This window comes from Anabrus simplex, chromosome 2, assembly GCF_040414725.1.
Source record: "Anabrus simplex isolate iqAnaSimp1 chromosome 2, ASM4041472v1, whole genome shotgun sequence".
NCBI lineage: Eukaryota > Metazoa > Arthropoda > Insecta > Orthoptera > Tettigoniidae > Anabrus > Anabrus simplex.
The window spans coordinates 1,167,870,074-1,167,942,162 of NC_090266.1; positions in this window are offsets into that span (position 1 = coordinate 1,167,870,074).

Genomic DNA, 72,089 nt, shown 5'->3' on the forward strand with positions numbered 1-72,089 from the left:
CCAACTAAAACATAGATTTCAAAGACAGACCCGACTGCCGGGACCAAATGTGGGAGGATTTGTGTATCGGTTCCAAAACCTATTCCACAGACCCCTCATCTTTCAGAAGGAGTAAGTACTAAGAAAGAACTCAAGAAAAAATCAGGTGGCTGCAGCGATTGAACATTGTCCTCCAGAGAAATAGAGTTTTAGAACTGGAGGCAGCGGAAAAGATACGACCCTATATATTAGGGAGGTTACACTAATGTATCCCGACTCCCTGCCTGAATGTCTCTTGTCACAAGAAGGGCAGGTTGCCATTCAGAATGCTGCTACCTAAATGAAGGAAGGAGATATCCACGGCTGAAGTGATTTATTTGTGAGAAAATTATAAAGGATTGAGAAATGTCACATGAATATAAACGTAGCCCAAGATAAAAAGAATATGGCTGAAGAGTGTAGTTATATAGGAAGGGTGATTTATGAAGCCCGTAAACATCAATTTGGTGACATTGCAGATAATGAATATGATGGCCATCAATGTGAAGTTTAATTGAGTGGTTCTCCTCTTATGCTGAATGGCAGAGAGAATGAGGAGTGCCTTAGTGAAAAAGAACTGGATTTACCTTTATATGATGGGGAAGAGCAATTGAATGAATAAAAATTATTACATGTGAGGTGACTTTAAGCCTATCAACACTGTTTTTTCAGAGTACAGGATTAAATATGACGTTAGAGATAAATCATCACATCATCACTTGCAATAATATCATTCATTGTTGCACTGAGGAAGTGCCTTAAAATTTGTGATAAATCTCATGTAGCCTTTGTTCGATGGAAGAATACAGAGCAAAACATTCTGACAGTAGTAGCCAAGGTGGTGAGACCAGGGGAAAAAGAATGGAGTTGTTTGTACCGACTCATACTCAGATGCGGTTCAATAGAGCGTTCAGTCTGAGACGTGCTCAGCTGGATGCGAACGAGGACCGCTAGGTGATAAGGAAGAGAATCTTGCAACTTCTAGTTCTGATGGTATAGTGATGACAACAGTTACCAGTAAGCCCAGGAAGAGTTATGTATTTCATAGACCAAACCCACCGAGGTCAACTAAAACACAGATTTCAAATACAGACATGACTGCCAGGACCAAATATGGGAGGTTTAGTGTAACTGCTCCAAAGCCTATTCTACAGATCCCTTACCCTTCAAAAGGAGGAAGCACTAGGAAGGTAACCAAGAAGAAACCAGGTGGCTGCAGCAATTGAACGTTGTCTTCCACAGAAATAGGGATTAAGAAATAGAATTGGCGGAAAAGATAAGTCATTATGCAAGCAGCTGATGAAGGAAAAAAAAAGAAGCAAGCCGCAAAGGAAGCTACTTTGAGTACTTGTATGATGCAGTCTTCCATTGCTGATCCTGATATATCATAATTCACCAAATCCAGTCATGTGATTTGGTTCTTTCCATGTAACTGGGAGTATGACACCAAATTATGTGACATCGGAAGAAGAAGTGACATTGTCTGCAGTTGAAGACTCATCATTATCTGCCTGTCATCCGATGTTGTCTTTTTCTTCTCCACCACAGTTTAACGACTATGAATAGCAGGTGGTGCTGGAAGGAACATTTAATAGCTGTCGGGTATCAGTTGCAGTTGGGTATCAGTTGCGAGCACAGCAACAAAATCCCTCGTGCATGGTCGATGCAAGGTTGAGGATATGTAAAGACTCATGATGGCAGCAATTTGTGGACTGTCCCCACAAGCTTAGGGGACTGCTTGCAAACTCTTGAAGAAGCTCAGGCATCAGTACGATGGAGATAGTGTGAGGTCAGACGAACTTAGTGATGTGATTGATCTCTTGGAAAATTCTCCATCTCCAGGAACCTCACTACGCCAGTGTTTATCAAAGGAACATTCAGGAACACTGACTATTTTAAAACGAATCCGAAGTTGTTCCAGTGTTCTGGATGATGTCCTGTTTGATGAAGAAGAATTTGAATTGGAAATGGAAAGTTACCAGTGAGATTAAGTAAATAACCCATCACCTGTAATAGCTTATACAGAAGAGAAGAGTACGCAATAGCTGTTATTTGTATTTTTGTCTAAATATATACCATGTGAGTTGATTTGTACTGTCTGTAAGTTGAGAGGCTAGACGATTGCTCATAGGGAGCCAGTCCAATGAGTGGTTATTTTATAATGTAGATCGTGAGAAATTTTGTGCTATCTATTGGCTATTTCAATTTTTCCTGGTATGACACACGTGATATTTCTTTTAAGTGTTAACTGTAACAGATTTATTAGAAATATGTTTTAATGCACAGAGGCCATGATTCATTTTCTGTTTACAAAGTAATTTTTCTGTGTTTTTAATTCATCATTTTATGAGAATATATTCACTGGTATGGCCAGAGAAGGGGATATGGAAAATAATACACCAGCAAAAGAAAAGCTCGTTTCTTTCATGATGCTCAGCACTCTTTCTCGGATTTCGAATGACTGTGAAACCTCCAGTTACTATTTATTTGACAGTGATTATCATGCCAACCGGAAGTGCTACTTAGGAATCCATCCTCCATATAACAGTACTCAGAGGCAGAAAACGGGAGGGAAAGTATGAAAATGAAGCGCTTCCCAGCCCCGTCTAAGGTGATTGAGGCTGAAGAAGAACAAGAGTTGAAAAAGGGATTTCGTTTTGGGTAGATGATAGTGGAGGTACTTGCACAAGATTGTGCATGAAGTACCAGAACCGAACTACGGACCGCGTGGTGCCAAAAGTCTCATCAAATTTGAGGGCCCTTGGAGCTGCATTCAGATGCATCTTTTGACAGGCAGCGGATACCATAAGTGATAATTATATCATACCAAACCACAGGGGCAGATTCCCTCCATATGCCGAACATTCTTCAGATCAGAATAAGAAGAAATGATCTGTGAGAGTGGCAAATATATAAGTTTAGAAACCTGGAACGGGTGTCAAACATTGCGAATAATCAAGGTGGCATTGACATGAGTGGTATTGACATAGCGATGTGATCAACATCAGTGTTTCTTTTATTATTATTGGAGGAAATCCTGTAATTGGCGTTTTAGTATGAGAAAGAAGAAATATATTGTGAATAACCTAAATATTCAATTGATGTTAATGAGGATTATTCATTGATAAAATACATCCAGACACACTATGCTCAATTGCACTAGAGCCCATCGATGAAGTGGATCCAAGAGATTTAAGCATCCCGATGGACCAAATCCACAGCCTATTGACTTACCAAAAAACTTTTCTAAAAATAGGGAAGGTGTTACACCTGATAATCTCCGCAAAATGTTTTCAAGATATTATCTCAAGCATATGAGAAATTCATCTCTTCCTAATGTTGAAGACAGCAAGAAAACTGCAAATATATATGGGAGGTTGCACTAATATATCCCAACTCCCTGCCCGAATGTCCCATGTCACATGAAGAGCAGGTTACCATTCAGAAGGTTACTTCATAAATGACCAGGAAGAAGATATCCACGGCAGAAGTGAATTCTTTGTGAGACAATTATAAACGATGGAGAATTGTCCCATGAAAACAAACTTGGCCCAAGATAAAAAGAATATGGCTGAAAAAAGTAGTTAAACAGAAAGGCAGATTTATGAAGCCAGTAAACATCAATTTGCTGACATTGCAGATAATGAATATAATGGCCATCAAGGTGAACTTTAATTGTGTGGTTCTCTTCTTATGCGTAATGGGAGAGAGAATGAGAAGTGTTTTAGTGATGAAGAACTGGAATTTCAGGAAGAGGGATTACCTTACCTTACCGTACCTATGGCGCGACGGACCGTTTTCGGGTCATGGCCTCCCCAGGCCAAACTTGTTGATCTCGTGCAGCTACTCTCCAATTCTGGATCTTGAGGATATGTGCTGCGTCCTGATGTACACCATCTTCCCATCTGTTACGTGGCCTTCCCACAGGCCTTCTTCCTCCAAAGTCTCCTAAGAATACCTTCTTTGGGATTCGGTGTTCTTCCATCCTAATTAGATGACCTGCCCATACTAGTCTCTTCATTCGAATGTCATGCAAAAAGGGTGCCTCCCCATTCAGGGAATATAGTTCATTGTTATATCTAATTCTCCATTTCCCTTGTACGCATATGGGTCCATAAATTCTCCTCAGGATATTCCTTTCGAAGGAATCTATCTTCTCCACGGCTTTCTTTGGGAGGGTCCCCGTATCACTTCCATACATCATTATACTGCGAATGAGGGTTTTGTATAGCATAACTTTTAAGCTCTGGTTTATATCTCTACTTCTGAAAAGTGGTAGTATTGAGAAGTATGCTCTGTTGGCAGCTTGAATTCTTGCCTGTATTTCCACCATTTCCTCATTCTTGTTGCTTAGATGTACACCAAGATATTTAAATTCATCCACCACCTCCCCTTTGGATCCTTCAGGAACAAGTTGGTCATTTGTATACTTCCTTCTCTGAGCCTGCACCATTACTTTAGTCTTTTGTTCATTGATCTTAAGTCCAATCTCTTTGCCTTCTCTACTCAAGTCTTCAAATAATTCTTTAATTGTCCTTGTTGTTCTACCCATCAAATTTATGTCATCAGCATATCCAACTAGTTGAGTTGTTTTGTATAGAAGTGTTCCACTGGTGTCCACCCTTAACTTTATAATCACTGATTGTAGTGCCAGGTTAAATAGAATTGGTGCTAAGCCATCTCCTTGCTTCAGTCCCTGATTCACTTCGAAGAAGTTGCCTACTTCAGTCTGAATTTTCACTCCCACCATCGTATTTCTCATGCTCAATTCGACCAGTCGCACCAGCTTTACTGGTATCTTGAAATCTCTTAATATCTCCATTAATTTATCCCTGTCAATAGAGTTGTATGCTTGTTGAAAGTCGATAAACATCTGTACCACATCCATGCCCCGTTCCCAACACTTCTCCAACACTTGTTTCACAGTAAATATGTGATCAATAGTGGATCTTCCCTTCCGGAACACTGCCTGGTATTCTCCTAGAATTTCTTCACCAGCGGTTCTAGTCTCTTCTTCAGAATGGAGGTGAACAGCTTATATACTGTACACAGCAGTGTGATCCCTGTATAATTGCTACATACCAACAGGAAGAGGAATTGAATGAATGAAAATTATTACATGTGAGGCGACGTTAAGCCTATCAACACTGTTTTGTCAGAGTACAGGAAAAAATATGACACTAGAGATAAATCATCGGATCATCACTTGCAATAATATCATTTATTGTTGCACAGAGGAAGTGCCTTAAAATTTGTGATAAATCTCACGTAGCCTCCGATCGATGGGAGAATGCAGACAAAAAAATTCTGAGGGTAGTAGCAAAGGTGGTAAGACCAGGGAAAAAAGAATGGAGTTGGGTGTACCAATTTATCCTCAGATGCGGTACAATCGAGCGTTCAGTCTGAGATGTGCTCAGCTGGATGCGAACCAGAACCTCTTGGAGATAAGGAAGAGAATCTTGCAACTCCCAGTTCTGATGGAATGGCGATAACAATATTTATCAGTAAGCCTAGGAAGAGTTATGAATTTCATAAGCCAAACCCACCGAGACCAACAATAACACAGATTTTAAGACAGACCCGACTGCCAGGACCAAATGTGGGAGGATTTGTGTAACGGCTACAAAACCTATGACAGAGACCCCTCATCTTTCAGAAGGAGTAAGCACTAAGAAAAAAAGCAAGAGGAAACCAGTTGCCTGCAGTAATTGAACACCGTCTTCCAGAGAAATAGTGGTTTAGAACTGGAAGCAGCAGAAAAGATATGAAGCTATACACATGGGAGGTTACACTAAGGTATACCCACTCCCTGCCCAAATTTCCCTTGTCACATGAAGAGCAGGTTACCATTCAGAAGGCTGCAACCTAAATGACCAGGAAGAAGATATCCACGGCAGTAGTGATTCATTTGTGAGAAAATTATAAATTAAGGAGAAATATCACATGAATACAAAATTGGCCCAAGATAAAAAGAATATTGCTGAAGAGAGTAGTTAAATACATAGGGTGATTTATGAAGCCCGTAAAATCAATTTGGTGACATTGCAGATAATGATTATAATGGCCATCAAGGTGAAGATCAATTGAGTGGTTCTATTATGCCGAATGGCAGAGAGAATGAGGAGTGTCTTAGTGAAGAAGAACTGGGATTTTCTTTATATGATGGGGAAGAGGAATTGAATGACTGAAAATCATTACATGTGAGGCAACTTTAAGCCTATCAACACTGTTTAGTCAGAGTAAAGGAATAAATATGACGTTAGAGATAAATCATCGGATCATCACTTGCGATAATATAATTCATTTTTGCACTGAGGAAGTGCCTAAAAATTTGTGATAAATCTCATGTAGCCTCTGTTCGATGGAAGAATGCAGAGCAAAACAGTCTGCCACTAGTAGCTTAGGTTCGGAGACCAGGGGTAAAACAATGCAGTTGGGTGTACTGACTCACTCTCAGATGCGGTAGAATAGAAGGTTCAGTCTGAAACGTGCTCAGCTGGATGCGAACGAGAACCTCTTGCTGATATGGAAAAGAATCTTGCAACTTCTAGTACTGATGGAATGGCGATGACAACAGTTACCTGTAAGCCTAGGAAGAGTTATCAATTTGATAGCACTCGTTTCAAAGACACTCTCGACTGCCAGGACCAAAAGGGGGAGGATGAGCGTAACGGCTACAAGGCCTATTCCACAAAACCCTCATAATTGAGAAGGAGTAAGAAATAAGAAAGAAACTGAGAAGAAATCAGCTGGCTGCAGCAATAGAACGTTGTCTTCCAGAGAAGTAGAGTTTTGGAACTGGAAGCGGCGGAAAAGATATGACACTATACATATGGGAGGTTGCAGTAATGTATACCCACTTATTGCCCAAATGTCCTTTGTCACATGAAGAGCAGGTTCCCATTGAGAAGGTTACTTCCTAAAAGACTAGGAAGAAGATATCCACAGCAGAACTGATTTCACTGTGAGAAAATTATAAAGTATGGAGAAACGCCACATAACTACAAACTTGACCAAGATATAAAGAATATGCTGAAAAGAGTAGTTAAATAGGAAAGGTGATTTATGAAGCCCATAAACAACAAATTGGTGACATTGTGGATATTGAATATAATGGCCATCAAGGTGAAGATTAATTGAGTGGTTCTCCTCGTATACCTAATGGCAGAGAGAATGAGGATTGTCTTAGTGAAGAAGAAATAGAATTTCCAACTACATGATGGGGAGAGCAATTGAATGAATGAATGAATGAAAATTATAACAAGTGAGGCGACTTTAAGCCTGTCAACAAAGCTTTGTCCGAGTACAGGAATAAATATGACGTTACAGATAAATCATCGGATCATCACTTGCGATAATATCACTCATTGTTGCACTCAGGTAGTGCCTTAAAATTTGTGTTAAATCTCATGTAGCATCCGTTCGATGGAAGAATGCGGAGCAAAACATTCTGACATTAGTAGCAAAGGTGGTGAGACCAGAAAATAAAAGAATGGAGTTGGGTGTACCGACTCATTCTCAGATGCGGTACAATGGAGCGTTCAGTCTGAGACATGATGAGCTGAATGCGAACCAGAACCTCTTGGTGATGAGGAACACATTAATGCAACTCCCAGTTATGATGGAATGGCAATGACAAAGGTTACCAGTAAGCCTAGGAAGATTTATGAATTTGATAGACCAAACCCACCGAGGCCAACTAAAACACAGGTTTCAAAGACAGACTCGACTGCCAAGACAAAATGGGGAGGATTAGTTTAACGGCTCCAAAGCCTATTCCACAGACCCCTCATCATTCAGTAGGAGTAAGCACTAAGAAAGAACTCAAGAAGAAATCAGGTGGCTGCAGCAATTGAACGTTGTCCTCCAGAGAAATAGACTTTTAGAACTGGAGGCGGCGGAAATGATATGACCCTATATATATGGGAGGATGCTCTAATGTATCCCCATTCCCTGCCTGAATGTCCCGTGTCACATGACGAGCAGGTTGCCATTCAAAATGCTGCTACCTAATGAAAGAAGGAGATATCCACGGCAGAAATGATATATTTGTGAGAAAATTATAAAGGATGGAGAAATGTCACATGAATATAATCTTCGCCCAAGATAAAAAGAATATAGCTGAAGAGAGTAGTTAAATACATAGGGTGATTTATGAAGCCAGTAAAATTAATTTGGGGAAATTGCACATAATGAATATAATGGCCATCAAAATGAAGTTTAATTGAGTGGTTCTATTATGGCGAATGGCAGAGAGAATGAGGAGTGTCTTAGTGAAGAAGAACTGGAATTTCCTTTATATGATGGTGAAGAACAATTGAATGAATGGAAATTATCACATGTGAGGTCACTTTAAGCCTATCAACACTATTTTGTCAGAGTACAGGAATAAATATGACGTTAGAGATAAATCATTGGATGGTGGCTTGCGATAAAATCATTCATTGTTGCAGTGGGGAAGTGCCTTAAAATTTGTGATAAATCTCATGTAGCCTCTGTTCGATGGATGATTGCAAAGCGAAACGTTCTGACAGTAGTAGCAAAGGTGGTGTGACCAGGGGTAAAAGAATGGAATTGGGTGTACCGACACATCCATTCCTATCTTCCTTACATCCACAGATGCGGCACAATAGTGTGTTCAGTCTGTGACGTGCTCCGCTAGATGCGAACCAGAATCTCTTTCTGATAAGAAAAAATCCTGCAACTTCTAGTTCTGATGGAATGGTGATGACAGCAGTTTCCTGTAAGTCTATGAAGAGTTATGGATTTGATAGCACAGGTTTCAAAGACTGATTTAACTGCCAGGAACAAATGGTGGAGGATAGGTGTAACGGCTCCAAAGCATATTCCTCAGACTGCTCAACCCTCAGAAGGAGTAAGCACTAAGAAAGAAACCAAGAAGAAATCAGGTGGCTGCAGCAATTGAACGTCGTCTACCAGAGTATTAGAGTTTTAGAAATGGAGGCGGCGGAAAAGATATGACCCTATATACATGGGAGGTTGCACTAATGTATCCCCACTCCCTGCTCGAATGTCCCTTGCCAAAAGGAGCAGAGGTTACTATTCAGAAGGATAAATCCTAAATGACCAGGAAGAAGATATCCAACGCAGAAGTGAGTAATTTGTGAGAAAATTATAATAGATGGAGAAATGTCACATGACTACAATCTTGGCCCAAGATAAAAATAATATGGCTGAAGAGAGTAGTTAAAAAGAAAGGGAGATTTATGAAGCTAGTAAACATAAATTTGGTGTCATTGCAGATAATTCATATAATGGCCATCAAGGTAAACTTTAATTGAGTGGTTCTCCTGTTATGCGGGATGGCAGAGAGAATTAGGAGTGTCTTAGTGATGAAGAACTGGAATTTCCTTTAGATGATGGTGAAGAGTAATTGAATGATTGAGAATTATTACATGTGAGGCGACGCTAAGCCTATCTACACTCATGTGTCACACTACAGGAATAAATATGACGTTAGAGATATATCATCGGATTATCAATTGCGATAATCCCATTCTATGTTGCACTGAGGAAGTGCCATAAAATTTGTGATAAATCTCATGTAGCCTCTGTTCGATGGAAGAATGCAGAGCAAAACATTTTGACAGTAGTAGCAAATGTGGTGAGAACACGCCTGAACGAATGGAGTTGGGTTTACCGACTCATCCTCAGTTGCGGTACAATAGAGAGTTCAATCTGAGACGTGCTCAGCTGGGTGCAAACCAGAACCACTAGGTGATAAGGAAAAGAATCTCTCAACTCCCAGTCCTGATGGAATCGCGATGACAACAGTTACCAGTGAGCCTAAGAAGAGTTATGAACTTGATAGACCAAACCCACCGAGGCCAACTAAGAAAAAGGTTCCAAAGACAGACTCGACTGCCAGGACTAAATGGGGGGGGATTGGTGTAATGGCTCCAAAGCCTATTCCACAGACCCCTCATCCTTCAGAAGGAGTAAGCACTAAGAAAGAAACCAAGAGGAAACCAGTTGTCTGCATCAATTGGACGTTGTCTTCCAGAGAAATAGAATTTTAGAACTGGAAGCGGCGGAAAATATATAACCCAATACATATGGCAGGTTGCATTAATGTATCCCCACTCCCTGCCCGAATGACCCTTGTCACATGAAGAGCAGGTTACCATTCAGAAGGCTACTTCAAAATGACCAGGAAAAAGATATCCACGGCAGAAGTGATTTATTTGTGAGAAAATTATAAACGATGGAGAAATGTCATATGACTACTAACTTGGTATAAATAAAAAGAATATGCTGAAAATAGTAGTTAAATGGGCAGGGTGATTTATGAAGCCCGTAAACATCAATTTTTTGACATTGCATTGAATATAATGGCCATTAAGGTGAAGTTTAATTGAACAGTTCTTCTCTTATGCCGAATGGCAGAGAGGATGAGGAGTGTCTTAGTGAAGAAGAACTGGAATTTCCCGTACATGATGTGGAAGAGCAATTGAATGAATGAAAATTATTACATGTGAGGTCACTTTATGCCTATCAACACTGTTTTGTCAGAGTAACGGAATAAATATGACTTTAGAGAAAAATCATCGGATCATCACTTGCGATAATATAATTCATTGTTGCACTGAGGAAGTGCCTTAAAATTTGTGATAAATCTCATGTAGCCTCTGTTCAATGGACGAATGCAGAGCAAAACATTCTGACAGTAGTAGCTTAGGTGGTGAGACCAGGGGTAAAAGAATTGAGTTGAGTGTACCGACTCATCCTCACATGTGGTACAAGAGAGTGTTCAGTCTGAGACGTGCTCAGCTAGATGCGAACCAGAATCTCTTGCTGATAAGGAAAAAATCTTGCAACTTCTGGTTCTGATGGAATGGCGATGACAACAGTTACCTGTAAGCCTAGGAGGAGTTATAAATTTGATAGCACTCGTTTCAAAGACAGACTTGACTGCCAGGACCAAAAGGGGGAGGATGAGCGTAACGGCTCCAAAGCCTATTCCACAGACTCCTCATCCTTCAGGAGTAAGCACTACGAAAGAACCGAAGAAGAAGTCAGGTGGCTGCAGCAATTGAGCGTTGTCTTCCAGAGTAATAGAGTTTTAGAAGTGGAGGCGGCGGAAAATACACGACCCTATATACATGGGAGGTTGCACTAATGTATCCCATCTCCCTGTCTGAATGTCCCTTGTCACATGAAGGGCAGGTTGCCATTCAGAAGGCTACTTCCCAGAAGATATCCACAGCAGAACTTATTTCACTGTGGGCAAATTATAAAGGATGAAGAAATGTTACATGACTACAAACGTGGCCCAAGATAAAAAGAATATTGCTGAAGAGAGTAGTAAAATAGGAAGGGTGATTTATGAAGCTCATAAACATCAACTTGGTGGCATTGTGGGTAATGTTTGTAATGGACATCAAGGTGAAGTTTAATTGAGTTGTTCTCCTCCAAAGCCGATTGGCAGGGAGAATGAGGTGTGTCTTAGTGAAGAAGAAAAGGAATTTCCTTTACATAATGCGGAAGAGCAATTGAATGAATGAAAATTATTACATGAGAGGTTACTTTAAGCCTATCAACACTGTTTTGTCAGAGTTCAGGAATAAATATGACGTTAGAGATGAATCATCGGATCATCACTTGTGATGATATCATTCATTGTTGCAGTGAAGAAGTGCCTTAAAATTTGTGATAAATCTCATGTAGCCTCTGTTCGATGGAAGAATGCAGAGCTAAACATTCTGACAGTAGTACCAAATGTGGTGAGGCCAGGGGTAAAAGAACGGAGTTGGGTGTACCGACTCGTCTTCTGATGCGGTACAATAGTGATTTCAGTCTGAGACATGCTCAGCTAGATGCCAACCAGAATCTCTTACTGATAAGGAACTTGCAAATTCTAGTTCTGATGGAATGGTGATGACAACAGTTTCCTGTAAGTCTAGGAAGAGTTACGAATTTGATAGCACAGGTTTCAAAGACTGGTTCAAATGCCAGGACAAAATGGCGGAGGATAAGTGTACCGGCTCCAAAGCCTATTCCACTGACTGCTCATCCCTCAGAAGGAGTAAGCACTAAGAATGTAACCAAGAAGAAATCAGGTGGCTGCAGCAATTGAAGATCGTCTTCCAGAGCAGTAGAGTTTCAGAAATGTAGGCGGCGGAAAGGATATGACACTATATATATGGGAGGTTGCACTAATGTATCCCCACTCCCTGCCTGAATGTCCCTTGCAAAATGGAGCGCAGGTTACCATTCAGTAGGCTAAATCCTAAATGTCCAGGGAGTAGATATCCACGGCAAAGGTGATTAATTGGTGAGAAAATTATGAAGGATGGAGAAATGTCACATGACTACAATCTTGGTCCAACATAAAAATAATATGGCCGAAGAGAGCAGTTAAAAAGGAAGGGAGATTTATGAAGCTAGTAAACATCAATTTGGTGACATTGCGGATAATGCATATAATGGCCATGAAGGTGAACTCTAATTGAATGGTTCTCCCCTTATGCGGGATGGCAGAGAGAATTAGGAGGGTCTTAGTGAAAAAGAATTGGAATTTCTGTTAGATGAAGATGAAGAGCAATTGTATTATTGAGAATTATTACATGCGAGACAATGCTAAGCCTATCTACACTGGTGGTCACAGTACAGGAATAAATATGACGTTAGAGATATATCATCGAATCATCACTTGCGATAATATCATTCATTGTTGCACTGAGAAAGTGCCTTAAAATTTGTGATAAATCTCATGTAGCCTCTGTTCGACGGAAGAATGCAGAGCAAAACATTCTGGCAGTAGTAGCTTAGGTGGTGAGACCAGGGGTAAAAGAATGCAGTTGGGTGTAGTGACTCATTCTCAGATGTGGTAGAATACAGCGTTCAGTCTGAGACGTGCTCAGCTGGATGCGAACGAGAACCTCTTGCTGATAAGGAAAAGAATCTCTCAACTCCCAGTTCTGATGGAATGGCGATGACAACAGTTACCAGTGAGCCTAGGAAGAGTTTTGAACTTGATAGACCAAACCCACCGAAGCCAACTTAGAAACAGGTTTCAAAGACAGACTCGACTGCCAGGACCAAATATCGGAGGATTTGTGTAACGGCTCCAGAGCCTATTCCACAAGCCCCTCATACTTCAGAAGAAATAAGCACTAAGAAAGAATTCAGGAGGAAACCATTTGGCTGCATCAATTGAACATGGCCTACCAGAAAAATAGAATTTTAGAACTGGAAGCGGTGGAAAAGATATGACCCTATATATATGGGAGGTTGCACTAATATATCCCCACTCCCTGCCTGAATGTCCCTTGTCACATGAAGAGCAGGTTACCATTCAGAAGGCTACTTCCAAATGACCAGGAAGAAGATATCCATGGCAGAAGTGATTTCTTTGTGAGAAAATTATCAAGGATGGAGAAATGTCACATGACTACTAAATTGACCCAAATAAAAAGAATATGTTGAAAAGAGTAGTTAAATAGGAAGGGTGATTTATGAAGCCCGTAAACATCAATTTTTTGACTTAGCAGATAATGAATATAATGGCCATCAAGGTGAAGTTTAATTGAGTGGTTCTCCTCTTATGCCGAATGGCAGAGAGAATGAGGAGTGTCTTAGTGAAGAAGAACTGGAATTTCCTTTACATTATGGGGAAGAGCAATTGAATGAATGAAAATTATTACATGTGAGGCGACTTTAAGCCTATCAACACTGCTTTGATGATGATGATGATGATGATGATGATGCTTGTTGTTTTAAGGGGCCTAACATCGAAGGTCATTGGCCTCAACACTCTTTGGTCAGAGTACAGGGATAAATATGATGTTAGAGATAAATCATCGGATTTTTCACTTGCGATAATATCATTCATTGTCGCACTGAGGAAGTGCCTTACAATTTGTGATAAATTTCATGTAGCTTCTGTTCGATGGAAGGCTGTAGAGCAAAACATTCTGACAGTAGTAGCAAAGGTGGTGAAGCCAGGGATAAGAGAATGGAGTTGGGTGTACCGACTCATCCTTAGATGCGCTACAATAGAGTGTACACTAGGAGATCTGCTAGCTGGATACGAATAAGGACCGCTTGGTGATAAGGAAGAGAATCTTTCAACTTATAGTTGTGATGGAATGGCGATGATAGCTGTTACAGGTAAGCCTAGGAAGTGCTGTGAATTTGATAAGCCAAACCCTTACATGTGAGACGACTGTAAGCCTATAAACACTGTTTTGTCAGAGTACAGGAATAAATATGACGTTAGAGATAAATCATCGTATTAAAACTTGCAATAATTTCATTCATTGTTGCACTGAGCAAGTGCCTTAAAATTTGTGATAAATCTCATGTAGCATTCGTTCCATGGAAGAATGCGGAGCAAAACATTCTGACAGTAGTAACAAAGGTGGTGAAGCCAGGGGTAAGAGAATGGAGTTGGGTGTACCGACTCATCCTTAGATGCGCTACAATAGAGCGTACACTCGGAGATCTGCTAGCTGGATGCGAACAAGGACCGCTTGGTGATAAGGAAGAGAATCTTTCAACTTATAGTTGTGATGGAATGGCGATGATAGCTGTTACAGGTAAGCCTAGGAAGGGCTGTGAATTTGATAAGCCAAACCCACAATTGCCAACTAAAACACGTGTTTCAAGGACAGACCTGACTGCCAGGACCAAATGTGGGAGGATTTGTGTAACGGCACCAATGCCTATTCCACAGACCTGTCATCTTTCAGAAGGGGTAAGCCCTAAGAAAGATACCAAGAGTAAACCAGTAGGCTCCAGCAATTGAACGTCGTCTTCCGGAGAAATAAGTGATTTAGAACTGGAAGCGGCGGAAAGGATATGACCCTATATATATGGGAGGTTGCACTAATATATCCCCACTCCTAGCCCGGAAGTCCCTTGTCACATGAAGTGCAGGTAACCATTCAGGAGTCTACATCCAAATGACCAGGAAGAAGATATTCACAGCAGAAGTGATTTCTTGTGAGAAAATTATGAAGGATTGAGAAATGTCACATGACTACAAACTTGGCCCAAGATAAAGAGAATATTGCTGAAGAGGGTAGTTGAATAGGACGGGTAATTTATGAAGCCCGTAAACTTCAATAATGGCCATCAATGTGAAGTTTAATTGAGTGGTTCTCCTCTTATGCTGAATGGCAGAGAGAATGAGGAGTGCCTTAGTGAAAAAGAACTGGATTTACCTTTATATGATGGGGAAGAGCAATTGAATGAATAAAAATTATTACATGTGAGGTGACTTTAAGCCTATCAACACTGTTTTTTCAGAGTACAGGATTAAATATGACGTTAGAGATAAATCATCACATCATCACTTGCAATAATATCATTCATTGCTGCACTGAGGAAGTGCCTTAAAATTTGTGATAAATCTCATGTAGCCTTTGTTCGATGGAAGAATACAGAGCAAAACATTCTGACAGTAGTAGCCAAGGTGGTGAGACCAGGGGAAAAAGAATGGAGTTGTTTGTACCGACTCATACTCAGATGCGGTTCAATAGAGCGTTCAGTCTGAGACGTGCTCAGCTGGATGCGAACGAGGACCGCTAGGTGATAAGGAAGAGAATCTTGCAACTTCTAGTTCTGATGGTATAGTGATGACAACAGTTGCCAGTAAGCCCAGGAAGAGTTATGAATTTGATAGACCAAACCCACCGAGGCCAACTAAAACACAGGCTTCAAAGACAGACTCGACTGCCAAGACAAAATGGGGAGGATTAGTTTAACGGCTCCAAAGCCTATTCCACAGACCCCTCATCATTCAGTAGGAGTAAGCACTAAGAAAGAACTCAAGAAGAAATCAGGTGGCTGCAGCAATTGAACGTTGTCCTCCAGAGAAATAGACTTTTAGAACTGGAGGCGGCGGAAATGATATGACCCTATATATATGGGAGGATGCTCTAATGTATCCCCATTCCCTGCCTGAATGTCCCGTGTCACATGACGAGCAGGTTGCCATTCACAATGCTGCTACCTAATGAAAGAAGGAGATATCCACGGCAGAAATGATATATTTGTGAGAAAATTATAAAGGATGGAGAAATGTCACATGAATATATACTTCGCCCAAGATAAAAAGAATATAGCTGAAAGGAGTAGTTAAATACGTAGGGTGATTTATGAAGCCAGTAAAATGAATTTGGGGAAATTGCACATAATGAATATAATGGCCATCAAAATGAAGTTTAATTGAGTGGTTCTATTATGGCGAATGGCAGAGAGAATGAGGAGTGTCTTAGTGAAGAAGAACTGGAATTTCCTTTATATGATGGTGAAGAACAATTGAATGAATGGAAATTATCACATGTGAGGTCACTTTAAGCCTATCAACACTATTTTGTCAGAGTACAGGAATAAATATGACGTTAGAGATAAATCATTGGATGGTGGCTTGCGATAAAATCATTCATTGTTGCAATGGGGAAGTGCCTTAAAATTTGTGATAAATCTCATGTAGCCTCTGTTCGATGGATGATTGCAAAGCGAAACGTTCTGACAGTAGTAGCAAAGGTAGTGTGACCAGGGGTAAAAGAATGGAATTGGGTGTACCGACACATCCATTCCTATCTTCCTTACATCCACAGATACGGCACAATAGTGTGTTCAGTCTGTGACGTGCTCCGCTAGATGCGAACCAGAATCTCTTTCTGATAAGAAAAAATCCTGCAACTTCTAGTTCTGATGGAATGGTGATGACAGCAGTTTCCTGTAAGTCTATGAAGAGTTATGGATTTGATAGCACAGATTTCAAAGACTGATTTAACTGCCAGGAACAAATGGTGGAGGATAGGTGTAACGGCTCCAAAGCATATTCCTCAGACCGCTCAACCCTCAGAAGGAGTAAGCACTAAGAAAGAAACCAAGAAGAAATCAGGTGGCTGCTGCAATTGAACGTCGTCTACCAGAGTATTAGAGTTTTAGAAATGGAGGCGGCGGAAAAGATATGACCCTATATACATGGGAGGTTGCACTAATGTATCCCCACTCCCTGCTCGAATGTCCCTTGCCAAAAGGAGCAGAGGTTACTATTCAGAAGGATAAATCCTAAATGACCAGGAAGAAGATATCCAACGCAGAAGTGAGTAATTTGTGAGAAAATTATAATAGATGGAGAAATGTCACATGACTACAATCTTGGCCCAAGATAAAAATAATATGGCTGAAGAGAGTAGTTAAAAAGAAAGGGAGATTTATGAAGCTAGTAAACATAAATTTGGTGTCATTGCAGATAATTCATATAATGGCCATCAAGGTAAACTTTAATTGAGTGGTTCTCCTGTTATGCGGGATGGCAGAGAGAATTAGGAGTGTCTTAGTGATGAAGAACTGGAATTTCCTTTAGATGATGGTGAAGAGTAATTGAATGATTGACAATTATTACATGTGAGGCGACGCTAAGCCTATCTACACTCGTGTGTAACAGTACAGGAATAAATATGACGTTAGAGATATATCATCGGATTATCAATTGCGATAATCCCATTCTATGTTGCACTGAGGAAGTGCCATAAAATTTGTGATAAATCTCATGTAGCCTCTGTTCGATGGAAGAATGCAGAGCAAAACATTTTGACAGTAGTAGCAAATGTGGTGAGAACACGCCTGAACGAATGGAGTTGGGTTTACCGACTCATCCTCAGTTGCGGTACAATGGAGAGTTCAATCTGAGACGTGCTCAGCTGGGTGCAAACCAGAACCACTAGGTGATAAGGAAAAGAATCTCTCAACTCCCAGTCCTGATGGAATCGCGATGACAACAGTTACCAGTGAGCCTAAGAAGAGTTATGAACTTGATAGACCAAACCCACCGAGGCCAACTAAGAAAAAGGTTCCAAAGACAGACTCGACTGCCAGGACCAAATGGGGGGGGATTGGTGTAACGGCTCCAAAGCCTATTCCACAGACCCCTCATCCTTCAGAAGGAGTAAGCACTAAGAAAGAAACCAAGAGGAAACCAGTTGTCTGCATCAATTGGACGTTGTCTTCCAGAGAAATAGAATTTTAGAACTGGAAGCGGCGGAAAATATATGACCCAATACATATGGGAGGTTGCATTAATGTATCCCCACTCCCTGCCCGAATGACCCTTGTCACATGAAGAGCAGGTTACCATTCAGAAGGCTACTTCAAAATGACCAGGAAAAAGATATCCACGGCAGAAGTGATTTATTTGTGAGAAAATTATAAACGATGGAGAAATGTCATATGACTACTAACTTGGTATAAATAAAAAGAATATGCTGAAAATAGTAGTTAAATGGGCAGGGTGATTTATGAAGCCCGTAAACATCAATTTTTTGACATTGCATTGAAGATAATGGCCATTAAGGTGAAGTTTAATTGAACAGTTCTTCTCTTATGCCGAATGGCAGAGAGGATGAGGAGTGTCTTAGTGAAGAAGAACTGGAATTTCCCGTACATGATGTGGAAGAGCAATTGAATGAATGAAAATTATTACATGTGAGGTCACTTTACGCCTATCAACACTGTTTTGTCAGAGTAACGGAATAAATAAGACTTTAGAGAAAAATCATCGGATCATCACTTGCGATAATATAATTCATTGTTGCACTGAGGAAGTGCCTTAAAATTTGTGATAAATCTCATGTAGCCTCTGTTCAATGGACGAATGCAGAGCAAAACATTCTGACAGTAGTAGCTTAGGTGGTGAGACCAGGGGTAAAAGAATTGAGTTGAGTGTACCGACTCATCCTCACATGTGGTACAAGAGAGTGTTCAGTCTGAGACGTGCTCAGCTAGATGCGAACCAGAATCTCTTGCTGATAAGGAAAAAATCTTGCAACTTCTGGTTCTGATGGAATGGCGATGACAACAGTTACCTGTAAGCCTAGGAGGAGTTATAAATTTGATAGCACTCGTTTCAAAGACAGACTTGACTGCCAGGACCAAAAGGGGGAGGATGAGCGTAACGGCTCCAAAGCCTATTCCACAGACTCCTCATCCTTCAGGAGTAAGCACTACGAAAGAACCGAAGAAGAAGTCAGGTGGCTGCAGCAATTGAGCGTTGTCTTCCAGAGTAATAGAGTTTTAGAAGTGGAGGCGGCGGAAAATACACGACCCTATATACATGGGAGGTTGCACTAATGTATCCCATCTCCCTGTCTGAATGTCCCTTGTCACATGAAGGGCAGGTTGCCATTCAGAAGGCTACTTCCCAGAAGATATCCACAGCAGAACTGATTTCACTGTGGGCAAATTATAAAGGATGAAGAAATGTTACATGACTACAAACGTGGCCCAAGATAAAAAGAATATTGCTGAAGAGAGTAGTAAAATAGGAAGGGTGATTTATGAAGCTCATAAACATCAACTTGGTGGCATTGTGGGTAATGTTTGTAACGGACATCAAGGTGAAGTTTAATTGAGTTGTTCTCCTCCAAAGCCGATTGGCAGGGAGAATGAGGTGTGTCTTAGTGAAGAAGAAAAGGAATTTCCTTTACATAATGCGGAAGAGCAATTGAATGAATGAAAATTATTACATGAGAGGTTACTTTAAGCCTATCAACACTGTTTTGTCAGAGTTCAGGAATAAATATGACGTTAGAGATGAATCATCGGATCATCACTTGTGATGATATCATTCATTGTTGCAGTGAAGAAGTGCCTTAAAATTTGTGATAAATCTCATGTAGCAGAATCTCTTACTGATAAGGAACTTGCAAATTCTAGTTCTGATGGAATGGTGATGACAACAGTTTCCTGTAAGTCTAGGAAGAGTTACGAATTTGATAGCACAGGTTTCAAAGACTGGTTCAAATGCCAGGACAAAATGGCGGAGGATAAGTGTACCGGCCCCAAAGCCTATTCCACTGACTGCTCATCCCTCAGAAGGAGTAAGCACTAAGAATGTAACCAAGAAGAAATCAGGTGGCTGCAACAATTGAAGATCGTCTTCCAGAGCAGTAGAGTTTCAGAAATGTAGGCGGCGGAAAGGATATGACACTATATATATGGGAAGTTGCACTAATGTATCCCCACTCCCTGCCTGAATGTCCCTTGCAAAATGGAGCGCAGGTTACCATTCAGTAGGCTAAATCCTAAATGTCCAGGGAGTAGATATCCACGGCAAAAGTGATTAATTGGTGAGAAAATTATGAAGGATGGAGAAATGTCACATGACTACAATCTTGGTCCAACATAAAAATAATATGGCTGAAGAGAGTAGTTAAAAAGGAAGGGAGATTTATGAAGCTAGTAAACATCAATTTGGTGACATTGCGGATAATGCATATAATGGCCATGAAGGTGAACTCTAATTGAATGGTTCTCCCCTTATGCGGGATGGCAGAGAGAATTAGGAGGGTCTTAGTGAAAAAGAATTGGAATTTCTGTTAGATGAAGATGAAGAGCAATTGTATTATTGAGAATTATTACATGCGAGACAATGCTAAGCCTATCTACACTGGTGGTCACAGTACAGGAATAAATATGACGTTAGAGATATATCATCGAATCATCACTTGCGATAATATCATTCATTGTTGCACTGAGAAAGTGCCTTAAAATTTGTGATAAATCTCATGTAGCCTCTGTTCGACGGAAGAATGCAGAGCAAAACATTCTGGCAGTAGTAGCTTAGGTGGTGAGACCAGGGGTAAAAGAATGCAGTTGGGTGTAGTGACACATGCTCAGATGTGGTAGAATACAGCGTTCAGTCTGAGACGTGCTCAGCTGGATGCGAACGAGAACCTCTTGCTGATAAGGAAAAGAATCTCTCAACTCCCAGTTCTGATGGAATGGCGATGACAACAGTTACCAGTGAGCCTAGGAAGAGTTTTGAACTTGATAGACCAAACCCACCGAAGCCAACTTAGAAACAGGTTTCAAAGACAGACTCGACTGCCAGGACCAAATGTCGGAGGATTTGTGTAACGGCTCCAGAGCCTATTCCACAAGCCCCTCATACTTCAGAAGAAATAAGCACTAAGAAAGAATTCAGGAGGAAACCATTTGGCTGCATCAATTGAACATGGCCTACCAGAAAAATAGAATTTTAGAACTGGAAGCGGTGGAAAAGATATGACCCTATATATATGGGAGGTTGCACTAATATATCCCCACTCCCTGCCTGAATGTCCCTTGTCACATGAAGAGCAGGTTACCATTCAGAAGGCTACTTCCAAATGACCAGGAAGAAGATATCCATGGCAGAAGTGATTTCTTTGTGAGAAAATTATCAAGGATGGAGAAATGTCACATGACTACTAAATTGACCCAAATAAAAAGGATATGTTGAAAAGAGTAGTTAAATAGGAAGGGTGATTTATGAAGCCCGTAAACATCAATTTTTTTGACTTAGCAGATAATGAATATAATGGCCATCAAGGTGAAGTTTAATTGAGTGGTTCTCCTCTTATGCCGAATGGCAGAGAGAATGAGGAGTGTCTTAGTGAAGAAGAACTGGAATTTCCTTTACATTATGGGGAAGAGCAATTGAATGAATGAAAATTATTACATGTGAGGCGTCTTTAAGCCTATCAACACTGCTTTGATGATGATGATGATGATGATGGTGCTTGTTGTTTTAAGGGGCCTAACATCGAAGGTCATTGGCCTCAACACTCTTTGGTCAGAGTACAGGGATAAATATGATGTTAGAGATAAATCATCGGATTTTTCACTTGCGATAATATCATTCATTGTCGCACTGAGGAAGTGCCTTACAATTTGTGATAAATTTCATGTAGCTTCTGTTCGATGGAAGGCTGTAGAGCAAAACATTCTGACAGTAGTAGCAAAGGTGGTGAAGCCAGGGATAAGAGAATGGAGTTGGGTGTACCGACTCATCCTTAGATGCGCTACAATAGAGTGTACACTAGGAGATCTGCTAGCTGGATGCGAACAAGGACCGCTTGGTGATAAGGAAGAGAATCTTTCAACTTATAGTTGTGATGGAATGGCGATGATAGCTGTTACAGGTAAGCCTAGGAAGTGCTGTGAATTTGATAAGCCAAACCCTTACATGTGAGACGACTGTAAGCCTATAAACACTGTTTTGTCAGAGTACAGGAATAAATATGACGTTAGAGATAAATCATCGTATTATAACTTGCAATAATTTCATTCATTGTTGCACTGAGCAAGTGCCTTAAAATTTGTGATAAATCTCATGTAGCATTCGTTCCATGGAAGAATGCGGAGCAAAACATTCTGACGGTAGTAACAAAGGTGGTGAAGCCAGGGGTAAGAGAATGGAGTTGGGTGTACCGACTCATCCTTAGATGCGCTACAATAGAGCGTACACTCGGAGATCTGCTAGCTGGATGCGAACAAGGACCGCTTGGTGATAAGGAAGAGAATCTTTCAACTTATAGTTGTGATGGAATGGCGATGATAGCTGTTACAGGTAAGCCTAGGAAGGGCTGTGAATTTGATAAGCCAAACCCACAATTGCCAACTAAAACACGTGTTTCAAGGACAGACCTGACTGCCAGGACCAAATGTGGGAGGATTTGTGTAACGGCACCAATGCCTATTCCACAGACCTGTCATCTTTCAGAAGGGGTAAGCCCTAAGAAAGATACCAAGAGTAAACCAGTAGGCTCCAGCAATTGAACGTCGTCTTCCGGAGAAATAAGTGATTTAGAACTGGAAGCGGCGGAAAGGATATGACCCTATACATATGGGAGGTTGCACTAATATATCCCCACTCCTAGCCCGGAAGTCCCTTGTCACATGAAGTGCAGGTAACCATTCAGGAGTCTACATCCAAATGACCAGGAAGAAGATATTCACAGCAGAAGTGATTTCTTGTGAGAAAATTATGAAGGATTGAGAAATGTCACATGACTACAAACTTGGCCCAAGATAAAGAGAATATTGCTGAAGAGGGTAGTTGAATAGGACGGGTAATTTATGAAGCCCGTAAACTTCAATTTGGTGACAGTGCAGATAATGAATATTATGGCCATCAAGGTAAACATTAATTGAGTGTTTCTCCTTTTATGCCAAATGGCAGAGAGGATGAGGAGTGTCTTAGTGAAGAAGAACTGGAATTTCCTTTACATTATGGGGAAGAGCAATTGAATGAATGAAAATTATTACATGTGAGGCGACTTTAAGCCTATTAACTCTGCTTTGATGATGATGATGATGCTTGTTGTTCTAAGGGGCCTAACATCGAAGGTCATCGGCCGCAACACTGTTTGATCAGAGTACAGGGATAAATATGATGTTCATTGTCGCACTGAGGAAGTGCCTTACAATTTGTGATAAATCTCATGTAGCCTCTGTTCCATGGAAGACTGCAGAGCAAAACATTCTGACAGTAGTAGCAAAGGTGGTGAGACTAGGGGTAAAACAATGGAGTTGGGTGTACCGACTCATCGTCAGATGCGGTACAATAGAGTGTTCAGTCTGAGACGTGCTCAGCTATATGCGAACCTGAATCTCTTGCTGGTAAGGAAAAAATCTTGCAACTTCTAGTCCTGATGGGATGTCCTTGACAACAGTTACCTGTAAGCCTAGGTAGAGTTATGAATTTGATAGCACAGGTTTCAAGGACAGACTCGACTGCCCCGACCAAATGGGACAGGATTAGTGTAACGGCTCCAAGGCCTATTACACAGACCCCTCATCCTTTAGAATGAGTTAGCACTAAGAAGAAACCTAAAAAGAAATCAGGTGCACCAATTGTCTGTATGATGAATATAGTGTGAGGTCAGAAGAACTTAGTAGTGTGATTGAGCTCTTGGAAAATTCTCTTCATCCAGGATCCCCACAAGGCAAGTGTCTATCAAAGGAACATTCAGGAACACAGGAAGACTAGAAAGAAAATATCCACAGCAGATCTGATTTAATTGTGAGAAAATTTTAAAGGATGGAGAAATGTCACATGAATACAAACTTGGCCCAAGATAAAAAGAATATTGCTGACGAGAGTAGTTAAATAGTAAGGGCAATTTGTGAAGCCCGTAAAAATAAATTTGGTGACATTGCAGATAATGATTTTAATGGCCATCAATCTGAAGTTTAATTGAGTGGTTCTACTCTTATGCCAAATGGCAGTGAGAATGAGGAGGGTCTTAGTGATGAAGAACTGGAATTTCCTTTATAAGATGGGGAAGAGAAATTGAATGACTGATAGTTATTGCATGTGAGGCGACGTTAATCATATCAACACTGTTTCGTCAAGTACAGGAAGAAGTAAGATGTTAGAGATAAATCATCGGATCATCACTTTTGATACTAACATTTATTGTTGCATGAAGGAAGTGCCTTAAAATTTGTGATAAATCTCATGTAGCCTCCGTTCGATGGAAGAATGCATAGCAAAACTTTCTGACAAAAGTAGCAAAGGTGGTGAGACAAGGGGTAAAAGAATGGAGTTGTGTGCACCAACTCATCCTCCTATGCTATAAAATAGAGAGTTCAGTCTGGCTGATAGACGAAACCCACCGAGCCAAGTAAAGCACAGGGTTCCAAGACAGAATCGACTGCCAGGACCAAATAGGAGAGGATTAATATAACGGCTCCAAAGCCTATTCCACAGACCCCTCATCCTTCAGAAGAAGTAATCACTAAGAAAGAAACCAAAAAGAAATCAGGTGGCTGCAGCAATTGAATGTTGTCTTCCAGAGAAATAGAGTTTTAGTACTGGTGGCAGCGGAAAAGATATGACACTATACTGTATGTGTATATATATATATTAGGTTGCACCAATATGGCCGCACTCCCTGACCGAAAGTGCCTTGTCACATGAAAGGCAGGTTACCATTCAGAAGGCTACTTCCTAAATGACCAGGAAGAAGATATCCACGGCAGAAACGATTCCTTTGTGAGAAAATTATGAAGGATGGAGAAAGGTCACATAACTACAGACTTGGCCCGAGATAAAAAGAATATGGCTGAAAAGAGTAGTTATATAGGAAGAGAAAAACTAGTAAACAGGTGGCTGCAGCGATTGAACGTTGTCCTCCAGAGAAATAGAGTTTTAGAACTGGAGGCGGCGGTAAAGATACGACCCTAAATATATGAGAGGTTGCTCTAATGTATTCTGAATCCCTGCCTGAATGTCCCTTGTCACATGAAGGGCAGGTTGCCATTCAGACTGCTGCTACCTAAATGAAGGAAGGAGATATCTTCTGCAGAAGTGATTTATTTGTGAGAAAATTATAAAGGATGGAGAAATGTCACATGAATATAAACTTGGCCCAAGATAAAAAGTATATGACTGAGAAGAGTATTTAAAGAGGAAGGGTGAATTATGAAGCCCGTAAACATCAATTTGGTGACATTGCGGATAATGACTATAATGGTCATCAAGGTGAAGTTTAATTGCGTGGTTCTCCTCTTATGCTGAATGGCAGAGAGAATGAGGTGTGTCTTAGTGATCAAGAACTGGAATTTCCTTTAAATGATGGGAATGAGGGATTGAATGATCCTTCTAATGAGAATGTTAGTGAAGCTGATAAGTATACAATAGAACAGGATGTAACTTGTGCACACATGATCTGATCTGGACAAGGTATAGACACAAATTTAGAAGAATGAAGGCTGCCTCAGTGGAAAATGCTCAAGAGAGTGATGTCAAGGTCAGTTTGTACATAGATGGTTCAAATTGGATTTATGAATGGGCATCACAGGTGGAAAAACACAATTATGAAAGAGGACTTAATACCCCCATTCATTACAGGCATTCCACCATAACCAGTTGGAAAACAACAAGTCCAACTCTTGTTTCAATGAGTAAAATACCATCTCGTGTTCATCCAAGTTTCTTACCACGTTCAGGCCAAAAGCATACGCATTCTCCACATTGTTCTGGAGTAGGGAAACTACATACACCTGTTGGCAATCTTACACTAAATGAACCATTTTTCAGTGCTGATAATGGCAGTGTAGAGGGACAAGGTGACAGTAGTTTGAAGGCTTAATATTTCCTTTGGACCACGAAGACTGTTGAGATGACTATACAAGCTTACATGTGTCTCTCTATGGACTCGGATGCTGAGTACGATGTAGGCACTAGCCAAAGTTACCAGGGTCCTGATGGAGGTCGTGTTGTAATCAACTCCACATCTGAAGACTGATGCTTGCTGTTATGTAGGATGAGTAATGCCTCTGACAGTAACATTTTTCATACATGCCCTTGGCTGTAATTTTGATTGCTATAGAGTAGCTTAAAAGTGTACTATTAATTTCACAAGTGGTATCAAGTTCATGTATATAAAACTGTTGACTCCAAAGTCTTAAGAAAAGTTTAGACTTTGACATTGAAGCATTCTTTTTTCTCTCCTCCCCTGTATTTTAAAAAGGCAAGTGCTTTATTTTACCTTTGTCAGGTCGTCAGTGATTGATACTGGGTTGCCTTTCTGGTGTATTGAAAATCAGTCAGTCATATACCGTCGGAATACCATCCTTGTTTGTGCCTTATAATCTCAGCTGCAAATGCTTCCCTAGTTTTATGAACATGGTGTTATACCGTGTAGCCGGCAGCTAGTTATTATTGAAAAAGCAAAAATGTAAAAAAGATCATTTAGAAATCTGGAAAAAGTACACACCTTGTAATACATCCAAAAAATGTACAAAAATGAAAATTATCACATGTACTCAACTATTTACAGAAAAAAACCAGATAAAACATGCTCCTAGTATTTAAATGTGTAGCGAGAATTTTTCGGAAATACTTCTTTATTATCTGTGTGGGAATAAGCTTAGGGTTCCATAACAATGCCACATGATTGCTTGAAAAATGGCAGGGACACATTACATTTAGTTGCTCTAAGTGATTAAATTATAAATGAAAATTAATACAGGTGAGGACAGGTTAAGCCTATCAGCATTGTTTTGTCAGAGTATAAATAAATATGATGTTAGACATAAATCATTCGATCATCACTTGCGATTATATCATTCATTGTGTTGCACTGAGGAAGTGCCTTAAAATATTTATGATAAATCTAATGTAGCCTCCGTTCGATGGAAGAATACAGAGCAAAACAATCTAACAGTAGTAGTGAAGATGGTGAGACCAGGGGTAAAGGAATGGAGTTGGGTGTACCAACTCATCCTCAGATGTGCTACAATAGAGCGTTAAGTCTGAGACGTGCTCAGCTGGATGCGAACCAGAGCCTGTTGCCAATAAGGAAAAGACTCTTTCATCTTCTAGTTCTGATGGAATGGCGATGAAAACAGTTACCAGTAAGCCTAGGAAGAGTTATGAATTTAATAAACCAAACCCACGGAAATGTGGGAGGATTACTGTAATGGCTTCAAAGCCTATTCCACAGACACCTCATCTTTCTGAAGGAGGAAACACTAAGAAAGAAACCAAGAAGAAACCAGGTGGCTGCAGGAATGGAACGTTGACTTCCAGAGAAATAAGTTTTTGAACTGGAAGTGGCAGAAAAGAAATGACCCCAATACATATGGGAGGTTGCAATAATGTATCCCCACTCCCTGCCTGCATGTCCCTTGTCACATGAAGAGCAGGTTGCCATTCAGAAGGCTACTTCCAAATGACTAGGAAGAAGATATCCACAGCAGAACTGATTTCTTTGTGAGAAAATTATAAAGGATGGAGATCATTCACATGACTACACACTTGGCCCTAGATAAAAAGGATATGGCTGAAAAGAGTAGTTAAATAGGAACAGAGATTTATGAACCACGTCAACTTCACATTTGTGACATTGCAGATAATGAATTTAATGGACATCAAGGTGAACTTTGAGTGGTTTTCCTCTTCTGTGGGATGGCAGAGAGAATAAGGAGTGCCTTAGTGATGAAGAACTGGAATTTCCTTTACATTATGGGGAAGAGGAATTCAATGAATGAAAATTATTACATGTGAGGCGACGTTAAGCCTATCTACACTGTTTTGTCAGAGTACAGGGATAAATATGACGTTAAAGATATATCATCGGATCATCACTTGCGATAATATCATTCATTGGTGCACTGAGGGAGTGCCTTAAAATTTGTGATAAATCTCATTTAGCGTCTGTTCGATGGAAGAATGCAGAGCAAAACATTCTGACAGTAGTAGCAAAGGTGTTGAGACCGGGGGTAAAAGAAGTGAAATGGTGTACCGAGTAATCCTCAGATGAGGTAAAATAGAGCGTTCAGTCTGAGACGTGCTCAGCTGGATGCAAACAAGAACAGCTTGCAGATAAGGAAAAGAATCTTGCAACTCCTACTTCTGATGGAATGGCGACGACAACAGTTACCAGTAAGCCTAGGAAGAGTTATGAATTTGATAAACCAAACCCACCGAGGCCAAGTAAAACACAGATTTCAAAGACAGACACGACCGCCAGGACCAAATGTGGGAGGATTAGTGTAACGGCTCCAAAGCCTATTCTACAGATCCCTTATCCTTCAAAAGGAGAAGCACTATGAAGGTAACCAAGAAGAAACCAGGTGGCTGCAGCAATTGAACGTTGTCTTCCACAGAAACAGGGTTTTAGAAATGGAAGGGGCAGAAAAGATATGAAATAATGCAAGCAGCTGTTGAAGGAAAAAAGAAGGAGGCAGCAAAGGAAGCTACTTTGAGTACTTGTACGATGCAGCCTTCCATTACTGATCCTGATATATCAAAAGTCATCAAATCCTGTGAGTGAAAATTATATCATACCATACCACAGGGGCAGATTCCCTCCATATGCCTAACATTCTTAAGATCAGAATAAGAAGAAATTATCTGTGAGAATATCGCATATATAAGTTTAGCAATCTGGATCGGGTGTCAAACACTGCGAATAATTGAGGAGGCATTAATATGAGTGGTGTTGATATAGCTGTAAAATGCTTGCTTCTGCAAGAGAATTTGAGCAAGATCGGTGTTTGCTTTCTTATTATTTGAGAAAAAATCTGTAATTGGCGTTTATAATGAGGAAGAAGGAGCATTCTGCGAATAACCTAAATGTACAATTGATGTTAATGAGGATTATTCATTGATAATACATCCAGACACACAATGCTCAATTGCACTAGAGCCAAACGATGAAAACGATCCAAGAAAATTAAGCAACCTGAAGCACCAAAACCACAGCCTATGGGCTCTTCCATACAATTTTCTGAAAATAAGTAAGGCGTTACACCTAATAATCTCAGTGAAACTTTTTCAAGGTATGCTCTCAAGCATATGAGAAGTTCAACCTTTCTTGATGTTGAAGACAGCAAGAAAACTGCAAATATAAATGGGAGACTGCACTAATATATCCCCACTCCCTGCCTGAATGTCCCTTGTCCATGAAAAGCAGGTTGCCATTCTCAAGGCTACTTCCTAACTGACCAGGAGGAAGATATCCACAGCAGAAGTGATTTCTTTGTGAGAAAATTATAAAGGATGGAGAAATGTCACATGAGTAAAAACTTGGCCCAAGATAAAAAGTATATGACTGAAAAGAGTATTTAAATAGGAAGGGAGATTTATGAAGCCCGTAAACATCAATTTGGTGACGTTGCAGATAATGAATATAATGGCCATCAAGGTGAACTTTAATTTGAGTGGTTCTCTTCTTATGCAGAATGGCAGAGAGAATGAGGAGTGTCTTAGTGATGAAGAACTGGAATTTCCTTTATAAGATGGGGAAGAGGAAATGAATGAATGAAAATTATTGCATGTGAGGCGACGTTAATCATATCAACACTGTTTTGTCAGTGTACAGGAAGAAGTAAGATGTTAGAGATAAATCATCGGATCATCACTTACGATACTACCTATTATTTTTGCATGAAGGAAGTATCTTAAAAGTTGTGATAAATCTCATGTAGCCTCTGTTCAATGGAAGAATGCATAGCAAAACATTCTGACAAAAGTAGCAAAGGTGCTGAGACCAGGGGTAAAAGAATGGAGTTGGGTGCACCAACTCATCCTCAGATGCGGTACAATAGAGGTTTCAGTCTGAGATGTGCTCAGCTTGATGCAAACCGGAACCACTTGTGATAAGAAAAAGAATTTTGCATCTTCTAGTTCTGATGGAATGGCGATGACAACGGTTACCTGTAAGCTTATGAAGAGTTATGAATTTGATAGACGAAACCCACCGAGCCAAGTAAAGCACAGGTTTTCAATACAGACCCGACTGCCATGACCAAATGGGGGAGGATTAATATAACGGCTCGAAAGCCTTTTCCACAGGTCCCTCACCCTTCAGAAGGACTAAGCACTAAGAAAGAAACCAAAAAGAAATCAGGTGGCTGCAGCAATTTAACTTTGTCTTCCAGAGAAATAGAGTTTTAGAACTGGTGGCAGCGGAAAAGGTGTGACGCTATACTGCATATATATATTAGGTTGCACTAATATGGCCACACTCCCTGACCGAAAGTCCCTTGTCACAGATTACCATTCATAAGGCTACTTCCTAAATGACCAGGAAGAAGATATCCACGGCAGAAATGATTCCTTTGTGAGAAAAATATAAAGGACGGAGAAATGTCACATAACTACAGACTTGGCCCAAGATAAAAAGAATATGGCTGAAAGGACTAGTTAATATATGAAGCTAGTATACATCAATTTTGTGACATTGCAAATAATGCAAATAATGGCCAAAAAGGTGAACTTTAATTGAGAATTTTGCAAATTCTAGTTCTGATGGAATGGCGATGACAACAGTTACCAGTAAGCCTAGGAAGTGTTATGAATTTCATAAACCAAACACACCGCGGCCAACTAAAACATAGATTTCAAAGACAGACCCGACTGCCGGGACCAAATGTGGGAGGATTTGTGTATCGGTTCCAAAACCTATTCCACAGACCCCTCATCTTTCAGAAGGAGTAAGTACTAAGAAAGAACTCAAGAAAAAATCAGGTGGCTGCAGCGATTGAACATTGTCCTCCAGAGAAATAGAGTTTTAGAAATGGAGGCAGCGGAAAAGATACGACCCTATATATTAGGGAGGTTACACTAATGTATCCCGACTCCCTGCCTGAATGTCCCTTGTCACATGAAGGGCAGGTTGCCATTCAGAATGCTGCTACCTAAATGAAGGAAGGAGATATCCACGGCTGAAGTGATTTATTTGTGAGAAAATTATAAAGGATTGAGAAATGTCACATGAATATAAACTTAGCCCAAGATAAAAAGAATATGGCTGAAAAGTGTAGTTATATAGGAAGGGTGATTTATGAAGCCCGTAAACATCAATTTGGTGACATTGCAGATAATGAATATAATGGCCATCAATGTGAAGTTTAATTGAGTGGTTCTCCTCTTATGCTGAATGGCAGAGAGAATGAGGAGTGCCTTAGTGAAAAAGAACTGGATTTACCTTTATATGATGGGGAAGAGCAATTGAATGAATAAAAATTATTACATGTGAGGTGACTTTAAGCCTATCAACACTGTTTTTTCAGAGTACAGGATTAAATATGACGTTAGAGATAAATCATCACATCATCACTTGCAATAATATCATTCATTGTTGCACTGAGGAAGTGCCTTAAAATTTGTGATAAATCTCATGTAGCCTTTGTTCGATGGAAGAATACAGAGCAAAACATTCTGACAGTAGTAGCCAAGGTGGTGAGACCAGGGGAAAAAGAATGGAGTTGTTTGTACCGACTCATACTCAGATGCGGTTCAATAGAGCGTTCAGTCTGAGACGTGCTCAGCTGGATGCGAACGAGGACCGCTAGTTGATAAGGAAGAGAATCTTGCAACTTCTAGTTCTGATGGTATAGTGATGACAACAGTTACCAGTAAGCCCAGGAAGAGTTATGAATTTGATAGACCAAACCCACCGAGGCCAACTAAAACACAGGTTTCAAAGACAGACTCGACTGCCAAGACAAAATGGGGAGGATTAGTTTAACGGCTCCAAAGCCTATTCCACAGACCCCTCATCATTCAGTAGGAGTAAGCACTAAGAAAGAACTCAAGAAGAAATCAGGTGGCTGCAGCAATTGAACGTTGTCCTCCAGAGAAATAGAGTTTTAGAACTGGAGGCGGCGGAAATGATATGACCCTATATATATGGGAGGATGCTCTAATGTATCCCCATTCCCTGCCTGAATGTCCCGTGTCACATGACGAGCAGGTTGCCATTCACAATGCTGCTACCTAATGAAAGAAGGAGATATCCACGGCAGAAATGATATATTTGTGAGAAAATTATAAAGGATGGAGAAATGTCACATGAATATAAACTTCGCCCAAGATAAAAAGAATATAGCTGAAGAGAGTAGTTAAATACGTAGGGTGATTTATGAAGCCAGTAAAATTAATTTGGGGAAATTGCACATAATGAATATAATGGCCATCAAAATGAAGTTTAATTGAGTGGTTCTATTATGGCGAATGGCAGAGAGAATGAGGAGTGTCTTAGTGAAGAAGAACTGAAATTTCCTTTATATGATGGTGAAGAACAATTGAATGAATGGAAATTATCACATGTGAGGTCACTTTAAGCCTATCAACACTATTTTGTCAGAGTACAGGAATAAATATGACGTTAGAGATAAATCATTGGATGGTGGCTTGCGATAAAATCATTCATTGTTGCAATGGGGAAGTGCCTTAAAATTTGTGATAAATCTCATGTAGCCTCTGTTCGATGGATGATTGCAAAGCGAAACGTTCTGACAGTAGTAGCAAAGGTAGTGTGACCAGGGGTAAAAGAATGGAATTGGGTGTACCGACACATCCATTCCTATCTTCCTTACATCCACAGATACGGCACAATAGTGTGTTCAGTCTGTGACGTGCTCCGCTAGATGCGAACCAGAATCTCTTTCTGATAAGAAAAAATCCTGCAACTTCTAGTTCTGATGGAATGGTGATGACAGCAGTTTCCTGTAAGTCTATGAAGAGTTATGGATTTGATAGCACAGGTTTCAAAGACTGATTTAACTGCCAGGAACAAATGGTGGAGGATAGGTGTAACGGCTCCAAAGCATATTCCTCAGACCGCTCAACCCTCAGAAGGAGTAAGCACTAAGAAAGAAACCAAGAAGAAATCAGGTGGCTGCAGCAATTGAACGTCGTCTACCAGAGTATTAGAGTTTTAGAAATGGAGGCGGCGGAAAAGATATGACCCTATATACATGGGAGGTTGCACTAATGTATCCCCACTCCCTGCTCGAATGTCCCTTGCCAAAAGGAGCAGAGGTTACTATTCAGAAGGATAAATCCTAAATGACCAGGAAGAAGATATCCAACGCAGAAGTGAGTAATTTGTGAGAAAATTATAATAGATGGAGAAATGTCACATGACTACAATCTTGGCCCAAGATAAAAATAATATGGCTGAAGAGAGTAGTTAAAAAGAAAGGGAGATTTATGAAGCTAGTAAACATAAATTTGGTGTCATTGCAGATAATTCATATAATGGCCATCAAGGTAAACTTTAATTGAGTGGTTCTCCTGTTATGCGGGATGGCAGAGAGAATTAGGAGTGTCTTAGTGATGAAGAATTGGAATTTCCTTTAGATGATGGTGAAGAGTAATTGAATGATTGAGAATTATTACATGTGAGGCGACGCTAAGCCTATCTACACTCGTGTGTCACAGTACAGGAATAAATATGACGTTAGAGATATATCATCGGATTATCAATTGCGATAATCCCATTCTATGTTGCACTGAGGAAGTGCCATAAAATTTGTGATAAATCTCATGTAGCCTCTGTTCGATGGAAGAATGCAGAGCAAAACATTTTGACAGTAGTAGCAAATGTGGTGAGAACACGCCTGAACGAATGGAGTTGTGTTTACCGACTCATCCTCAGTTGCGGTACAATGGAGAGTTCAATCTGAGACGTGCTCAGCTGGGTGCAAACCAGAACCACTAGGTGATAAGGAAAAGAATCTCTCAACTCCCAGTCCTGATGGAATCGCGATGACAACAGTTACCAGTGAGCCTAAGAAGAGTTATGAACTTGATAGACAAAACCCACCGAGGCCAACTAAGGAAAAGGTTCCAAAGACAGACTCGACTGCCAGGACCAAATGGGGGGGGATTGGTGTAACGGCTCCAAAGCCTATTCCACAGACCCCTCATCCTTCAGAAGGAGTAAGCACTAAGAAAGAAACCAAGAGGAAACCAGTTGTCTGCATCAATTGGACGTTGTCTTCCAGAGAAATAGAATTTTAGAACTGGAAGCGGCGGAAAATATATGACCCAATACATATGGGAGGTTGCATTAATGTATCCCCACTCCCTGCCCGAATGACCCTTGTCACATGAAGAGCAGGTTACCATTCAGAAGGCTACTTCAAAATGACCAGGAAAAAGATATCCACGGCAGAAGTGATTTATTTGTGAGAAAATTATAAACGATGGAGAAATGTCATATGACTACTAACTTGGTATAAATAAAAAGAATATGCTGAAAATAGTAGTTAAATGGGCAGGGTGATTTATGAAGCCCGTAAACATCAATTTTTTGACATTGCATTGAATATAATGGCCATTAAGGTGAAGTTTAATTGAACAGTTCTTCTCTTATGCCGAATGGCAGAGAGGATGAGGAGTGTCTTAGTGAAGAAGAACTGGAATTTCCCGTACATGATGTGGAAGAGCAATTGAATGAATGAAAATTATTACATGTGAGGTCACTTTATGCCTATCAACACTGTTTTGTCAGAGTAACGGAATAAATATGACTTTAGAGAAAAATCATCGGATCATCACTTGCGATAATATAATTCATTGTTGCACTGAGGAAGTGCCTTAAAATTTGTGATAAATCTCATGTAGCCTCTGTTCAATGGACGAATGCAGAGCAAAACATTCTGACAGTAGTAGCTTAGGTGGTGAGACCAGGGGTAAAAGAATTGAGTTGAGTGTACCGACTCATCCTCACATGTGGTACAAGAGAGTGTTCAGTCTGAGACGTGCTCAGCTAGATGCGAACCAGAATCTCTTGCTGATAAGGAAAAAATCTTGCAACTTCTGGTTCTGATGGAATGGCGATGACAACAGTTACCTGTAAGCCTAGGAGGAGTTATAAATTTGATAGCACTCGTTTCAAAGACAGACTTGACAGCCAGGACCAGAAGGGGGAGGATGAGCGTAACGGCTCCAAAGCCTATTCCACAGACTCCTCATCCTTCAGGAGTAAGCACTATGAAAGAACCGAAGAAGAAGTCAGGTGGCTGCAGCAATTGAGCATTGTCTTCCAGAGTAATAGAGTTTTAGAAGTGGAGGCGGCGGAAAATACACGACCCTATATACATGGGAGGTTGCACTAATGTATCCCATCTCCCTGTCTGAATGTCCCTTGTCACATGAAGGGCAGGTTGCCATTCAGAAGGCTACTTCCCAGAAGATATCCACAGCAGAACTGATTTCACTGTGGGCAAATTATAAAGGATGAAGAAATGTTACATGACTACAAACGTGGCCCAAGATAAAAAGAATATTGCTGAAGAGAGTAGTAAAATAGGAAGGGTGATTTATGAAGCTCATAAACATCAACTTGGTGGCATTGTGGGTAATGTTTGTAACGGACATCAAGGTGAAGTTTAATTGAGTTGTTCTCCTCCAAAGCCGATTGGCAGGGAGAATGAGGTGTGTCTTAGTGAAGAAGAAAAGGAATTTCCTTTACATAATGCGGAAGAGCAATTGAATGAATGAAAATTATTACATGAGAGGTTACTTTAAGCCTATCAACACTGTTTTGTCAGAGTTCAGGAATAAATATGACGTTAGAGATGAATCATCGGATCATCACTTGTGATGATATCATTCATTGTTGCAGTGAAGAAGTGCCTTAAAATTTGTGATAAATCTCATGTAGCCTCTGTTCGATGGAAGAATGCAGAGCTAAACATTCTGACAGTAGTACCAAATGTGGTGAGGCCAGGGGTAAAAGAACGGAGTTGGGTGTACCGACTCGTCTTCTGATGCGGTACAATAGTGATTTCAGTCTGAGACATGCTCAGCTAGATGCCAACCAGAATCTCTTACTGATAAGGAACTTGCAAATTCTAGTTCTGATGGAATGGTGATGACAACAGTTTCCTGTAAGTCTAGGAAGAGTTACGAATTTGATAGCACAGGTTTCAAGGACTGGTTCAAATGCCAGGACAAAATGGCGGAGGATAAGTGTACCGGCTCCAAAGCCTATTCCACTGACTGCTCATCCCTCAGAAGGAGTAAGCACTAAGAATGTAACCAAGAAGAAATCAGGTGGCTGCAACAATTGAAGATCGTCTTCCAGAGCAGTAGAGTTTCAGAAATGTAGGCGGCGGAAAGGATATGACACTATATATATGGGAAGTTGCACTAATGTATCCCCACTCCCTGCCTGAATGTCCCTTGCAAAATGGAGCGCAGGTTACCATTCAGTAGGCTAAATCCTAAATGTCCAGGGAGTAGATATCCACGGCAAAAGTGATTAATTGGTGAGAAAATTATGAAGGATGGAGAAATGTCACATGACTATAATCTTGGTCCAACATAAAAATAATATGGCTGAAGAGAGTAGTTAAAAAGGAAGGGAGATTTATGAAGCTAGTAAACATCAATTTGGTGACATTGCGGATAATGCATATAATGGCCATGAAGGTGAACTCTAATTGAATGGTTCTCCCCTTATGCGGGATGGCAGAGAGAATTAGGAGGGTCTTAGTGAAAAAGAATTGGAATTTCTGTTAGATGAAGATGAAGAGCAATTGTATTATTGAGAATTATTACATGCGAGACAATGCTAAGCCTATCTACACTGGTGGTCACAGTACAGGAATAAATATGACGTTAGAGATATATCATCGAATCATCACTTGCGATAATATCATTCATTGTTGCACTGAGAAAGTGCCTTAAAATTTGTGATAAATCTCATGTAGCCTCTGTTCGACGGAAGAATGCAGAGCAAAACATTCTGGCAGTAGTAGCTTAGGTGGTGAGACCAGGGGTAAAAGAATGCAGTTGGGTGTAGTGACACATGCTCAGATGTGGTAGAATACAGCGTTCAGTCTGAGACGTGCTCAGCTGGATGCGAACGAGAACCTCTTGCTGATAAGGAAAAGAATCTCTCAACTCCCAGTTCTGATGGAATGGCGATGACAACAGTTACCAGTGAGCCTAGGAAGAGTTTTGAACTTGATAGACCAAACCCACCGAAGCCAACTTAGAAACAGGTTTCAAAGACAGACTCGACTGCCAGGACCAAATGTCGGAGGATTTGTGTAACGGCTCCAGAGCCTATTCCACAAGCCCCTCATACTTCAGAAGAAATAAGCACTAAGAAAGAATTCAGGAGGAAACCATTTGGCTGCATCAATTGAACATGGCCTACCAGAAAAATAGAATTTTAGAACTGGAAGCGGTGGAAAAGATATGACCCTATATATATGGGAGGTTGCACTAATATATCCCCACTCCCTGCCTGAATGTCCCTTGTCACATGAAGAGCAGGTTACCATTCAGAAGGCTACTTCCAAATGACCAGGAAGAAGATATCCATGGCAGAAGTGATTTCTTTGTGAGAAAATTATCAAGGATTGAGAAATGTCACATGACTACTAAATTGACCCAAATAAAAAGAATATGTTGAAAAGAGTAGTTAAATAGGAAGGGTGATTTATGAAGCCCGTAAACATCAATTTTTTTGACTTAGCAGATAATGAATATAATGGCCATCAAGGTGAAGTTTAATTGAGTGGTTCTCCTCTTATGCCGAATGGCAGAGAGAATGAGGAGTGTCTTAGTGAAGAAGAACTGGAATTTCCTTTACATTATGGGGAAGAGCAATTGAATGAATGAAAATTATTACATGTGAGGCGACTTTAAGCCTATCAACACTGCTTTGATGATGATGATGATGATGATGCTTGTTGTTTTAAGGGGCCTAACATCGAAGGTCATTGGCCTCAACACTCTTTGGTCAGAGTACAGGGATAAATATGATGTTAGAGATAAATCATCGGATTTTTCACTTGCGATAATATCATTCATTGTCGCACTGAGGAAGTGCCTTACAATTTGTGATAAATTTCATGTAGCTTCTGTTCAATGGAAGGCTGTAGAGCAAAACATTCTGACAGTAGTAGCAAAGGTGGTGAAGCCAGGGATAAGAGAATGGAGTTGGGTGTACCGACTCATCCTTAGATGCGCTACAATAGAGTGTACACTAGGAGATCTGCTAGCTGGATGTGAACAAGGACCGCTTGGTGATAAGGAAGAGAATCTTTCAACTTATAGTTGTGATGGAATGGCGATGATAGCTGTTACAGGTAAGCCTAGGAAGGGCTGTGAATTTGATAAGCCAAACCCACAATTGCCAACTAAAACACGTGTTTCAAGGACAGACCTGACTGCCAGGACCAAATGTGGGAGGATTTGTGTAACGGCACCAATGCCTATTCCACAGACCTGTCATCTTTCAGAAGGGGTAAGCCCTAAGAAAGATACCAAGAGTAAACCAGTAGGCTCCAGCAATTGAACGTCGTCTTCCGGAGAAATAAGTGATTTAGAACTGGAAGCGGCGGAAAGGATATGACCCTATACATATGGGAGGTTGCACTAATATATCCCCACTCCTAGCCCGGAAGTCCCTTGTCACATGAAGTGCAGGTAACCATTCAGGAGTCTACATCCAAATGACCAGGAAGAAGATATTCACAGCAGAAGTGATTTCTTGTGAGAAAATTATGAAGGATTGAGAAATGTCACATGACTACAAACTTGGCCCAAGATAAAGAGAATATTGCTGAAGAGGGTAGTTGAATAGGACGGGTAATTTATGAAGCCCGTAAACTTCAATTTGGTGACAGTGCAGATAATGAATATTATGGCCATCAAGGTAAACATTAATTGAGTGTTTCTCCTTTTATGCCAAATGGCAGAGAGGATGAGGAGTGTCTTAGTGAAGAAGAACTGGAATTTCCTTTACATTATGGGGAAGAGCAATTGAATGAATGAAAATTATTACATGTGAGGCGACTTTAAGCCTATTAACTCTGCTTTGATGATGATGATGATGCTTGTTGTTCTAAGGGGCCTAACATCGAAGGTCATCGGCCACAACACTGTTTGATCAGAGTACAGGGATAAATATGATGTTCATTGTCGCACTGAGGAAGTGCCTTACAATTTGTGATAAATCTCATGTAGCCTCTGTTCCATGGAAGACTGCAGAGCAAAACATTCTGACAGTAGTAGCAAAGGTGGTGAGACTAGGGGTAAAACAATGGAGTTGGGTGTACCGACTCATCGTCAGATGCGGTACAATAGAGTGTTCAGTCTGAGACGTGCTCAGCTATATGCGAACCTGAATCTCTTGCTGGTAAGGAAAAAATCTTGCAACTTCTAGTCCTGATGGGATGTCCTTGACAACAGTTACCTGTAAGCCTAGGTAGAGTTATGAATTTGATAGCACAGGTTTCAAGGACAGACTCGACTGCCCCGACCAAATGGGACAGGATTAGTGTAACGGCTCCAAGGCCTATTACACAGACCCCTCATCCTTTAGAATGAGTTAGCACTAAGAAGAAACCTAAAAAGAAATCAGGTGCACCAATTGTCTGTATGATGAATATAGTGTGAGGTCAGAAGAACTTAGTAGTGTGATTGAGCTCTTGGAAAATTCTCTTCATCCAGGATCCCCACAAGGCAAGTGTCTATCAAAGGAACATTCAGGAACACAGGAAGACTAGAAAGAAAATATCCACAGCAGATCTGATTTAATTGTGAGAAAATTTTAAAGGATGGAGAAATGTCACATGAATACAAACTTGGCCCAAGATAAAAAGAATATTGCTGACGAGAGTAGTTAAATAGTAAGGGCAATTTGTGAAGCCCGTAAAAATAAATTTGGTGACATTGCAGATAATGATTTTAATGGCCATCAATCTGAAGTTTAATTGAGTGGTTCTACTCTTATGCCAAATGGCAGTGAGAATGAGGAGGGTCTTAGTGATGAAGAACTGGAATTTCCTTTATAAGATGGGGAAGAGAAATTGAATGACTGATAGTTATTGCATGTGAGGCGACGTTAATCATATCAACACTGTTTCGTCAAGTACAGGAAGAAGTAAGATGTTAGAGATAAATCATCGGATCATCACTTTTGATACTAACATTTATTGTTGCATGAAGGAAGTGCCTTAAAATTTGTGACAAATCTCATGTAGCCTCCGTTCGATGGAAGAATGCATAGCAAAACTTTCTGACAAAAGTAGCAAAGGTGGTGAGACAAGGGGTAAAAGAATGGAGTTGTGTGCACCAACTCATCCTCCTATGCTATACAATAGAGAGTTCAGTCTGGCTGATAGACGAAACCCACCGAGCCAAGTAAAGCACAGGGTTCCAAGACAGAATCGACTGCCAGGACCAAATAGGAGAGGATTAATATAACGGCTCCAAAGCCTATTCCACAGACCCCTCATCCTTCAGAAGAAGTAATCACTAAGAAAGAAACCAAAAAGAAATCAGGTGGCTGCAGCAATTGAATGTTGTCTTCCAGAGAAATAGAGTTTTAGTACTGGTGGCAGCGGAAAAGATATGACACTATACTGTATGTGTATATATATATATTAGGTTGCACCAATATGGCCGCACTCCCTGACCGAAAGTGCCTTGTCACATGAAAGGCAGGTTACCATTCAGAAGGCTACTTCCTAAATGACCAGGAAGAAGATATCCACGGCAGAAACGATTCCTTTGTGAGAAAATTATGAAGGATGGAGAAAGGTCACATAACTACAGACTTGGCCCGAGATAAAAAGAATATGGCTGAAAAGAGTAGTTATATAGGAAGAGAAAAACTAGTAAACAGGTGGCTGCAGCGATTGAACGTTGTCCTCCAGAGAAATAGAGTTTTAGAACTGGAGGCGGCGGTAAAGATACGACCCTAAATATATGAGAGGTTGCTCTAATGTATTCTGAATCCCTGCCTGAATGTCCCTTGTCACATGAAGGGCAGGTTGCCATTCAGACTGCTGCTACCTAAATGAAGGAAGGAGATATCTTCTGCAGAAGTGATTTATTTGTGAGAAAATTATAAAGGATGGAGAAATGTCACATGAATATAAACTTGGCCCAAGATAAAAAGTATATGACTGAGAAGAGTATTTAAAGAGGAAGGGTGAATTATGAAGCCCGTAAACATCAATTTGGTGACATTGCGGATAATGACTATAATGGTCATCAAGGTGAAGTTTAATTGCGTGGTTCTCCTCTTATGCTGAATGGCAGAGAGAATGAGGAGTGTCTTAGTGATCAAGAACTGGAATTTCCTTTAAATGATGGGAATGAGGGATTGAATGATCCTTCTAATGAGAATGTTAGTGAAGCTGATAAGTATACAATAGAACAGGATGTAACTTGTGCACACATGATCTGATCTGGACAAGGTATAGACACAAATTTAGAAGAATGAAGGCTGCCTCAGTGGAAAATGCTCAAGAGAGTGATGTCAAGGTCAGTTTGTACATAGATGGTTCAAATTGGATTTATGAATGGGCATCACAGGTGGAAAAACACAATTATGAAAGAGGACTTGATACCCCCATTCATTACAGGCATGCCACCATAACCAGTTGGAAAACAACAAGTCCAACTCTTGTTTCAATGAGTAAAATACCATCTCGTGTTCATCCAAGTTTCTTACCACGTTCAGGCCAAAAGCATACGCATTCTCCACATTGTTCTGGAGTAGGGAAACTACATACACCTGTTGGCAATCTTACACTAAATGAACCATTTTTCAGTGCTGATAATGGCAGTGTAGAGGGACAAGGTGACAGTAGTTTGAAGGCTTAATATTTCCTTTGGACCACGAAGACTGTTGAGATGACTATACAAGCTTACATGTGTCTCTCTATGGACTCGGATGCTGAGTACGATGTAGGCACTAGCCAAAGTTACCAGGGTCCTGATGGAGGTCGTGTTGTAATCAACTCCACATCTGAAGACTGATGCTTGCTGTTATGTAGGATGAGTAATGCCTCTGACAGTAACATTTTTCATACATGCCCTTGGCTGTAATTTTGATTGCTATAGAGTAGCTTAAAAGTGTACTATTAATTTCACAAGTGGTATCAAGTTCATGTATATAAAACTGTTGACTCCAAAGTCTTAAGAAAAGTTTAGACTTTGACATTGAAGCATTCTTTTTTCTCTCCTCCCCTGTATTTTAAAAAGGCAAGTGCTTTATTTTACCTTTGTCAGGTCGTCAGTGATTGATACTGGGTTGCCTTTCTGGTGTATTGAAAATCAGTCAGTCATATACCGTCGGAATACCATCCTTGTTTGTGCCTTATAATCTCAGCTGCAAATGCTTCCCTAGTTTTATGAACATGGTGTTATACCGTGTAGCCGGCAGCTAGTTATTATTGAAAAAGCAAAAATGTAAAAAAGATCATTTAGAAATCTGGAAAAAGTACACACCTTGTAATACATCCAAAAAATGTACAAAAATGAAAATTATCACATGTACTCAACTATTTACAGAAAAAAACCAGATAAAACATGCTCCTAGTATTTAAATGTGTAGCGAGAATTTTTCGGAAATACTTCTTTATTATCTGTGTGGGAATAAGCTTAGGGTTCCATAACAATGCCACATGATTGCTTGAAAAATGGCAGGGACACATTACATTTAGTTGCTCTAAGTGATTAAATTATAAATGAAAATTAATACAGGTGAGGACAGGTTAAGCCTATCAGCATTGTTTTGTCAGAGTATAAATAAATATGATGTTAGACATAAATCATTCGATCATCACTTGCGATTATATCATTCATTGTGTTGCACTGAGGAAGTGCCTTAAAATATTTATGATAAATCTAATGTAGCCTCCGTTCGATGGAAGAATACAGAGCAAAACAATCTAACAGTAGTAGTGAAGATGGTGAGACCAGGGGTAAAGGAATGGAGTTGGGTGTACCAACTCATCCTCAGATGTGCTACAATAGAGCGTTAAGTCTGAGACGTGCTCAGCTGGATGCGAACCAGAGCCTGTTGCCAATAAGGAAAAGACTCTTTCATCTTCTAGTTCTGATGGAATGGCGATGAAAACAGTTACCAGTAAGCCTAGGAAGAGTTATGAATTTAATAAACCAAACCCACGGAAATGTGGGAGGATTACTGTAATGGCTTCAAAGCCTATTCCACAGACACCTCATCTTTCTGAAGGAGGAAACACTAAGAAAGAAACCAAGAAGAAACCAGGTGGCTGCAGGAATGGAACGTTGACTTCCAGAGAAATAAGTTTTTGAACTGGAAGTGGCAGAAAAGAAATGACCCCAATACATATGGGAGGTTGCAATAATGTATCCCCACTCCCTGCCTGCATGTCCCTTGTCACATGAAGAGCAGGTTGCCATTCAGAAGGCTACTTCCAAATGACTAGGAAGAAGATATCCACAGCAGAACTGATTTCTTTGTGAGAAAATTATAAAGGATGGAGATCATTCACATGACTACACACTTGGCCCTAGATAAAAAGGATATGGCTGAAAAGAGTAGTTAAATAGGAACGGAGATTTATGAACCACGTCAACTTCACATTTGTGACATTGCAGATAATGAATTTAATGGACATCAAGGTGAACTTTGAGTGGTTTTCCTCTTCTGTGGGATGGCAGAGAGAATAAGGAGTGCCTTAGTGATGAAGAACTGGAATTTCCTTTACATTATGGGGAAGAGGAATTCAATGAATGAAAATTATTACATGTGAGGCGACGTTAAGCCTATCTACACTGTTTTGTCAGAGTACAGGGATAAATATGACGTTAAAGATATATCATCGGATCATCACTTGCGATAATATCATTCATTGGTGCACTGAGGGAGTGCCTTAAAATTTGTGATAAATCTCATTTAGCGTCTGTTCGATGGAAGAATGCAGAGCAAAACATTCTGACAGTAGTAGCAAAGGTGTTGAGACCAGGGGTAAAAGAAGTGAAATGGTGTACCGAGTAATCCTCAGATGAGGTAAAATAGAGCGTTCAGTCTGAGACGTGCTCAGCTGGATGCAAACAAGAACAGCTTGCAGATAAGGAAAAGAATCTTGCAACTCCTACTTCTGATGGAATGGCGACGACAACAGTTACCAGTAAGCCTAGGAAGAGTTATGAATTTGATAAACCAAACCCACCGAGGCCAAGTAAAACACAGATTTCAAAGACAGACACGACCGCCAGGACCAAATGTGGGAGGATTAGTGTAACGGCTCCAAAGCCTATTCTACAGATCCCTTATCCTTCAAAAGGAGAAGCACTATGAAGGTAACCAAGAAGAAACCAGGTGGCTGCAGCAATTGAACGTTGTCTTCCACAGAAACAGGGTTTTAGAAATGGAAGGGGCAGAAAAGATATGAAATAATGCAAGCAGCTGTTGAAGGAAAAAAGAAGGAGGCAGCAAAGGAAGCTACTTTGAGTACTTGTACGATGCAGCCTTCCATTACTGATCCTGATATATCAAAAGTCATCAAATCCTGTGAGTGAAAATTATATCATACCATACCACAGGGGCAGATTCCCTCCATATGCCTAACATTCTTAAGATCAGAATAAGAAGAAATTATCTGTGAGAATATCGCATATATAAGTTTAGCAATCTGGATCGGGTGTCAAACACTGCGAATAATTGAGGAGGCATTAATATGAGTGGTGTTGATATAGCTGTAAAATGCTTGCTTCTGCAAGAGAATTTGAGCAAGATCGGTGTTTGCTTTCTTATTATTTGAGAAAAAATCTGTAATTGGCGTTTATAATGAGGAAGAAGGAGCATTCTGCGAATAACCTAAATGTACAATTGATGTTAATGAGGATTATTCATTGATAATACATCCAGACACACAATGCTCAATTGCACTAGAGCCAAACGATGAAAACGATCCAAGAAAATTAAGCAACCTGAAGCACCAAAACCACAGCCTATGGGCTCTTCCATACAATTTTCTGAAAATAAGTAAGGCGTTACACCTAATAATCTCAGTGAAACTTTTTCAAGGTATGCTCTCAAGCATATGAGAAGTTCAACCTTTCTTGATGTTGAAGACAGCAAGAAAACTGCAAATATAAATGGGAGACTGCACTAATATATCCCCACTCCCTGCCTGAATGTCCCTTGTCCATGAAAAGCAGGTTGCCATTCTCAAGGCTACTTCCTAACTGACCAGGAGGAAGATATCCACAGCAGAAGTGATTTCTTTGTGAGAAAATTATAAAGGATGGAGAAATGTCACATGAGTAAAAACTTGGCCCAAGATAAAAAGTATATGACTGAAAAGAGTATTTAAATAGGAAGGGAGATTTATGAAGCCCGTAAACATCAATTTGGTGACGTTGCAGATAATGAATATAATGGCCATCAAGGTGAACTTTAATTTGAGTGGTTCTCTTCTTATGCAGAATGGCAGAGAGAATGAGGAGTGTCTTAGTGATGAAGAACTGGAATTTCCTTTATAAGATGGGGAAGAGGAAATGAATGAATGAAAATTATTGCATGTGAGGCGACGTTAATCATATCAACACTGTTTTGTCAGTGTACAGGAAGAAGTAAGATGTTAGAGATAAATCATCGGATCATCACTTACGATACTACCTATTATTTTTGCATGAAGGAAGTATCTTAAAAGTTGTGATAAATCTCATGTAGCCTCTGTTCAATGGAAGAATGCATAGCAAAACATTCTGACAAAAGTAGCAAAGGTGCTGAGACCAGGGGTAAAAGAATGGAGTTGGGTGCACCAACTCATCCTCAGATGCGGTACAATAGAGGTTTCAGTCTGAGATGTGCTCAGCTTGATGCAAACCGGAACCACTTGTGATAAGAAAAAGAATTTTGCATCTTCTAGTTCTGATGGAATGGCGATGACAACGGTTACCTGTAAGCTTATGAAGAGTTATGAATTTGATAGACGAAACCCACCGAGCCAAGTAAAGCACAGGTTTTCAATACAGACCCGACTGCCATGACCAAATGGGGGAGGATTAATATAACGGCTCGAAAGCCTTTTCCACAGGTCCCTCACCCTTCAGAAGGACTAAGCACTAAGAAAGAAACCAAAAAGAAATCAGGTGGCTGCAGCAATTTAACTTTGTCTTCCAGAGAAATAGAGTTTTAGAACTGGTGGCAGCGGAAAAGGTGTGACGCTATACTGCATATATATATTAGGTTGCACTAATATGGCCACACTCCCTGACCGAAAGTCCCTTGTCACAGATTACCATTCATAAGGCTACTTCCTAAATGACCAGGAAGAAGATATCCACGGCAGAAATGATTCCTTTGTGAGAAAAATATAAAGGACGGAGAAATGTCACATAACTACAGACTTGGCCCAAGATAAAAAGAATATGGCTGAAAGGACTAGTTAATATATGAAGCTAGTATACATCAATTTTGTGACATTGCAAATAATGCAAATAATGGCCAAAAAGGTGAACTTTAATTGAGAATTTTGCAAATTCTAGTTCTGATGGAATGGCGATGACAACAGTTACCAGTAAGCCTAGGAAGTGTTATGAATTTCATAAACCAAACACACCGCGGCCAACTAAAACATAGATTTCAAAGACAGACCCGACTGCCGGGACCAAATGTGGGAGGATTTGTGTATCGGTTCCAAAACCTATTCCACAGACCCCTCATCTTTCAGAAGGAGTAAGTACTAAGAAAGAACTCAAGAAAAAATCAGGTGGCTGCAGCGATTGAACATTGTCCTCCAGAGAAATAGAGTTTTAGAAATGGAGGCAGCGGAAAAGATACGACCCTATATATTAGGGAGGTTACACTAATGTATCCCGACTCCCTGCCTGAATGTCCCTTGTCACATGAAGGGCAGGTTGCCATTCAGAATGCTGCTACCTAAATGAAGGAAGGAGATATCCACGGCTGAAGTGATTTATTTGTGAGAAAATTATAAAGGATTGAGAAATGTCACATGAATATAAACTTAGCCCAAGATAAAAAGAATATGGCTGAAAAGTGTAGTTATATAGGAAGGGTGATTTATGAAGCCCGTAAACATCAATTTGGTGACATTGCAGATAATGAATATAATGGCCATCAATGTGAAGTTTAATTGAGTGGTTCTCCTCTTATGCTGAATGGCAGAGAGAATGAGGAGTGCCTTAGTGAAAAAGAACTGGATTTACCTTTATATGATGGGGAAGAGCAATTGAATGAATAAAAATTATTACATGTGAGGTGACTTTAAGCCTATCAACACTGTTTTTTCAGAGTACAGGATTAAATATGACGTTAGAGATAAATCATCACATCATCATTTGCAATAATATCATTCATTGTTGCACTGAGGAAGTGCCTTAAAATTTGTGATAAATCTCATGTAGCCTTTGTTCGATGGAAGAATACAGAGCAAAACATTCTGACAGTAGTAGCCAAGGTGGTGAGACCAGGGGAAAAAGAATGGAGTTGTTTGTACCGACTCATACTCAGATGCGGTTCAATAGAGCGTTCAGTCTGAGACGTGCTCAGCTGGATGCGAACGAGGACCGCTAGGTGATAAGGAAGAGAATCTTGCAACTTCTAGTTCTGATGGTATAGTGATGACAACAGTTACCAGTAAGCCCAGGAAGAGTTATGAATTTGATAGACCAAACCCACCGAGGCCAACTAAAACACAGGTTTCAAAGACAGACTCGACTGCCAAGACAAAATGGGGAGGATTAGTTCAACGGCTCCAAAGCCTATTCCACAGACCCCTCATCATTCAGTAGGAGTAAGCACTAAGAAAGAACTCAAGAAGAAATCAGGTGGCTGCAGCAATTGAACGTTGTCCTCCAGAGAAATAGAGTTTTAGAACTGGAGGCGGCGGAAATGATATGACCCTATATATATGGGAGGATGCTCTAATGTATCCCCATTCCCTGCCTGAATGTCCCGTGTCACATGACGAGCAGGTTGCCATTCACAATGCTGCTACCTAATGAAAGAAGGAGATATCCACGGCAGAAATGATATATTTGTGAGAAAATTATAAAGGATGGAGAAATGTCACATGAATATAAACTTCGCCCAAGATAAAAAGAATATAGCTGAAGAGAGTAGTTAAATACGTAGGGTGATTTATGAAGCCAGTAAAATTAATTTGGGGAAATTGCACATAATGAATATAATGGCCATCAAAATGAAGTTTAATTGAGTGGTTCTATTATGGCGAATGGCAGAGAGAATGAGGAGTGTCTTAGTGAAGAAGAACTGGAATTTCCTTTATATGATGGTGAAGAACAATTGAAAGAATGGAAATTATCACATGTGAGGTCACTTTAAGCCTATCAACACTATTTTGTCAGAGTACAGGAATAAATATGACGTTAGAGATAAATCATTGGATGGTGGCTTGCGATAAAATCATTCATTGTTGCAATGGGGAAGTGCCTTAAAATTTGTGATAAATCTCATGTAGCCTCTGTTCGATGGATGATTGCAAAGCGAAACGTTCTGACAGTAGTAGCAAAGGTAGTGTGACCAGGGGTAAAAGAATGGAATTGGGTGTACCGACACATCCATTCCTATCTTCCTTACATCCACAGATACGGCACAATAGTGTGTTCAGTCTGTGACGTGCTCCGCTAGATGCGAACCAGAATCTCTTTCTGATAAGAAAAAATCCTGCAACTTCTAGTTCTGATGGAATGGTGATGACAGCAGTTTCCTGTAAGTCTATGAAGAGTTATGGATTTGATAGCACAGGTTTCAAAGACTGATTTAACTGCCAGGAACAAATGGTGGAGGATAGGTGTAACGGCTCCAAAGCATATTCCTCAGACCGCTCAACCCTCAGAAGGAGTAAGCACTAAGAAAGAAACCAAGAAGAAATCAGGTGGCTGCAGCAATTGAACGTCGTCTACCAGAGTATTAGAGTTTTAGAAATGGAGGCGGCGGAAAAGATATGACCCTATATACATGGGAGGTTGCACTAATGTATCCCCACTCCCTGCTCGAATGTCCCTTACCAAAAGGAGCAGAGGTTACTATTCAGAAGGATAAATCCTAAATGACCAGGAAGAAGATATCCAACGCAGAAGTGAGTAATTTGTGAGAAAATTATAATAGATGGAGAAATGTCACATGACTACAATCTTGGCCCAAGATAAAAATAATATGGCTGAAGAGAGTAGTTAAAAAGAAAGGGAGATTTATGAAGCTAGTAAACATAAATTTGGTGTCATTGCAGATAATTCATATAATGGCCATCAAGGTAAACTTTAATTGAGTGGTTCTCCTGTTATGCGGGATGGCAGAGAGAATTAGGAGTGTCTTAGTGATGAAGAACTGGAATTTCCTTTAGATGATGGTGAAGAGTAATTGAATGATTGAGAATTATTACATGTGAGGCGACGCTAAGCCTATCTACACTCGTGTGTCACAGTACAGGAATAAATATGACGTTAGAGATATATCATCGGATTATCAATTGCGATAATCCCATTCTATGTTGCACTGAGGAAGTGCCATAAAATTTGTGATAAATCTCATGTAGCCTCTGTTCGATGGAAGAATGCAGAGCAAAACATTTTGTCAGTAGTAGCAAATGTGGTGAGAACACGCCTGAACGAATGGAGTTGTGTTTACCGACTCATCCTCAGTTGCGGTACAATGGAGAGTTCAATCTGAGACGTGCTCAGCTGGGTGCAAACCAGAACCACTAGGTGATAAGGAAAAGAATCTCTCAACTCCCAGTCCTGATGGAATCGCGATGACAACAGTTACCAGTGAGCCTAAGAAGAGTTATGAACTTGATAGACCAAACCCACCGAGGCCAACTAAGAAAAAGGTTCCAAAGACAGACTCGACTGCCAGGACCAAATGGGGGGGGATTGGTGTAACGGCTCCAAAGCCTATTCCACAGACCCCTCATCCTTCAGAAGGAGTAAGCACTAAGAAAGAAACCAAGAGGAAACCAGTTGTCTGCATCAATTGGACGTTGTCTTCCAGAGAAATAGAATTTTAGAACTGGAAGCGGCGGAAAATATATGACCCAATACATATGGGAGGTTGCATTAATGTATCCCCACTCCCTGCCCGAATGACCCTTGTCACATGAAGAGCAGGTTACCATTCAGAAGGCTACTTCAAAATGACCAGGAAAAAGATATCCACGGCAGAAGTGATTTATTTGTGAGAAAATTATAAACGATGGAGAAATGTCATATGACTACTAACTTGGTATAAATAAAAAGAATATGCTGAAAATAGTAGTTAAATGGGCAGGGTGATTTATGAAGCCCGTAAACATCAATTTTTTGACATTGCATTGAATATAATGGCCATTAAGGTGAAGTTTAATTGAACAGTTCTTCTCTTATGCCGAATGGCAGAGAGGATGAGGAGTGTCTTAGTGAAGAAGAACTGGAATTTCCCGTACATGATGTGGAAGAGCAATTGAATGAATGAAAATTATTACATGTGAGGTCACTTTATGCCTATCAACACTGTTTTGTCAGAGTAACGGAATAAATATGACTTTAGAGAAAAATCATCGGATCATCACTTGCGATAATATAATTCATTGTTGCACTGAGGAAGTGCCTTAAAATTTGTGATAAATCTCATGTAGCCTCTGTTCAATGGACGAATGCAGAGCAAAACATTCTGACAGTAGTAGCTTAGGTGGTGAGACCAGGGGTAAAAGAATTGAGTTGAGTGTACCGACTCATCCTCACATGTGGTACAAGAGAGTGTTCAGTCTGAGACGTGCTCAGCTAGATGCGAACCAGAATCTCTTGCTGATAAGGAAAAAATCTTGCAACTTCTGGTTCTGATGGAATGGCGATGACAACAGTTACCTGTAAGCCTAGGAGGAGTTATAAATTTGATAGCACTCGTTTCAAAGACTGACTTGACTGCCAGGACCAGAAGGGGGAGGATGAGCGTAACGGCTCCAAAGCCTATTCCACAGACTCCTCATCCTTCAGGAGTAAGCACTATGAAAGAACCGAAGAAGAAGTCAGGTGGCTGCAGCAATTGAGCGTTGTCTTCCAGAGTAATAGAGTTTTAGAAGTGGAGGCGGCGGAAAATACACGACCCTATATACATGGGAGGTTGCACTAATGTATCCCATCTCCCTGTCTGAATGTCCCTTGTCACATGAAGGGCAGGTTGCCACTCAGAAGGCTACTTCCCAGAAGATATCCACAGCAGAACTGATTTCACTGTGGGCAAATTATAAAGGATGAAGAAATGTTACATGACTACAAACGTGGCCCAAGATAAAAAGAATATTGCTGAAGAGAGTAGTAAAATAGGAAGGCTGATTTATGAAGCTCATAAACATCAACTTGGTGGCATTGTGGGTAATGTTTGTAACGGACATCAAGGTGAAGTTTAATTGAGTTGTTCTCCTCCAAAGCCGATTGGCAGGGAGAATGAGGTGTGTCTTAGTGAAGAAGAAAAGGAATTTCCTTTACATAATGCGGAAGAGCAATTGAATGAATGAAAATTATTACATGAGAGGTTACTTTAAGCCTATCAACACTGTTTTGTCAGAGTTCAGGAATAAATATGACGTTAGAGATGAATCATCGGATCATCACTTGTGATGATATCATTCATTGTTGCAGTGAAGAAGTGCCTTAAAATTTGTGATAAATCTCATGTAGCCTCTGTTCGATGGAAGAATGCAGAGCTAAACATTCTGACAGTAGTACCAAATGTGGTGAGGCCAGGGGTAAAAGAACGGAGTTGGGTGTACCGACTCGTCTTCTGATGCGGTACAATAGTGATTTCAGTCTGAGACATGCTCAGCTAGATGCCAACCAGAATCTCTTACTGATAAGGAACTTGCAAATTCTAGTTCTGATGGAATGGTGATGACAACAGTTTCCTGTAAGTCTAGGAAGAGTTACGAATTTGATAGCACAGGTTTCAAGGACTGGTTCAAATGCCAGGACAAAATGGCGGAGGATAAGTGTACCGGCTCCAAAGCCTATTCCACTGACTGCTCATCCCTCAGAAGGAGTAAGCACTAAGAATGTAACCAAGAAGAAATCAGGTGGCTGCAACAATTGAAGATCGTCTTCCAGAGCAGTAGAGTTTCAGAAATGTAGGCGGCGGAAAGGATATGACACTATATATATGGGAAGTTGCACTAATGTATCCCCACTCCCTGCCTGAATGTCCCTTGCAAAATGGAGCGCAGGTTACCATTCAGTAGGCTAAATCCTAAATGTCCAGGGAGTAGATATCCACGGAAAAAGTGATTAATTGGTGAGAAAATTATGAAGGATGGAGAAATGTCACATGACTACAATCTTGGTCCAACATAAAAATAATATGGCTGAAGAGAGTAGTTAAAAAGGAAGGGAGATTTATGAAGCTAGTAAACATCAATTTGGTGACATTGCGGATAATGCATATAATGGCCATGAAGGTGAACTCTAATTGAATGGTTCTCCCCTTATGCGGGATGGCAGAGAGAATTAGGAGGGTCTTAGTGAAAAAGAATTGGAATTTCTGTTAGATGAAGATGAAGAGCAATTGTATTATTGAGAATTATTACATGCGAGACAATGCTAAGCCTATCTACACTGGTGGTCACAGTACAGGAATAAATATGACGTTAGAGATATATCATCGAATCATCACTTGCGATAATATCATTCATTGTTGCACTGAGAAAGTGCCTTAAAATTTGTGATAAATCTCATGTAGCCTCTGTTCGACGGAAGAATGCAGAGCAAAACATTCTGGCAGTAGTAGCTTAGGTGGTGAGACCAGGGGTAAAAGAATGCAGTTGGGTGTAGTGACTCATGCTCAGATGTGGTAGAATACAGCGTTCAGTCTGAGACGTGCTCAGCTGGATGCGAACGAGAACCTCTTGCTGATAAGGAAAAGAATCTCTCAACTCCCAGTTCTGATGGAATGGCGATGACAACAGTTACCAGTGAGCCTAGGAAGAGTTTTGAACTTGATAGACCAAACCCACCGAAGCCAACTTAGAAACAGGTTTCAAAGACAGACTCGACTGCCAGGACCAAATGTCGGAGGATTTGTGTAACGGCTCCAGAGCCTATTCCACAAGCCCCTCATACTTCAGAAGAAATAAGCACTAAGAAAGAATTCAGGAGGAAACCATTTGGCTGCATCAATTGAACATGGCCTACCAGAAAAATAGAATTTTAGAACTGGAAGCGGTGGAAAAGATATGACCCTATATATATGGGAGGTTGCACTAATATATCCCCACTCCCTGCCTGAATGTCCTTTGTCACATGAAGAGCAGGTTACCATTCAGAAGGCTACTTCCAAATGACCAGGAAGAAGATATCCATGGCAGAAGTGATTTCTTTGTGAGAAAATTATCAAGGATGGAGAAATGTCACATGACTACTAAATTGACCCAAATAAAAAGAATATGTTGAAAAGAGTAGTTAAATAGGAAGGGTGATTTATGAAGCCCGTAAACATCAATTTTTTTGACTTAGCAGATAATGAATATAATGGCCATCAAGGTGAAGTTTAATTGAGTGGTTCTCCTCTTATGCCGAATGGCAGAGAGAATGAGGAGTGTCTTGGTGAAGAAGAACTGGAATTTCCTTTACATTATGGGGAAGAGCAATTGAATGAATGAAAATTATTACATGTGAGGCGACTTTAAGCCTATCAACACTGCTTTGATGATGATGATGATGATGATGCTTGTTGTTTTAAGGGGCCTAACATCGAAGGTCATTGGCCTCAACACTCTTTGGTCAGAGTACAGGGATAAATATGATGTTAGAGATAAATCATCGGATTTTTCACTTGCGATAATATCATTCATTGTCGCACTGAGGAAGTGCCTTACAATTTGTGATAAATTTCATGTAGCTTCTGTTCGATGGAAGGCTGTAGAGCAAAACATTCTGACAGTAGTAGCAAAGGTGGTGAAGCCAGGGATAAGAGAATGGAGTTGGGTGTACCGACTCATCCTTAGATGCGCTACAATAGAGTGTACACTAGGAGATCTGCTAGCTGGATGCGAACAAGGACCGCTTGGTGATAAGGAAGAGAATCTTTCAACTTATAGTTGTGATGGAATGGCAATGATAGCTGTTACAGGTAAGCCTAGGAAGTGCTGTGAATTTGATAAGCCAAACCCTTACATGTGAGACGACTGTAAGCCTATAAACACTGTTTTGTCAGAGTACAGGAATAAATATGACGTTAGAGATAAATCATCATATTATAACTTGCAATAATTTCATTCATTGTTGCACTGAGCAAGTGCCTTAAAATTTGTGATAAATCTCATGTAGCATTCGTTCCATGGAAGAATGCGGAGCAAAACATTCTGACAGTAGTAACAAAGGTGGTGAAGCCAGGGGTAAGAGAATGGAGTTGGGTGTACCGACTCATCCTTAGATGCGCTACAATAGAGCGTACACTCGGAGATCTGCTAGCTGGATGCGAACAAGGACCACTTGGTGATAAGGAAGAGAATCTTTCAACTTATAGTTGTGATGGAATGGCGATGATAGCTGTTACAGGTAAGCCTAGGAAGGGCTGTGAATTTGATAAGCCAAACCCACAATTGCCAACTAAAACACGTGTTTCAAGGACAGACCTGACTGCCAGGACCAAATGTGGGAGGATTTGTGTAACGGCACCAATGCCTATTCCACAGACCTGTCATCTTTCAGAAGGGGTAAGCCCTAAGAAAGATACCAAGAGTAAACCAGTAGGCTCCAGCAATTGAACGTCGTCTTCCGGAGAAATAAGTGATTTAGAACTGGAAGCGCCGGAAAGGATATGACCCTATACATATGGGAGGTTGCACTAATATATCCCCACTCCTAGCCCGGAAGTCCCTTGTCACATGAAGTGCAGGTAACCATTCAGGAGTCTACATCCAAATGACCAGGAAGAAGATATTCACAGCAGAAGTGATTTCTTGTGAGAAAATTATGAAGGATTGAGAAATGTCACATGACTACAAACTTGGCCCAAGATAAAGAGAATATTGCTGAAGAGGGTAGTTGAATAGGACGGGTAATTTATGAAGCCCGAAAACTTCAATTTGGTGACAGTGCAGATAATGAATATTATGGCCATCAAGGTAAACATTAATTGAGTGTTTCTCCTTTTATGCCAAATGGCAGAGAGGATGAGGAGTGTCTTAGTGAAGAAGAACTGGAATTTCCTTTGCATTATGGGGAAGAGCAATTGAATGAATGAAAATTATTACATGTGAGGCGACTTTAAGCCTATTAACTCTGCTTTGATTATGATGATGATGCTTGTTGTTTTAAGGGGCCTAACATCGAAGGTCATCGGCCGCAACACTGTTTGATCAGAGTGCAGGGATAAATATGATGTTCATTGTCGCACTGAGGAAGTGCCTTACAATTTGTGATAAATCTCATGTAGCCTCTGTTCCATGGAAGACTGCAGAGCAAAACATTCTGACAGTAGTATCAAAGGTGGTGAGACTAGGGGTAAAACAATGGAGTTGGGTGTACCGACTCATCGTCAGATGCGGTACAATAGAGTGTTCAGTCTGAGACGTGCTCAGCTATATGCGAACCTGAATCTCTTGCTGGTAAGGAAAAAATCTTGCAACTTCTAGTCCTGATGGGATGTCCTTGACAACAGTTACCTGTAAGCCTAGGTAGAGTTATGAATTTGATAGCACAGGTTTCAAGGACAGACTCGACTGCCCCGACCAAATGGGGCAGGATTAGTGTAACGGCTCCAAGGCCTATTACACAGACCCCTCATCCTTTAGAATGAGTTAGCACTAAGAAGAAACCTAAAAAGAAATCAGGTGCACCAATTGTCTGTATGATGAATATAGTGTGAGGTCAGAAGAACTTAGTAGTGTGATTGAGCTCTTGGAAAATTCTCTTCATCCAGGATCCCCACAAGGCAAGTGTCTATCAAAGGAACATTCAGGAACACAGGAAGACTAGAAAGAAAATATCCACAGCAGATCTGATTTAATTGTGAGAAAATTTTAAAGGATGGAGAAATGTCACATGAATACAAACTTGGCCCAAGATAAAAAGAATATTGCTGACGAGAGTAGTTAAATAGTAAGGGCAATTTGTGAAGCCCGTAAAAATAAATTTGGTGACATTGCAGATAATGATTTTAATGGCCATCAATCTGAAGTTTAATTGAGTGGTTCTACTCTTATGCCAAATGGCAGTGAGAATGAGGAGGGTCTTAGTGATGAAGAACTGGAATTTCCTTTATAAGATGGGGAAGAGAAATTGAATGACTGATAGTTATTGCATGTGAGGCGACGTTAATCATATCAACACTGTTTCGTCAAGTACAGGAAGAAGTAAGATGTTAGAGATAAATCATCGGATCATCACTTTTGATACTAACATTTATTGTTGCATGAAGGAAGTGCCTTAAAATTTGTGATAAATCTCATGTAGCCTCTGTTCCATGGAAGACTGCAGAGCAAAACATTCTGACAGTAGTAGCAAAGGTGGTGAGACTAGGGGTAAAACAATGGAGTTGGGTGTACCGACTCATCGTCAGATGCGGTACAATAGAGTGTTCAGTCTGAGACGTGCTCAGCTATATGCGAACCTGAATCTCTTGCTGGTAAGGAAAAAATCTTGCAACTTCTAGTCCTGATGGGATGTCCTTGACAACAGTTACCTGTAAGCCTAGGTAGAGTTATGAATTTGATAGCACAGGTTTCAAGGACAGACTCGACTGCCCCGACCAAATGGGGCAGGATTAGTGTAACGGCTCCAAGGCCTATTACACAGACCCCTCATCCTTTAGAATGAGTTAGCACTAAGAAGAAACCTAAAAAGAAATCAGGTGCACCAATTGTCTGTATGATGAATATAGTGTGAGGTCAGAAGAACTTAGTAGTGTGATTGAGCTCTTGGAAAATTCTCTTCATCCAGGATCCCCACAAGGCAAGTGTCTATCAAAGGAACATTCAGGAACACAGGAAGACTAGAAAGAAAATATCCACAGCAGATCTGATTTAATTGTGAGAAAATTTTAAAGGATGGAGAAATGTCACATGAATACAAACTTGACCCAAGATAAAAAGAATATTGCTGACGAGAGTAGTTAAATAGTAAGGGCAATTTGTGAAGCCCGTAAAAATAAATTTGGTGACATTGCAGATAATGATTTTAATGGCCATCAATCTGAAGTTTAATTGAGTGGTTCTACTCTTATGCCAAATGGCAGTGAGAATGAGGAGGGTCTTAGTGATGAAGAACTGGAATTTCCTTTATAAGATGGGGAAGAGAAATTGAATGACTGATAGTTATTGCATGTGAGGCGACGTTAATCATATCAACACTGTTTCGTCAAGTACAGGAAGAAGTAAGATGTTAGAGATAAATCATCGGATCATCACTTTTGATACTAACATTTATTGTTGCATGAAGGAAGTGCCTTAAAATTTGTGATAAATCTCATGTAGCCTCCGTTCCATGGAAGAATGCATAGCAAAACTTTCTGACAAAAGTAGCAAAGGTGGTGAGACAAGGGGTAAAAGAATGGAGTTGTGTGCACCAACTCATCCTCCTATGCTATACAATAGAGAGTTCAGTCTGGCTGATAGACGAAACCCACCGAGCCAAGTAAAGCACAGGGTTCCAAGACAGAATCGACTGCCAGGACCAAATAGGAGAGGATTAATATAACGGCTCCAAAGCCTATTCCACAGACCCCTCATCCTTCAGAAGAAGTAATCACTAAGAAAGAAACCAAAAAGAAATCAGGTGGCTGCAGCAATTGAATGTTGTCTTCCAGAGAAATAGAGTTTTAGTACTGGTGGCAGCGGAAAAGATATGACACTATACTGTATGTGTATATATATATATTAGGTTGCACCAATATAGCCGCACTCCCTGACCGAAAGTGCCTTGTCACATGAAAGGCAGGTTACCATTCAGAAGGCTACTTCCTAAATGACCAGGAAGAAGATATCCACGGCAGAAACGATTCCTTTGTGAGAAAATTATGAAGGATGGAGAAAGGTCACATAACTACAGACTTGGCCCAAGATAAAAAGAATATGGCTGAAAAGAGTAGTTATATAGGAAGAGAAAAACTAGTAAACAGGTGGCTGCAGCGATTGAACGTTGTCCTCCAGAGAAATAGAGTTTTAGAACTGGAGGCGGCGGTAAAGATACGACCCTAAATATATGAGAGGTTGCTCTAATGTATTCTGAATCCGTGCCTGAATGTCCCTTGTCACATGAAGGACAGGTTGCCATTCAGACTGCTGCTACCTAAATGAAGGAAGGAGATATCTTCTGCAGAAGTGATTTATTTGTGAGAAAATTATAAAGGATGGAGAAATGTCACATGAATATAAACTTGGCCCAAGATAAAAAGTATATGACTGAGAAGAGTATTTAAAGAGGAAGGGTGAATTATGAAGCCCGTAAACATCAATTTGGTGACATTGCGGATAATGACTATAATGGTCATCAAGGTGAAGTTTAATTGCGTGGTTCTCCTCTTATGCTGAATGGCAGAGAGAATGAGGAGTGTCTTAGTGATCAAGAACTGGAATTTCCTTTAAATGATGGGAATGAGGGATTGAATGATCCTTCTAATGAGAATGTTAGTGAAGCTGATAAGTATACAATAGAACAGGATGTAACTTGTGCACACATGATCTGATCTGGACAAGGTATAGACACAAATTTAGAAGAATGAAGGCTGCCTCAGTGGAAAATGCTCAAGAGAGTGATGTCAAGGTCAGTTTGTACATAGATGGTTCAAATTGGATTTATGAATGGGCATCACAGGTGGAAAAACACAATTATGAAAGAGGACTTGATACCCCCATTCATTACAGGCATGCCACCATAACCAGTTGGAAAACAACAAGTCCAACTCTTGTTTCAATGAGTAAAATACCATCTCGTGTTCATCCAAGTTTCTTACCACGTTCAGGCCAAAAGCATACGCATTCTCCACATTGTTCTGGAGTAGGGAAACTACATACACCTGTTGGCAATCTTACACTAAATGAACCATTTTTCAGTGCTGATAATGGCAGTGTAGAGGGACAAGGTGACAGTAGTTTGAAGGCTTAATATTTCCTTTGGACCACGAAGACTGTTGAGATGACTATACAAGCTTACATGTGTCTCTCTATGGACTCGGATGCTGAGTACGATGTAGGCACTAGCCAAAGTTACCAGGGTCCTGATGGAGGTCGTGTTGTAATCAACTCCACATCTGAAGACTGATGCTTGCTGTTATGTAGGATGAGTAATGCCTCTGACAGTAACATTTTTCATACATGCCCTTGGCTGTAATTTTAATTGCTGTAGCTTAAAAGTGTACTATTAATTTCACAAGTGGTATCAAGTTCATGTATATAAAACTGTTGACTCCAAAGTCTTAAGAAAAGTTTAGACTTTGACATTGAAGCATTCTTTTTTCTCTCCTCCCCTGTATTTTAAAAAGGCAAGTGCTTTATTTTACCTTTGTCAGGTCGTCAGTGATTGATACTGGGTTGCCTTTCTGGTGTATTGAAAATCAGTCAGTCATATACCGTCGGAATACCATCCTTGTTTGTGCCTTATAATCTCAGCTGCAAATGCTTCCCTAGTTTTATGAACATGGTGTTATACCGTGTAGCCAGCAGCTAGTTATTATTGAAAAAGCAAAAATGTAAAAAAGATCATTTAGAAATCGGGAAAAAGTACACACCTTGTAATACATCCAAAAAATGTACAAAAATGAAAATGATCACATGTACTCAACTATTTACGGAAAAAAACCAGATAAAACATGCTCCTAGTATTTAAATGTGTAGCGAGAATTTTTCGGAAATACTTCTTTATTATCTGTGTGGGAATAAGCTTAGGGTTCCATAACAATGCCACATGATTGCTTGAAAAATGGCAGGGACACATTACATTTAGTTGCTCTAAGTGATTAAATTATAAATGAAAATTAATACAGGTGAGGACAGGTTAAGCCTATCAGCATTGTTTTGTCAGAGTATAAATAAATATGATGTTAGACATAAATCATTCAATCATCACTTGCGATTATATCATTCATTGTGTTGCACTGAGGAAGTGCCTTAAAATATTTATGATAAATCTAATGTAGCCTCCGTTCGATGGAAGAATACAGAGCAAAACAATCTAACAGTAGTAGTGAAGATGGTGAGACCAGGGGTAAAGGAATGGAGTTGGGTGTACCAACTCATCCTCAGATGTGCTACAATAGAGCGTTAAGTCTGAGACGTGCTCAGCTGGATGCGAACCAGAGCCTGTTGCCAATAAGGAAAAGACTCTTTCATCTTCTAGTTCTGATGGAATGGCGATGAAAACAGTTACCAGTAAGCCTAGGAAGAGTTATGAATTTAATAAACCAAACCCACGGAGGCCAACTAAAACACAGGTTTCAAAGGCAGAATCGACTGCCAGGACGAAATGTGGGAGGATTACTGTAATGGCTTCAAAGCCTATTCCACAGACACCTCATCTTTCTGTAGGAGGAAACACTAAGAAAGAAACCAAGAAGAAACCAGGTGGCTGCAGGAATGGAACGTTGACTTCCAGAGAAATAAGTTTTAGAACTGGAAGTGGCAGAAAAGAAATGACCCCAATACATATGGGAGGTTGCAATAATGTATCCCCACTCCCTGCCTGCATGTCCCTTGTCACATGAAGAGCAGGTTGCCATTCAGAAGGCTACTTCCAAATGACTAGGAAGAAGATATCCACAGCAGAACTGATTTCTTTGTGAGAAAATTATAAAGGATGGAGATCATTCACATGACTACACACTTGGCCCTAGATAAAAAGGATATGGCTGAAAAGAGTAGTTAAATAGGAACGGAGATTTATGAACCACGTCAACTTCACATTTGTGACATTGCAGATAATGAATTTAATGGACATCAAGGTGAACTTTGAGTGGTTTTCCTCTTCTGTGGGATGGCAGAGAGAATAAGGAGTGCCTTAGTGATGAAGAACTGGAATTTCCTTTACATTATGGGGAAGAGGAATTCAATGAATGAAAATTATTACATGTGAGGCGACGTTAAGCCTATCTACACTGTTTTGTCAGAGTACAGGGATAAATATGACGTTAAAGATATATCATCGGATCATCACTTGCGATAATATCATTCATTGGTGCACTGAGGGAGTGCCTTAAAATTTGTGATAAATCTCATTTAGCGTCTGTTCGATGGAAGAATGCAGAGCAAAACATTCTGACAGTAGTAGCAAAGGTGGTGAGACCGGGGGTAAAAGAAGTGAAATGGTGTACCGAGTAATCCTCAGACGAGGTAAAATAGAGCGTTCAGTCTGAGACGTGCTCAGCTGGATGCGAACAAGAACAGCTTGCAGATAAGGAAAAGAATCTTGCAACTCCTACTTCTGATGGAATGGCGACGACAACAGTTACCAGTAAGCCTAGGAAGAGTTATGAATTTGATAAACCAAACCCACCGAGGCCAAGTAAAACACAGATTTCAAAGACCGACACGACCGCCAGGACCAAATGTGGGAGGATTAGTGTAACGGCTCCAAAGCCTATTCTACAGATCCCTTATCCTTCAAAAGGAGAAGCACTATGAAGGTAACCAAGAAGAAACCAGGTGGCTGCAGCAATTGAACGTTGTCTTCCACAGAAACAGGGTTTTAGAAATGGAAGGGACAGAAAAGATATGAAATAATGCAAGCAGCTGTTGAAGGAAAAAAGAAGGAGGCAGCAAAGGAAGCTACTTTGCGTACTTGTACGATGCAGCCTTCCATTACTGATCCTGATATATCAAAAGTCATCAAATCCTGTGAGTGAAAATTATATCATACCATACCACAGGGGCAGATTCCCTCCATATGCCTAACATTCTTAAGATCAGAATAAGAAGAAATTATCTGTGAGAATATCGCATATATAAGTTTAGCAATCTGGATCGGGTGTCAAACACTGCGAATAATTGAGCAGGCATTAATGTGAGTGGTGTTGATATAGCTGTAAAATGCTTGCTTCTGCAAGAGAATTTGAGCAAGATCGGTGTTTGCTTTCTTATTATTTGAGAAAAAATCTGTAATTGGCGTTTATAATGAGGAAGAAGGAGCATTCTGCGAATAACCTAAATGTACAATTGATGTTAATGAGGATTATTCATTGATAATACATCCAGACACACAATGCTCAATTGCACTAGAGCCAAACGATGAAAACGATCCAAGAAAATTAAGCAACCTGAAGCACCAAAACCACAGCCTATGGGCTCTTCCATACAATTTTCTGAAAATAAGTAAGGCGTTACACCTAATAATCTCAGTGAAACTTTTTCAAGGTATGCTCTCAAGCATATGAGAAGTTCAACCTTTCTTGATGTTGAAGACAGCAAGAAAACTGCAAATATAAATGGGAGACTGCACTAATATATCCCCACTCCCTGCCTGAATGTCCCTTGTCCATGAAAAGCAGGTTGCCATTCTCAAGGCTACTTCCTAACTGACCAGGAGGAAGATATCCACAGCAGAAGTGATTTCTTTGTGAGAAAATTATAAAGGATGGAGAAATGTCACATGAGTAAAAACTTGGCCCAAGATAAAAAGTATATGACTGAAAAGAGTATTTAAATAGGAAGGGAGATTTATGAAGCCCGTAAACATCAATTTGGTGACGTTGCAGATAATGAATATAATGGCCATCAAGGTGAACTTTAATTTGAGTGGTTCTCTTCTTATGCAGAATGGCAGAGAGAATGAGGAGTGTCTTAGTGATGAAGAACTGGAATTTCCTTTATAAGATGGGGAAGAGGAAATGAATGAATGAAAATTATTGCATGTGAGGCGACGTTAATCATATCAACACTGTTTTGTCAGTGTACAGGAAGAAGTAAGATGTTAGAGATAAATCATCGGATCATCACTTACGATACTACCTATTATTTTTGCATGAAGGAAGTATCTTAAAAGTTGTGATAAATCTCATGTAGCCTCTGTTCAATGGAAGAATGCATAGCAAAACATTCTGACAAAAGTAGCAAAGGTGCTGAGACCAGGGGTAAAAGAATGGAGTTGGGTGCACCAACTCATCCTCAGATGCGGTACAATAGAGGTTTCAGTCTGAGATGTGCTCAGCTTGATGCAAACCGGAACCACTTGTGATAAGAAAAAGAATTTTGCATCTTCTAGTTCTGATGGAATGGCGATGACAACGGTTACCTGTAAGCTTATGAAGAGTTATGAATTTGATAGACGAAACCCACCGAGCCAAGTAAAGCACAGGTTTTCAATACAGACCCGACTGCCATGACCAAATGGGGGAGGATTAATATAACGGCTCGAAAGCCTTTTCCACAGGTCCCTCACCCTTCAGAAGGACTAAGCACTAAGAAAGAAACCAAAAAGAAATCAGGTGGCTGCAGCAATTTAACTTTGTCTTCCAGAGAAATAGAGTTTTAGAACTGGTGGCAGCGGAAAAGGTGTGACGCTATACTGCATATATATATTAGGTTGCACTAATATGGCCACACTCCCTGACCGAAAGTCCCTTGTCACAGATTACCATTCATAAGGCTACTTCCTAAATGACCAGGAAGAAGATATCCACGGCAGAAATGATTCCTTTGTGAGAAAAATATAAAGGACGGAGAAATGTCACATAACTACAGACTTGGCCCAAGATAAAAAGAATATGGCTGAAAGGACTAGTTAATATATGAAGCTAGTATACATCAATTTTGTGACATTGCAAATAATGCAAATAATGGCCAAAAAGGTGAACTTTAATTGAGAATTTTGCAAATTCTAGTTCTGATGGAATGGCGATGACAACAGTTACCAGTAAGCCTAGGAAGTGTTATGAATTTCATAAACCAAACACACCGCGGCCAACTAAAACATAGATTTCAAAGACAGACCCGACTGCCGGGACCAAATGTGGGAGGATTTGTGTATCGGTTCCAAAACCTATTCCACAGACCCCTCATCTTTCAGAAGGAGTAAGTACTAAGAAAGAACTCAAGAAAAAATCAGGTGGCTGCAGCGATTGAACATTGTCCTCCAGAGAAATAGAGTTTTAGAAATGGAGGCAGCGGAAAAGATACGACCCTATATATTAGGGAGGTTACACTAATGTATCCCGACTCCCTGCCTGAATGTCCCTTGTCACATGAAGGGCAGGTTGCCATTCAGAATGCTGCTACCTAAATGAAGGAAGGAGATATCCACGGCTGAAGTGATTTATTTGTGAGAAAATTATAAAGGATTGAGAAATGTCACATGAATATAAACTTAGCCCAAGATAAAAAGAATATGGCTGAAAAGTGTAGTTATATAGGAAGGGTGATTTATGAAGCCCGTAAACATCAATTTGGTGACATTGCAGATAATGAATATAATGGCCATCAATGTGAAGTTTAATTGAGTGGTTCTCCTCTTATGCTGAATGGCAGAGAGAATGAGGAGTGCCTTAGTGAAAAAGAACTGGATTTACCTTTATATGATGGGGAAGAGCAATTGAATGAATAAAAATTATTACATGTGAGGTGACTTTAAGCCTATCAACACTGTTTTTTCAGAGTACAGGATTAAATATGACGTTAGAGATAAATCATCACATCATCATTTGCAATAATATCATTCATTGTTGCACTGAGGAAGTGCCTTAAAATTTGTGATAAATCTCATGTAGCCTTTGTTCGATGGAAGAATACAGAGCAAAACATTCTGACAGTAGTAGCCAAGGTGGTGAGACCAGGGGAAAAAGAATGGAGTTGTTTGTACCGACTCATACTCAGATGCGGTTCAATAGAGCGTTCAGTCTGAGACGTGCTCAGCTGGATGCGAACGAGGACCGCTAGGTGATAAGGAAGAGAATCTTGCAACTTCTAGTTCTGATGGTATAGTGATGACAACAGTTACCAGTAAGCCCAGGAAGAGTTATGAATTTGATAGACCAAACCCACCGAGGCCAACTAAAACACAGGTTTCAAAGACAGACTCGACTGCCAAGACAAAATGGGGAGGATTAGTTTAACGGCTCCAAAGCCTATTCCACAGACCCCTCATCATTCAGTAGGAGTAAGCACTAAGAAAGAACTCAAGAAGAAATCAGGTGGCTGCAGCAATTGAACGTTGTCCTCCAGAGAAATAGAGTTTTAGAACTGGAGGCGGCGGAAATGATATGACCCTATATATATGGGAGGATGCTCTAATGTATCCCCATTCCCTGCCTGAATGTCCCGTGTCACATGACGAGCAGGTTGCCATTCACAATGCTGCTACCTAATGAAAGAAGGAGATATCCACGGCAGAAATGATATATTTGTGAGAAAATTATAAAGGATGGAGAAATGTCACATGAATATAAACTTCGCCCAAGATAAAAAGAATATAGCTGAAGAGAGTAGTTAAATACGTAGGGTGATTTATGAAGCCAGTAAAATTAATTTGGGGAAATTGCACATAATGAATATAATGGCCATCAAAATGAAGTTTAATTGAGTGGTTCTATTATGGCGAATGGCAGAGAGAATGAGGAGTGTCTTAGTGAAGAAGAACTGGAATTTCCTTTATATGATGGTGAAGAACAATTGAAAGAATGGAAATTATCACATGTGAGGTCACTTTAAGCCTATCAACACTATTTTGTCAGAGTACAGGAATAAATATGACGTTAGAGATAAATCATTGGATGGTGGCTTGCGATAAAATCATTCATTGTTGCAATGGGGAAGTGCCTTAAAATTTGTGATAAATCTCATGTAGCCTCTGTTCGATGGATGATTGCAAAGCGAAACATTCTGACAGTAGTAGCAAAGGTAGTGTGACCAGGGGTAAAAGAATGGAATTGGGTGTACCGACACATCCATTCCTATCTTCCTTACATCCACAGATACGGCACAATAGTGTGTTCAGTCTGTGACGTGCTCCGCTAGATGCGAACCAGAATCTCTTTCTGATAAGAAAAAATCCTGCAACTTCTAGTTCTGATGGAATGGTGATGACAGCAGTTTCCTGTAAGTCTATGAAGAGTTATGGATTTGATAGCACAGGTTTCAAAGACTGATTTAACTGCCAGGAACAAATGGTGGAGGATAGGTGTAACGGCTCCAAAGCATATTCCTCAGACCGCTCAACCCTCAGAAGGAGTAAGCACTAAGAAAGAAACCAAGAAGAAATCAGGTGGCTGCAGCAATTGAACGTCGTCTACCAGAGTATTAGAGTTTTAGAAATGGAGGCGGCGGAAAAGATATGACCCTATATACATGGGAGGTTGCACTAATGTATCCCCACTCCCTGCTCGAATGTCCCTTGCCAAAAGGAGCAGAGGTTACTATTCAGAAGGATAAATCCTAAATGACCAGGAAGAAGATATCCAACGCAGAAGTGAGTAATTTGTGAGAAAATTATAATAGATGGAGAAATGTCACATGACTACAATCTTGGCCCAAGATAAAAATAATATGGCTGGAGAGAGTAGTTAAAAAGAAAGGGAGATTTATGAAGCTAGTAAACATAAATTTGGTGTCATTGCAGATAATTCATATAATGGCCATCAAGGTAAACTTTAATTGAGTGGTTCTCCTGTTATGCGGGATGGCAGAGAGAATTAGGAGTGTCTTAGTGATGAAGAACTGGAATTTCCTTTAGATGATGGTGAAGAGTAATTGAATGATTGAGAATTATTACATGTGAGGCGACGCTAAGCCTATCTACACTCGTGTGTCACAGTACAGGAATAAATATGACGTTAGAGATATATCATCGGATTATCAATTGCGATAATCCCATTCTATGTTGCACTGAGGAAGTGCCATAAAATTTGTGATAAATCTCATGTAGCCTCTGTTCGATGGAAGAATGCAGAGCAAAACATTTTGACAGTAGTAGCAAATGTGGTGAGAACACGCCTGAACGAATGGAGTTGGGTTTACCGACTCATCCTCAGTTGCGGTACAATGGAGAGTTCAATCTGAGACGTGCTCAGCTGGGTGCAAACCAGAACCACTAGGTGATAAGGAAAAGAATCTCTCAACTCCCAGTCCTGATGGAATCGTGATGACAACAGTTACCAGTGAGCCTAAGAAGAGTTATGAACTTGATAGACCAAACCCACCGAGGCCAACTAAGAAAAAGGTTCCAAAGACAGACTCGACTGCCAGGACCAAATGGGGGGGGATTGGTGTAACGGCTCCAAAGCCTATTCCACAGACCCCTCATCCTTCAGAAGGAGTAAGCACTAAGAAAGAAACCAAGAGGAAACCAGTTGTCTGCATCAATTGGACGTTGTCTTCCAGAGAAATAGAATTTTAGAACTGGAAGCGGCGGAAAATATATGACCCAATACATATGGGAGGTTGCATTAATGTATCCCCACTCCCTGCCCGAATGACCCTTGTCACATGAAGAGCAGGTTACCATTCAGAAGGCTACTTCAAAATGACCAGGAAAAAGATATCCACGGCAGAAGTGATTTATTTGTGAGAAAATTATAAACGATGGAGAAATGTCATATGACTACTAACTTGGTATAAATAAAAAGAATATGCTGAAAATAGTAGTTAAATGAGCAGGGTTATTTATGAAGCCCGTAAACATCAATTTTTTGACATTGCATTGAACATAATGGCCATTAAGGTGAAGTTTAATTGAACAGTTCTTCTCTTATGCCGAATGGCAGAGAGGATGAGGAGTGTCTTAGTGAAGAAGAACTGGAATTTCCCGTACATGATGTGGAAGAGCAATTGAATGAATGAAAATTATTACATGTGAGGTCACTTTATGCCTATCAACACTGTTTTGTCAGAGTAACGGAATAAATATGACTTTAGAGAAAAATCATCGGATCATCACTTGCGATAATATAATTCATTGTTGCACTGAGGAAGTGCCTTAAAATTTGTGATAAATCTCATGTAGCCTCTGTTCAATGGACGATTGCAGAGCAAAACATTCTGACAGTAGTAGCTTAGGTGGTGAGACCAGGGGTAAAAGAATTGAGTTGAGTGTACCGACTCATCCTCACATGTGGTACAAGAGAGTGTTCAGTCTGAGACGTGCTCAGCTAGATGCGAACCAGAATCTCTTGCTGATAAGGAAAAAATCTTGCAACTTCTGGTTCTGATGGAATGGCGATGACAACAGTTACCTGTAAGCCTAGGAGGAGTTATAAATTTGATAGCACTCGTTTCAAAGACAGACTTGACTGCCAGGACCAAAAGGGGGAGGATGAGCGTAACGGCTCCAAAGCCTATTCCACAGACTCCTCATCCTTCAGGAGTAAGCACTACGAAAGAACCGAAGAAGAAGTCAGGTGGCTGCAGCAATTGAGCGTTGTCTTCCAGAGTAATAGAGTTTTAGAAGTGGAGGCGGCGGAAAATACACGACCTTATATACATGAGAGGTTGCACTAATGTATCCCATCTCCCTGTCTGAATGTCCCTTGTCACATGAAGGGCAGGTTGCCATTCAGAAGGCTACTTCCCAGAAGATATCCACAGCAGAACTGATTTCACTGTGGGCAAATTATAAAGGATGAAGAAATGTTACATGACTACAAACGTGGCCCAAGAAAAAAAGAATATTGCTGAAGAGAGTAGTAAAATAGGAAGGGTGATTTATGAAGCTCATAAACATCAACTTGGTGGCATTGTGGGTAATGTTTGTAACGGACATCAAGGTGAAGTTTAATTGAGTTGTTCTCCTCCAAAGCCGATTGGCAGGGAGAATGAGGTGTGTCTTAGTGAAGAAGAAAAGGAATTTCCTTTACATAATGCGGAAGAGCAATTGAATGAATGAAAATTATTACATGAGAGGTTACTTTAAGCCTATCAACACTGTTTTGTCAGAGTTCAGGAATAAATATGACGTTAGAGATGAATCATCGGATCATCACTTGTGATGATATCATTCATTGTTGCAGTGAAGAAGTGCCTTAAAATTTGTGATAAATCTCATGTAGCCTCTGTTCGATGGAAGAATGCAGAGCTAAACATTCTGACAGTAGTACCAAATGTGGTGAGGCCAGGGGTAAAAGAACGGAGTTGGGTGTACCGACTCGTCTTCTGATGCGGTACAATAGTGATTTCAGTCTGAGACATGCTCAGCTAGATGCCAACCAGAATCTCTTACTGATAAGGAACTTGCAAATTCTAGTTCTGATGGAATGGTGATGACAACAGTTTCCTGTAAGTCTAGGAAGAGTTACGAATTTGATAGCACAGGTTTCAAAGACTGGTTCAAATGCCAGGACAAAATGGCGGAGGATAAGTGTACCGGCTCCAAAGCCTATTCCACTGACTGCTCATCCCTCAGAAGGAGTAAGCACTAAGAATGTAACCAAGAAGAAATCAGGTGGCTGCAACAATTGAAGATCGTCTTCCAGAGCAGTAGAGTTTCAGAAATGTAGGCGGCGGAAAGGATATGACACTATATATATGGGAAGTTGCACTAATGTATCCCCAGTCCCTGCCTGAATGTCCCTTGCAAAATGGAGCGCAGGTTACCATTCAGTAGGCTAAATCCTAAATGTCCAGGGAGTAGATATCCACGGCAAAAGTGATTAATTGGTGAGAAAATTATGAAGGATGGAGAAATGTCACATGACTACAATCTTGGTCCAACATAAAAATAATATGGCTGAAGAGAGTAGTTAAAAAGGAAGGGAGATTTATGAAGCTAGTAAACATCAATTTGGTGACATTGCGGATAATGCATATAATGGCCATGAAGGTGAACTCTAATTGAATGGTTCTCCCCTTATGCGGGATGGCAGAGAGAATTAGGAGGGTCTTAGTGAAAAAGAATTGGAATTTCTGTTAGATGAAGATGAAGAGCAATTGTATTATTGAGAATTATTACATGCGAGACAATGCTAAGCCTATCTACACTGGTGGTCACAGTACAGGAATAAATATGACGTTAGAGATATATCATCGAATCATCACTTGCGATAATATCATTCATTGTTGCACTGAGAAAGTGCCTTAAAATTTGTGATAAATCTCATGTAGCCTCTGTTCGACGGAAGAATGCAGAGCAAAACATTCTGGCACATGAATATAAACTTGGCCCAAGATAAAAAGTATATGACTGAGAAGAGTATTTAAATAGGAAGGGTGAATTATGAAGCCCGTAAACATCAATTTGGTGACATTGCGGATAATGACTATAATGGTCATCAAGGTGAAGTTTAATTGCGTGGTTCTCCTCTTATATCGAATGGCAGAGAGAATGAGGATGTCTTAGTGATCAAGAACTGGAATTTCCTTTAAATGATGGGAATGAGGGATTGAATGATCCTTCTAATGAGAATGTTAGTGAAGCTGATAAGTATACAATAGAACAGGATGTAACTTGTGCACACATGATCTGATCTGGACAAGGTATAGACACAAATTTAGAAGAATGAAGGCTGCCTCAGTGGAAAATGCTCAAGAGAGTGATGTCAAGGTCAGTTTGTACATAGATGGTTCAAATTGGATTTATGAATGGGCATCACAGGTGGAAAAACACAATTATGAAAGAGGACTTGATACCCCCATTCATTACAGGCATGCCACCATAACCAGTTGGAAAACAACAAGTCCTACTCTTGTTTCAATGAGTAAAATACCATCTCATGTTCGTCCAAGTTTCTTACCACGTTCAGGCCAAAAGCATACGCATTCTCCACATTGTTCTGGAGTAGGGAAACTACATACACCTGTTTTCAATCTTACACTAAATGAACCATTTTTCAGTGCTGATAATGGCAGTGTAGAGGGACAAGGTGACAGTAGTTTGACGGCTTAATATTTCCTTTGGACCACGAAGACTGTTGAGATGACTATACAAGCTTACATGTGTCTCTCTGTGGACTCGGATGCTGAGTACGATGTAGGCACTAGCCAAAGTTACCAAGGTCCTGATGGAGGTCGTGTTGTAATCAACTCCACATCTGAAGACTGATGCTTGCTGTTATGTAGGATGAGTAATGCCTCTGACAGTAACATTTTTCATACATGCCCTTGGCTGTAATTTTAATTGCTATACAGTAGCTTAAAAGTGTACTATTAATTTCACAAGTGGTATCAAGTTCATGTATATAAAACTGTTGACTCCAAAGTCTTAAGAAAAGTTTAGACGTTGACATTGAAGCATTCTTTTTTCTCTCCTCCCCTGTATTTTAAAAAGGCAAGCGCTTTATTTTACCTTTGTCAGGTCGTCAGTGATTGATACTGGGTTGCCTTTCTGGTGTATTGAAAATCAGTCAGTCATATACCGTCGGAATACCATCCTTGTTTGTGCCTTATAATCTCAGCTGCAAATGCTTCCCTAGTTTTATGAACATGGTGTTATACCGTGTTGCCGGCAGCTAGTTATTATTGAAAAAGCAAAAATGTAAAAAAGATCATTTAGAAATCGGGAAAAAGTACACACCTTGTAATACATCCAAAAAATGTACAAAAATGAAAATTATCACATGTACTCAACTATTTACGGAAAAAAAACAGATAAAACATGCTCCTAGTATTTAAATGTGTAGCGAGAATTTTTCGGAAATACTTCTTTATTATCTGTGTGGGAATAAGCTTAGGGTTCCATAACAATGCCACATGATCGCTTGAAAAATGGCAGGGACACATTACATTTAGTTGCTCTAAGTGATTAAATTATAAATGAAAATTAATACAGGTGAGGACAGGTTAAGCCTATCAGCATTGTTTTGTCAGAGTACAAATAAATATGATGTTAGACATAAATCATTCGATCATCACTTGCGATTATATCATTCATTGTGTTGCACTGAGGAAGTGCCTTAAAATATTTATGATAAATCTAATGTAGCCTCCGTTCGATGGAAGAATACAGAGCAAAACAATCTAACAGTAGTAGTGAAGATGGTGAGACCAGGGGTAAAGGAATGGAGTTAGGTGTACCAACTCATCCTCAGATGTGCTACAATAGAGCGTTAAGTCTGAGACGTGCTCAGCTGGATGCGAACCAGAGCCTGTTGCCAATAAGGAAAAGACTCTTTCATCTTCTAGTTCTGATGGAATGGCGATGAAAACAGTTACCAGTAAGCCTAGGAAGAGTTATGAATTTAATAAACCAAACCCACGGAGGCCAACTAAAACACAGGTTTCAAAGGCAGAATCGACTGCCAGGACGAAATGTGGGAGGATTACTGTAATGGCTTCAAAGCCTATTCCACAGACACCTCATCTTTCTGAAGGAGGAAACACTAAGAAAGAAACCAAGAAGAAACCAGGTG